The sequence below is a fragment of the Humulus lupulus genome, chromosome X (assembly GCF_963169125.1).
Source record: "Humulus lupulus chromosome X, drHumLupu1.1, whole genome shotgun sequence".
Taxonomy (NCBI): Eukaryota; Viridiplantae; Streptophyta; class Magnoliopsida; order Rosales; family Cannabaceae; genus Humulus; species Humulus lupulus.
Window position 1 is genome coordinate 30,464,240 of NC_084802.1, and position 72,089 is coordinate 30,536,328.

At 38.1% G+C, this 72,089-nt stretch overlaps 2 protein-coding genes across 2 annotated transcripts; both read left to right on the forward strand.

Annotated features, from left to right (window-relative positions):
* The first annotated feature begins 37,308 nt into the window (after nt 1–37,308).
* LOC133807260 (very-long-chain aldehyde decarbonylase CER1-like) lies at nt 37,309–44,593 on the forward strand. The gene is made up of 10 exons (XM_062245472.1): nt 37,309–37,541; nt 41,019–41,245; nt 41,355–41,587; nt 41,699–41,918; nt 42,309–42,690; nt 42,896–43,003; nt 43,158–43,358; nt 43,473–43,571; nt 43,860–44,033; nt 44,143–44,593. The coding sequence occupies exons 1-10, from the start codon at nt 37,482–37,484 to the stop codon at nt 44,323–44,325; spliced, it is 1,887 nt and encodes a 628-aa protein (XP_062101456.1). The 5' UTR covers nt 37,309–37,481; the 3' UTR covers nt 44,326–44,593.
* A 738-nt stretch (nt 44,594–45,331) lies between these two features.
* LOC133803371 (uncharacterized) lies at nt 45,332–48,001 on the forward strand. Its single transcript, XM_062241385.1, has 2 exons — nt 45,332–45,915; nt 47,378–48,001. The coding sequence occupies exons 1-2, from the start codon at nt 45,621–45,623 to the stop codon at nt 47,422–47,424; spliced, it is 342 nt and encodes a 113-aa protein (XP_062097369.1). The 5' UTR covers nt 45,332–45,620; the 3' UTR covers nt 47,425–48,001.
* Nucleotides 48,002–72,089: the final 24,088 nt, after the last annotated feature.

A 72,089-nucleotide genomic window follows, 5' to 3' on the forward strand; every position in this document is an offset into this window, starting at 1 on the left:
ATTTGCGGACCATCGCCGAGGCACCCGTAGGCTTGGGAGTTGAAGGAGGTATAACTTGTTTGCCTTTATCCCCAATAGGTTGAGGAGGTGGCATAACCTCCAGAGGTTCAGTGGTGGCATCCGTGGAGGTCGGGATGGCAGTGTTCAAAACCACGACCGAAGAGCCAGGAGCCTGGGCTTTTGGCCCGGATGAGGCAAACATCGATAGAGATGAACCCTCAACAATATTGGCCGACTTTGAGGCGACCCGTTTCTTCGAGATTACACAACCTCGTTTAGTGCCTCTGGTTCCAAAAGGTTGTCTGGGTCTGACTCCATGTCATCTGAAATGCACAAGGAAAATTAATCAGGCCAAGAAAGAAAAAAGTCATACACACTTGTATAAGTGAAAATGACTAAGTGTCAAGAACCTAACAAGAAGACTCACTAGAGCTCAAACTTGGGGACCAAGAAATTCCCATGTCTTCTGATGTGGCTATGGGAGTCCCCTCCCTAAAGGTGGGGGACATCCTCGAAAGGTCCCTATAATCATTTGTGTTGTATTGCACTACTACCCCATCCCAAACCTCATTTAGGCTATGCATGGTTTGGTACTTACCTAGCCAACTATCAAACCTACGAACCCTAAGGTCTACCCTCGACCATACAAAGAAATATTCCCTGGGGTCCTCGAAAAGGATCATTACATCAAGCTCGTGCTTAAGTAATGAAGGAGACCACATGGATGAATCAAGCGCGACTTTTCCTCCATTTTGTGCCTCATTTCCCGAGCCTAAAGGTTCGAAGGGGCGAGGTCGATGGGCCCGAGAGCTTTGACCCGCATGTTTTCCTCTCGTAGGGAGCTTGGTGGTAGGCACGGGTACGTCCTCCCATCTAGCATACTTGCTGTTGCTGGAGTCGTCAGTGGTCTCGCTTTCTTCTAGAAGGTTGCACAACCGAAGCTTGTCCTCTTGAAGAAGGTAAGAGAGGGATTGTCGACCATAGGGAAGCTTGAGGATGGTTTCCCTACATTCCCTCATGGCATCCATAGGCTGAGGAAGATGGTAGGTAGCTGTATAAAATACTTAAGTAAGTGAATAGGATTCACAAATTAAAAGGGAATTTAGCCAAAAAAAAATACAAGGAACTTACGAATTCTCTGAAAAGAGTAGAATCAAGAGGGAGGAAGACCGTCTGTCCAGAAGAATGCGGTCTTGATGTTCAGGGGGTGATTTGGAATGTCCTTGAATAGTCACTTCTCTTTTCGGTAGCTAGACAGATAGTAGAACCCATCCTCGCCATGAGCTCAAGAAGGGTTGCTTTTGAGGCAGAAGAGATACAAGATCTCGTGCGCTTTGGGCTCCTCCCACTTCATCTCCTTATATAGTGAATTTCAGCGCAGACAGAATCTTGTACGACTTCATTTGGAATCAAAATGGAGCTATGCCAGCATAGTCGAGAAAGCTCCGGAAGTAGTCCTTTAGGGGCAGCAAGGCCCCAGTTCGTAAGTTCTCATGGCTCCAGGCCATGAGCTTAACCTTTCTATCTGGGTTGTCTTCCCCAGGTGCAGAGCAGCTCCACTCGTCGAAGCTGGCAGGTTGATAGACCAACTTTCTAGAGAGCTTCAACCCATGGCAAGAGAGGAGTTCGAAAAAATTTTGGGCCGAGGTTATGGAAATTTTATAATGTTCGACCTCGAAGAAAGAACTCTCCGAGATCGGGATGGAAAAGGGGTTTAGGAGCTTTACTTGGTTGGTTAGAAGGACCCTCCATTAAGCTGATTACGAGCTCACCCGGTGAAAAGGCTATGGTAACCTTGAGTTTGCGGTCTAGTGGGATAGGCCTAATATCGAGGTCTAGGTCAGGATAAGCTGCCACTCGGAGTCTCTTCCTTTTTTTCTCTTCGACCTCGTCAATCTAACGTCTAAAGTGATCTCGTATATCTTCTTGCTCACACCGCTCTTTGTGCTCGCGGATCAATCACTGGTTTTGAGTGAAAGACGACTCAGGATTGGGAGTTGATGTTTGGTAAGGGATAGCAAACTTGGGCCCCCACCGATTCTCAGAGTACTGCGACATCTAACAAGGAAGAAAAAGGTGAGGGCCCATCATATAGAAAATAATAAGAAAGGATTAAAATTTTGATAACTTGAGTTTGCGAGCTCGAGATAACGAGATTGCCTTAATCGAGACTGAAGGCTCGAAATGGCGAGATTGATTCGAATGTTTATCCTAAACTATTGTAAAGTTCGGGCATAAAAAATGCACCCACACGAGAGTAGGATGGATACTATCAATTTAAAACAAAAGAAATTCCAGATTTCCAAGGAAAAAGTTGGCAATTACTCGAAAAGGCGATGTTTTCAAGATTTGTGCATTTAAATCCTAAACCAAATCCCTATTTCCTAAGCTACACGAAACCTATGGCAAAAAAAACCCCACTACCAGAAAAACTCCATTTTTACACATCTCTACCAAAAAAAATTCAGTCTAAATCGTGATTCTAAGCATGCCAAAACTACTCAAATAAGAAAAATTTCCTAATGCAATAAAGGAACCATAAAAATTTGGTATAACTAGAGGCATCCTCATAGAGAGAAGAAACACGTAAAAAAAGCAAAAATGTATACATAACAAAGAAAGATCTGAACAAATACACAAATTGAAGTGAGGATACAAGGAGGTCGTCGACTGAAGAAGCAGAAGCAAGGATGATCTCACATAATCGAATATGTTGGAATGGATTTGTTTTTTCGGTTTAGAGAACATGGAAGGAAAACTCTAGTTCTTTCTTTGTTTTTCTCTCTGGTTTGTGATCTCTGAAGAATCAAAGTGGGGATGTCAAAGGTCGAATGTATCTGGGCCCTTTGTCTGAATTGAAAAAGGATCTGATGGATGGGGTTTAATTTTAACATTGGCGGAAAAAAGGTCCTAGGAAAGGATGTGTGTACGAATAGAGAGTACTTGAGTACTCTTGGTGTGCAATCCCCAAGTGACGCATGTCTACACTCAAGTGTGGTAGGTGGCACGTTTTTTGAAAAATGGAGTTCAAAAGTTTCCTTCTCAGAGGATTCGAACCAACACTTTTGAGGGAGCAAAATGTTACACCCAAATTTTGAGGATGAATAAATGAGCCTCGAAATGTAGGCTAGTAAAGTGTAATCTCGAAAATAACAAGCAGTGGATGAACACTTGTACAAATTTTCATGATTCCTGACTTGTTCTTGTTGACGATCGAGCACTAGTTTAAAAGGCTCGATCTTAAGCATCAAGCTCGAAAGAATGAATCTTCTCCAAAGCACATGGATGTTATTCGAGCTTGAGTTGCAAGCTCGAAGGTATTGGTCTCTGAAGATTGAGTTCGATGAAACCACCAGCTGAGGAGGGGTTGAAGGGAATAATGAGCTCGAAGTATTGATCGACCTCGAAAGCGTGTTAACCTTGCATTCATGATCGGCAATGCGTTTTGCACGCAGCAGTTGTTAGGAGATCCCTATTGCTTAGGGATTTTTTGTTATCTGATAACTAAATCCCAATTATCATGGGATATTATGTATTTAATTACATTTATTTTAGATTAGAATAATTAGTTGTAACTTCTCTGAATCAGAGGAAGACATTCTTCCAACAAGGCCTATAAATAGCCTGGTATTTTTCATTTGTAGTCATGCACAATATTGTACTGAGAATACTCTGTGGAATTTCTCTGAGAAATCTTTGTAGGGGTATTACGAATCAATAATATTGACTTGTGGACTAGGCAGATTTTAACTGTAATGCCCCGAATTCTCTGATGTGGTTTAGTGGCGGTTTAGTAGGCCGGGAGGGCCGTAACTGTTTAATTACGCCATTAAATGAACATATGCATGTTTATGTGAATTATATTATAATATGATGTTATATGCATGCATGTGGGTCCACATTTGAAATATTATGATGTTTTGATAATTTGGCCCATTGAGGGTAAATTTGTGTATTTGGGTGCATGATGTGATTTGTGAATGAGATTAAATTATTATGGAGATATATTCGAGCTATTCGGCATGAGACGGTCCTACTTAGTGGATTAGCGGTTTTGTCATAACGGGGTCAATTATCGGGTAGTAAGAATGTTTATTTGATGATAAATTGGGAGTTAGATCATGGTGAAATTCTGGAAGTTTTGACTATAATGTCCCCGGGGGTGTTTTTGGGACCCCGAGCACTAGGTTTTATTTGAGGTTACTTAAGCATGAAGTAGCTTGTCAGATAGAACGTACGTTAGAAAACCTCTCGTTCTTCCCCGTTAGCTCATTTTCACTGTTTGAAGCGTTTTCGAAGATATCTTGAGTTCTAGGAGTCAGAATCAAGCGAGGATCGAGGCATAGCAATCCTAGGAAAGATTAGAAGCTTCTTGACCGAAGGATTTGATGAGAAACAACCCAATTGAAGGTAATCTAAGTTTAAAGTTTTGAGTTTTTAGAGTTTCTAAGCTTTGAATTGGACTTTGTGAATCGTTGAGTTTTTGGCTCGATTGAGCATTGGGTTTTGATGGTTTTGGAGCATTGAGAAGCTTGGGAACTTTGATTTGATGATTGGGGAATGTTTAGGTATGATTTTGGAGGCTTTGGGAAGTTGGAAACGTGTTTGGGAATGGCCTAGGGTTGGGGGCCGCGGCCCTGTTCTTGGAGAGCCGCGGCCCTTGATTGAAGAAGCAGGTGGGGAAGTTGTGCCTGCTGGGCGCCGCGGCCCTTGATGATGGGTTCCATGGCCCTTGTTTCAGAGGTGTCTGGGGGCCGCGACCCTTGATTCCAGGGCCGCAGCCCTTAAGCAGGTTTGAGCTCGTTTGAGTGTTTTGGCCCCGGGAACATGGTTTTAGGCCTCGGGATCACTCCTACTACTCGGATTAGTGGGGATTGATGTCTCAGCGGCTAGATCTTGGTTTGAGAACTCTTGATTATCATTTTATTGATGGTATCCTATAATGTATTATGATTAGGTAATCGCTAAAGGACTAAAAGCTAGACCGTTCTCAAGGGTCGTTCTTTTGTTCATTCTAGCTCAAATCAGAGGTAAGAAAACTGCACCCCATATGTGACATGCGTGATTATTCTTGAGGCATGTTGATTGTGTAAATGTGTACATGGATTGATTATTGAATGTTTAGCAAATCTTTCTCACTTGTGCATGGTACTGACTCATTAGTCAAATTTGGCAAAGGTGTCAGTATCAATTGTGAAGCTGTGACTCATTAGTCAGGTTCGGCAGTGGTACTGGGCACTGGTCACATAGTGCTGACTCATTAGTCAGGACAGCTTTAGCGTGTCCAACGCAAGCTAATAAAGATTAGATCTAATCGATATCTGCATTGGATGACTCAAAGAGCATTAATGCCGGACCGACCTCAAGTTCGATGAATATTATAAGCACTTCTGTGACTTACCCATCAGTCACTCATCTGTTAAGTTAGAGACTGACCTATCAGTCTCTCATCTGTTTAAGGCTAGTGGCTTACCTAGCAGCCACTTTTCTGATTAAATTAGTGACTTGCTTGTCAGTCACTCAGTATGGTTTTCTAGAACCTCAAGTGATATTCACTCATCTGTTTAAGAGCTATGAGCTCTGTATGATTATAATGATAATCATTTGATAATGTTTACATATAATGTTGTGTTTTCTTGCTGGGCTTTGGCTCATGGGTGCTATGTGGTGCAGGTAAAGGGAAAGAAAAGCTCACCCAGCCTTGAGTAGAGAGCTTAGGTGGTGATGTGTATATATGCGGCCGCTTGACCACCACGGCCAAGGAGTGCTCAGAGGAACTAGGGGGTTTACCCTATTTTTTGCCGCTTAGGTCGGCGGGTTTGTAATTTTGAAGCAGTAATGACCTTTTTGAGTTGTAAATAACTTGTAATTGTTCTTGTGGGCCCATGAACAGTTTTATGTATTAAATAAAACATATCATTTCCTTTTTATTGATTTTTCACCTTAGCCTGTTAATAACACTTAGAACACATTTTTAACCAAAGGACTCGGGTAGCGAGTCAACTTTCTGGTTCACTGTAACAGTTCTGGGGTAACCAGGGCATTACATTAACTGCTGAACCACGTAAAAATCCTACTATTCTTTTCTTATTTTCTAAATCTTTGTTTAGTGCTCTTCAGATTTAAGTTGACGAAAAACATCGTCAACACCTATGGTATGGCTTTGAGGCATCAAACAACGAAGCTAAATACGAGGCACTTTTAGCAGGACTTCGAATAGCTTCTGAGCTAAAAGAAAAACCCATTCACTGCTATAATGACTCCCAATTGGTTGTCAATCAGGTCTTAGGAGAGTACCAGGCTTGGGGGGTTAAAATGGCAGCATACTTGGAGAAGGTCAAAGCGGCATTCTGACAATTCGAATTTTATGCATTTGAGCAAGTTCCACGAGAACAAAATTCGAATGCAGATGCTCTAGCTCGACTCACCACCACCAAAGAAGTCAGCACACTCAATGTGGTACCAATCGAATTGCTACATATGCCAAGCATAGATGAGCCTGAAGAAGACACCGTCAATATGGTAGGCTCACAACCCATCTGGATGACTCCCATAATAGACTACCTCGAAACCAGGAGCCTCCCTGTAGATCAGAATGAGGCTAGAAAACTAATGTACAAGATACCAAGGTACACTATCTTGGAGGGAAGAATGTATAGAAGATGATACTCTATGCCATTATTAAGGAGTGTAACTCCACGATTTTCTTCAATCCCACGAGCTCCCCCAACCGAGTTCACCATGATGAGCTCCCCATGGCCATTTGCGATATAGGGAATCGACCTCATAGGATCACTGCCAACACAAAAAGGTGGAGTCAAATATGTCGTAGTTGTTTTTGATTACTTAAGTAAATGGACCTAGGCTGAAGCTCTAGCCACAATCACCTCGAAGAAGGTCCTAGAGTTCGTGGTAAAAAATATAATTTGCAGGTATGGGGTACAAGGGAAAATAGTGTCAGACAAGGGAACCCAATTCGATAGTGAACTGTTTATGCAGTTTTGCGAAAAGAATGGGATAATCAAGAGTTTTTCCTCAGTGGCTCATCCACAAGAAAATGGCTAGGTCGAAACAGTAAACAAGACTCTGAAGAGCTCCATTAAGAAGAAGCTCAAAGAAGCTAAAGGAAAATGGCCAGAAGAATTACCACAAGTCCTCTGGGCTTACAAAACAACAACTCGAACCTCAACTAAACATACACCCATCTCTCTGGCTTACAGTTGTGAAGCTATGTTGCCCATTGAGGTCAAAATTTTGACGATAAGATGCGAAGCATACAACCAGACCTCAAACCTGACCCAGCTCGAGGGAACCCTAGACCTAATAGAAGAAAAACGAGAAGAAGTCCAACTTAAAAATGTCGCATACCAACAAAGGGCCACAAGGTACTTCAATAAGAGGGTTCAAGACAGACACTTTGGATTGGGAGATCTAGTGCTTCGGCGTGTGTTTTTTGCCACAAGAGACCCATCTGCAGGCGTGCTCAGGCCTAATTGGGAGGTACCCTACCAAATCGAATCCATTATTCAACCTAGTGTCTATAAACTAGCGGATTAAATGGAGAATCGGTTCCACGAACTTAGAATGGTGAACATCTAGGACCTTATTACCAATAATATAGGATGATTTTTATTTTTTTATAACCAAGCATATACTTAATTATCGTTTTTCATTAGTAAAGCATTCTTCCTAATTCCAATGGTATTTTTATTGTTATATCTTTTGCGAGCTCCCAAAATTAAATAACCTAAGATTTTACAATCATAGTAGATTAAGGGGGCATAAGTGGTATACAATCATACCATAGGCTCAAAACTATAGCATCAATAAAAATAACATTATAGTGGATGGATTATTAACCAAACGTGAATAAAACAAGTTTGGAACAAACCAGCAAACACTAATTGACACAATCAAAAGTTGGAATTCTAGATAAACCAACGAAATTCATGAGTTGAGACAAGGCTGGAATTTTTGGAAAAAGTTTCAACCTCGCAACCTCGAGACCATACTTGAGGAAGAGGAAAAGTTGCTATATTTAAGCAAGAAATAACTAGACTAATGAGATTACACACCAATAAGTATTTTTAAACAAAAATACGTGGTAAAAGTAATATTCGACCTTGAGAATAACGAAGTCAAAAATGTGCAATCGAATGAACTATGTATGAATATATGGAAGTTTGAATTTAAGCACGAAAATATTTGTATAAATAAACAGATATAAGAACAAGTCCATGTATGCTCGAAATATTCTGAACCTGGAGTATGATGCATAAGGATAATGTAACGTCCCAAACTACCTAATAAGGCTTAGAGCCTTGATTATGGGGCCAGGATGGCAAATTACGGAAATTATATGCTTATGTGATATATATGTGTATCATTGCATGATCATGTGAGTTATATTATAATATGATTTGATATGCATGTTTAGGTGTATTAAATATGCATGTGGTCTCATTTCTTATCAGAAGGCCAATTTTCGTAATTTGGCCTGTTATGGGTATATTTGGCATATATGTGATAAATGTGTGAGATCACATTATTATATGGATATATTTGGGTTAATCGACACTAGGCGATCCTAGGGAGCAAGTTAGCGGGAAAGTCACAACAGGACCAATACTTGAATCGGGGGTGAGTCAAGGGGTATTTTGGGTATTTAGTACATTACCGTAATATTGGGTAATGTTGATGAATATTTGATGATATATTTGGAGTTAGTGAGATCAGGAGGGAATTTAGGAAATTTTGACTATTTTACCCTCGGGAGCATTTTTTGGACCCCAAGCCTTGGGTTTTACTTAAGGTACTTGAGTTCGAAATAACCTGACAGAGACAGAAAAGTACGTTCAAACACTTTCTCTCTCTCTCTCTCTCTCTCTCTCTCTCTCTCTCTCTCTCTCTCTCTCTCTCCCGTTCTCTGTTTTACTGCTCGTTACATTTTCGAAGGAAACTCGAGTTTTAGGGCTTGGATTCAAGCAAGGTTAGAGTCATAACGATTCTATGGAAGATTAGAAGCTTGATAGTCGAAGGATTTAGCAAGAAACGACATAATCAGAGGTACATTAAGCTTTGAATTTCCAAGTTTCTATTTTATTAAGTTATAAATTGGATTTCACAGTTCAGTGAGCTTTTGATCCATCAGAACCACGGGTTTTGTAGCCTGGGAGGTTCAAGGGATGTTGGGTGATTGAATGGTGAGTTTGGTACGGATTTGGGGTGATTTTTTAGAGGATTTTGGCCTGAGAAAACTGAGTTCATGGGGTCGCGCCGCGACCCTATTCTTGGGCGCTGCGACTCTCATGAACTCTGGCATCTGGCAGTTTCCTAAAGCTAGGTAGTGTCGCGGCCTTGGTCCTGAGTGATTTGGGGCTGAGCTCTCTAGTTGTGAAAGTCGCAACTCTTACCGTGGGGCGTTGCAACCCTAATTTGGTACGTTGCGACACATATGGCAGTTTTTGGCCTATGGAGGTTTTGAGGGCAGGCACTCAAACCTTTGGGCTTGGATCGATCCTACTACTTGGATTAGTAGAATTCGATGTCCCGGGGGCTAGGACTTGGTCCGAAAGCCTGTGTTTGCTCGTTATTGACGAGATTCTATATTTTGTTGTGACTAGGTTATCGCTAGGGGCTCGGGGTCAGTATCAAGATCGTGCTCGAGAGTCGTTCTTATTTTTTCATTACACTTGGATTAGAGGTAAGAAAACTGCACCCATTATGTGATGTACATGATTATGGCTTGGCCCAAATGTTAAATAGTCTTGATTAGGGCGTTGGCCCCTGTAAATGCGCATGATTATGATTATGCCTGTGATTATTAATGAAGCATGTTGACTGCTATGTATATGGATATTTGCTATATGATGAATGCATGTTAGCATTATATAATTGAGAAAGGCTTGACTTATGAGTCAAGGACGGCAATAGCGCTGAGTGCTGGCTGAAAAGCATTGAATTATCAGTCAAGGACGGCAATAACACTGGTCGAAAAGCATTGACTTATGACTCAAGGGCGGCAATAACGTGCTGAGCGCTGGTCGATATGGTTAGATCTAATCAAGAGCGCATTATACGCTCCCAATGGTCCTGGAAAACTAAAGCGCCAGGTTTGCTGGGCCAGCTTCAAGACTGGTTATTCAGAGGATAGGGCAATAGGCCCCGAGGTGACTTATTAGTCCCATATCCTATGGCTGGGCCCTTAATCATGTAACTTGGGCAACAGGCCCTGATATTATTCAGTTGATAATTTCATTAGGGCATCTGGTCCCATATGACATTGTAGTCATTAATATGAATGGTAAGCATGCATGAGTAGGGTTATTACTACTGGGCATGTTTATTATGATTTGGAGATGTGTTATTCACTGCTTATGAGCATGTTTAAGTTTTCTTGCTTGGCCTTGGCTCATGGGTGCTATATGGTGCAGGTAAGGGGAAAGGAAAGATGGACTAGCAATGAGTTGGAGAGCTTAGGTGGCGACGTGTACATATGCAGCCGCTTGACCACCACGACCAAGGTTTCTCAGAGGAACTAGGGTTAAACCCTATTTTTGCTTCTTAGGTCAGCTGTTTGTAGCTTTTGAGTTGTAATGACCTTTTTGGAACTGTAAAAAACTTTGTAAATGTTTATTATGGGATCCCATGTACAACTTAACGTTTTAATGAAATATCCATTCCTTTTTACCGAAATTTTTAACCCTGGACCGTTAATCACATTTAGATGCACGTTTATATGGCCTAATGACTCGTTTAGCGAGTTAAGCACTACTTAAAATACACAGTGTAACGGTCTTGGTTAACCAGGGCATTACAGATAAGACAAAATTTATATGTAGATTATATGGATAAAGATTTTGAGAAAGAGATTTAAGCATAAAAAACTACCATATAAAAAACAAGCATTCATAAAATAACTCAACCTCGAGTTATGATTGTTTTAGCCTTAAGAGGGAATCAAAAAGTCAATTACACAAACAAAATTAGGGACGCAGCCCTTAAAAAACAAATAAATCATTCTTGAGCGGCGGGAACTGACTCATCCTCTTCTCCTTTCTCCTTCTCACCACCCGCCTCCAAGGTGGTGCCCATGGTCACCTCTTCCTCAGCCAACCGAGCCTTCCACTTGGTCAGGAACTCCTCTTCCTTGTCCATTAGGAATGAGGTGTCCATCTCAGGATTAAGTGACCACATCCTATACATAGCTCAATCAGTGGCCCACTCCTTCCTTGCAATAAACTCCTTGAGCATATGTTTATTCTCGTCCTTGAAGATTTCATAGGTGGTGCCCTTATCCTCTTTAAGGCGCTCGATCTTGGCCTTGGCAGCTTAGAATTCGGCTGTCTTGGTGTCAAGCTCCACTTTCAGACGACTGGCATCAGCCTCGGAAGAAGCAAGCTTGTCTTGGGAGGTTTTGAGGGCGTCCTGAACCTTGACTTTAACCTCCCTGACCTCTTGGAGTCAACCCTAGTCTGGGTTCCCTTGGCCTCTTTTAGATTATCCTCGGCTTGGATTCGAGCTTGATGGGCAGTCGCGACCTTCGAGGAAAAGAGAGAGCACTGGCATATGAAACTGAGGAGAGCTAAAGGGAAAAACAATAACAACTAGATAATGGAGAAATAACTGTGAAAATAAAGAGCAAAGTAGTGCAGACTTGCAGAAACCCCAAGCTCCAGGGTCTGGTCAAAGAGGGCAGTCGTGTTGTCTCTCTTCAGAAACCTCCACACATTAGCGTCAATGTTGATGCATGATTGTCCCATCTAGGACATCAATTCCGAGCATAAATCAACCCCTAGGACCCCAGCCTCGTTTGCCAAAGGATACTCTGGCATGTGTGACATGGCGCAAAACTTGCAGAACAAGGTTGGAGTCGAAGCGCCCGCTGGTTTTGAGGCTGTAAGATCTATGATCATTTTGCCTTTGTCCTTAGCAGGGACTATGCTGGCTAGAGGAGGTGGAGTCTTCTTTCTCTAGGGAGAAGGTGCCTTGGTTTTTGGCTCACTTGTGGCAATCTTCGAGGTCTTAAGAGGAGGGTCTTCAGTCACCTTCGCGACTTTAGAGGGAGGTGCGCCCTTCTTCTAGGGTACGCGACCCAGCTTACTACCTCAGGCCTTGGGGGGCATCCCGAGGATGTTATCGAGGTCTGAGTCCATATCGCTTGAAAAAGAAAAAAGATTGATTATGTTTGGAACAAAGAAACTATATAAGTCCAACATTGAAAACTGTTAAGTAAAAGGAACCTAACTGGAGGACTCCTTTGAGCTCGAGCTCGGGGCTAGGAAATCCCCCTATCTTCTGAAGAGGCTAAGCGAGTCCCCTCCATAAAAGTAGGGGACATCCTCGATAGGTCCGTATAATCATTATTCCCATATTGGATTGCTGTCCTATCCCAAAATTCATTTAAACTATACATTGTTTGGTATTTCCCCAGCCAATTATTGAACCTATGAACCTTAAGATCTAACCCCGACCAGACCGTGAAATTATTCCGAGGATCTTTAAACAGGACTACAACATTGCATTCCTGTCTAAGAAGGGTAAGAGATCACTTGGATAGGTCTAGCACAACTTTACCTCCATCAGACGAGCTCATCAAGGCCTTGTCTTGTGCTTCAGTTCCCCAGCACGAAGGTTCAACGAAGCGGGGAATAGGGCCACGTGAGTGTGAGCTCATGAGCTTCATCCTAGAGGGAAGCTTCATCCTTGGTAGTGGGATGTCTTCCCACCTCGCAAATTCGCAAATCCCGACATCGTCTGTAGACTCGCCTTCGCCCAGGAGACCGCACCTTTGGAGCCTATCCTCGTGAAAGAGGTAGTTGAGGGACTGTCGGCCATACGGGAGCTTGAAAATCTCCTCCTGATGGTCTTTCATGTCCTTGGTGGGTTGCGGGCGGTGATAGTTGGCTGATCAATTTAATGGAATGAGCCTTATGAGCTCAGAGTACAATTTTTTTTTATTAGAGGAGTTCGGCAAAGTACCTAGGGATCCGTTGAAAGGAATAAAATCTGGACGAATAACGGCCATTAGTCCAGAAGAATATGGTCTTGAAGTTGGGGGGGGAGGGGGGGGGGGGGGTGGTTAGGGATGCCTTGAACAACCTTCTGTCCTTGGGGTAGCTTGAAAGATAATAAAACCCATCACGACCATGAGCTCGGGAAGGGTTACTTTTAAGGCAGAAGAGATACATGATCTCACGTGCCGAAGGTCCATACCGCTTCTTCTCGTAGTAGAGCGACCTTAGGACTCCTAGGACCCTATAGGAGTTGGACTGAAGTTGGAACGGGGCAATGTCGACGTAGTCGGTGAAGTTCCAGAAATAGTCCTTCAGAGGCAGCAATGCCTCAGCTTGCTTGTGTTCCCGACTCCAGACCGTGAGCTGGATCTTCTTGTTCTGGTTGTTTTCGCCTGGGGCAAAGCAACTCCTTTCATTGGGGTTGGCGGGTTGGCACACCAGTTTCCCAGTTAGCTTTAGTCCATGGTAAGTTAGGAGTTCTAAAAATTTTCTAGTAGATGTAACAGAGCTCTGGTAATGTTCAGCTTCGAAGAAAGAGTCCTCCGAGGCTGGGGTGGAAGGGATTTTGGGGGTTGTGTGTGTGGATTATTGATTCAATGAGTTCTCCACGAAGTTTAATGAGAGTTCACCAGAGGAAAAGGCTATTGTGACCCTACAATTAGGATCTAGTGGGATTGGTCGGATCTCGGGGTCTCGGTTCGGATACACAGCAAATCGTAGCTTCTTTCTTTTTCCCTCTTTGACCTTGTCGATCTGACATCGAAAATGGGCTCGAATATTTTCCCGTTTGAGGAGCTCCTTGTGCTCTTGGATCAGTCGCTAGTTTCGGGAAAATGGAGACTCAGCTCAAGGAGACGACGAATGATAAGGAATCGCGTGCTCGGGCCCCCACCAATTCTCTGAAGACTGCAACATCTAACAAGAAAGAAAAAGGCAAGGGCCCATTATTTAAAAAAGAGTGGGAATGATTAAGGCTTCATAACTCGAGTTTGCAAGCTCGATATAACGAGATCGCATTAAGTCGAGCTTGAAGGCTTGAAATAGCAAGATTGACTCAAATGCCAAACTCGAGCTATTAAAAGTTCGGGGAATCGAGAGTGAACCCGAGCGAGAGTAGGGAGTTTACTTTCAGTTTGGGGTATCTTGAATTTCTAGGAAGAAATGGGAAGTTACCCCAAAAGGAGATAGTATCGGGATATGTGTGTTAAAACCCTAATTCAAAACTATTTTTCTTACACTACACGAAACGTATAACCTATTACCCCATAGCCTAAAAAGGTGCCATTTTTTCCTGTTTTTATCAAATTTTTTGCCTAAACAAATCTTTGTTCACTACAAATCCATACAATTCATGAACTTCCTTTTACAAAGAAGATTTCAAGAACATAGTAAGAGTCATAAGAGATTTCTTATGCATAAAAACTAAGAAAAATAAAAAAAAATGTGATAAGTAAGGTTTAAGAACTTACACAAAGTTGAACTTGGGAATGTAGTGATCGTAGAGTGGAAGATTGGGAGCAAGGATGAGGCGGTGGAACTAGGTGAATCCCAGTTGCTTTGTTTATTTGGCTTGGAGAACATGCAAAGGGTTATGGACTCTGGTTCGAGTTTTTTTTTTCTTAAGGTTGAAAATCAAAAGTGAAGAGGAAGAAGGTGAAGAAGGGGTTTAAATAAGCAAAAAAAAAAAAAAGTGATATTCGAAGGGAAGTATGAGCCCTTGATTTGGGTTAAAACGTGATCCGGTGGACCATGTTTGATTTCAAGAATTGGCGTCAAAAAGGGATTAGGAAAGGACGTGCACAAAGAAAAGAGTACTCGAGTACTCTGAGCATGGAATCCCCTAAGGACACGTGTCCACACTTGAGTGTGGTAGGTGGACATGTTTTTCGAAAGTGAAGTTCAAAAGTTTCTTTCTCAGAGGATTCGAACCAACACTTTTGAGGGGGAAAATGTTACACCAAAATTTTGAGATTAAATAGAGAGCCTCAAAATGTAGGCTCGTAAAGAGTAAGCTCGGGATTAACCAGTGTTAGCAGTACACTTGTACAAATTGTCAAATAGTTCCAGATCTGTTATCAGCGCTCAAGCATGAGTTGCAGGCTCGAAGATACCAAAATTCTCTGAGGGATGAGTTCAATCGACTTAGTGAGTGAGGAGGAGCAACAACTGGAATGATGAGCTCAAAGTTTGGTTGGTCTCGAAAGCGCGTTAAAGCAACGTTCGAGCTCGATGACGCATTTACCACATGGAAAAGTTGTTGGGAAATCCATATTTCTTTAGGATTTTTTAAAACCGTGTGTTGAATCCCTATTTATATGGGATTATTATTCAATTAATGCATTTGATTTGTATTATTAATTCGGATATTTATTTGAATTTAAATATTTGATTGTAACTCTCTTGAATTGGGAGAAGATATTCTTACAACCAGGTCTATAAGTAGCCTAGACTTGTTTATTTGCACTCACGCACAATTTTGTAATGAGAAGAGACTCTGCCAAATTGCTTTCACTTGAAGCTTTCACACAGAGTTCATTATAACAGTAATTTGTGGACGTAGGCAGATTATAACTGCTGAATCACGTTAATTTTTTTTTTTTTTTCTATTCTTCCTATATTAATTGTTTATTGCTCCACATAATAAAATTGACGAAAAACGTCATCAACAATATGAACATACAATTGTCACGCACATGCATCGTGACAATTAAGCTACAATATTGAGTTTATAGTATTTATCTAATGTTACATATGCTTATAAATATTTTCTCAAAAAAAAAAAAACATATAAATATATAATTGTGGGTGTTATTATTGGTTCTTCGAAGGCTCACTATTAGTTACGGATATCCATAGTAATCTGTTGTGAATGAGCTTTTGAGATAAATATATATATATATATATAATAAATATATTTTATTTACTTCATTTATAATTATTATATAATTCATATTTATTTTTATTTGAAATATTAAAAGTTTCAGTCAAAGTATAAAAAAAATGGAAAAAAAGGAAACCAAACAAATTGTGATGTACCATGTTAAATTAATTTTATATTATTTTCGTTTTTATATATGTTGATTTTGTTAATATTTCTTGGATTTAGAGTATTAGTCTATCTAAATTATGGGAGAGATAAATTCAATTAAATTATTTCAGACTTTTTTTTTTTTTTTTAAAAAGAAAGAATTATCATTATCAAAGTAACTATAGTTTTTTCCTATTTTTTATTAGTTAATACTTAAACCATCTTTATCAGTTGTACAGGTGAGTATGGGCATATAATTAACTTGTGAGGATAGAGTTGGTAATTAAAAAATGGTCTCTAGTATGTGGACTATAATTATGCTATTTATATGTAGATGTTCTTTCTATGTATTAAAAAATTAAAATTTCTATTTTTTCAAGAAAATTTAGAATCTATTCTTTGTTGCAAGTATAAATAATAATATACAATCATTGACAGTAATAGTTTATAGATGACAATTTTATAGACATCAGAATATAATTTGTCTAAAAAAATTGTTATCGTGTAATTATGTTATAATGAAAATTTTAGTTAAAAATTATTTGGTATGTTAAATATATATTTTAAAATTTGTCAAAAAAATAATATATATTTTACACAATTCATTATTATATATAAAAAGAGCACCATAGTAGTGTGTAAGGTCCGAGACTATGAGAGATGCACTTAGTTCCCACACCATAGCTTGACCAACTAATTCAGACAAAACTTGGTCATTTGCAAATTCAATGGAATCATCAATCTCCACAGGAACTAGATTTAGGACCTTAGCAACTTCGGCAGGATTAAACTTATACAATTGACCTCTAACATAAACCTTATGAAACATAAATGAATTATGATCTAACAACTCATCATTCAGATTAGCATAAAATTCCTTAACTACCCGAGACACAAACCCATCAAAGCCAGACAAAGAACGTAACCATCCCCTCTCTTCTAATGTAAGCAATACCCCAAAAACATGATGTGGAGCAAAAAGAAAATTGTGTTCACTAATGAAGTGACGATGCACATAAAATTGCATATTTTTCTCATTACCATTAAATTAGAAAGTAAGAGAATGAGCCTTGAAAGAGGAGCCTGAAGAACGAATTGGGGCACCTTTGTGTTTGGTGCTTTTGGCAGACAATTCGGGAAAGGACAATGGTGTTTTGCCTTTAGGATCAGAGGCAACAGGAGTGGTTTCTGATGGGTCTTCTTCAGATTCAGTCTCTTCCTCTAAATCTTCATGAAGAGAATCTCCTTGTGGTTCTATAGGAATTGGCTCAGTTAGAGAGGGGTCGAGCTCGGGCAACGAATCTTCAGTTTTAGGTTAGACATCCTCCAAGGAGGTGCAAGGAGGAGGATTGATTTTTTCTTTCGTTTTGAATTTGGATAAGGGAGTGGAATCAGAGATGGAGCTAGTACCTTTTGCCTGAGCTACTTTGGCCTTCCTGGTCTGTTTTGTGCCAGCAACTTTGGATTTGTGCTTGCCCTTTGCCTTGGGTGTCAGTACAGTAGGGGATAATGATGACTTAGAGTCTTGAGCAGATGGATCAGTCTCGACTTTTGTGGAGACAGACTGTGTAGGGCTTGAGGTCAAGGATGGCTTCTATTTGGCAGGACCTTCGGGTGAGGTGAGTAGAATCGCCAAGGTTAGATTTTGCTGCACATTGAGGTCGAAAAAGGTCATGCCTTTACTAGCGACCCCAACCAATGGAGATCCCTCGGGGCCTAGAAGGGCAAGGACCTTCTTCCTTGTTGTGGTTTTGGGTCGACGGCCTGGATGAGCAGAGGCAGCTGGGGACGATGAAGCAGCAACATGTAGGGTCAACGATGGAACTGGAGGAGTGATTGAGGGAACCGTCTCAGGAACTGTCTCCTTCTGAGGCTTCATAGGTTTGGAGGTGGAACCACGACCTCGGGTCTTCATGGCTACTGAAAGAAAATGAAAGGAGACACACAAAGAACAAAAACCTAGAACCTTGGGCACAAGTGAGCGAGAAAAAGGAACAAGAAACACTTAAAACCAAAAAGCCAAAGGGAATCCAAATATATGGAGAATTTAGTAAACAAAAGAGACAAGTTCGAAAATGGGTAACCAAAAAATGGGTAACCAAATTTAGTGTAATAAATGCCAATATATCTCATTTTTAAAAAATATTCTCTCTCACCTCAAAATTGGAAACTTTTACAAGAATTTGAATATAATGAGATAAAACAAATAAATTGTATTTTTTTTTCAAATTTGATTTATCTTTAGTACTCGGTCAACAAGGAATTGATTTATTTTATTTTATTTCAAATAAAATTGCCAAAATTAAAAGGTTAAATTGTCGTACCATTTGTGTCCATGTAAATGCCAAGTCCTGTTCAAGAGAAACAAAATAACCATTTTCTTCAAAAATTAGAAAAATGAATTATAATGAGAATAGTTAAGTGATAACGATAACCATAATTAAATATATATATATATATACCAATCACAAAAAATAATTTAATCAATTCATTATGTGCATGAGTCTGACAACATTCTTACACAGTCTAGTCAACAAGCATTTGTGTGTGCAAGTGTAGTCAATTCAGCGTTTCTTTTTGGCCTTATAAAGCTAGGGCCATTGCCCATGTTCGACAATTGTAACCATAATGGAGGCTATAACTCTTGTTCTGATGGTAGCCCTTTACACTGGTAGAGTATCCTCCAATATAATTGCTAATTACCTGGTACCAACTTACTCAATGACGACTTTCACACATCAGTATAGGTAGCTCTTTTCCAGAATGGAGCCTGAAAAAGAAATTAAATTAAGGAATGCTCGTACTAAAACGGACATAATGATTTGATCAAATATAAATTGGAGGGTCTACAAATTTTTTCAAATAAAGTTTTTATTCCTCATTAAGTATAAGAATTATAACGTTCTTATTCCAAAAAATTGAAAAAATATGGTCAACAAATTTCTTCCAAACAGGACAAGAGATTTACACAATCACATATGCAAGGCAAGACAGTCAATTATTGGCAATTTCAAATAAAAAAAACCCCCAAGGATTTCCTGAGGGAATCAAATCTGACCGTGTCTAAAGCTTAAGTAAAAATATCCGCAATTTGTTTGTTAGTCTCAACATATTCTAAAATCAGAATTTTGTTTTCAACAAGTTCCTTAATAAAATGATGAAAAATGTCAATAGGTTTGGTGCGAGAGTGCTGAACAAGATTTTTGGAGATATTAATATCACTTCTATTATCACAAAAAATGTTTAGAGTTTTTAGATCAAACCCATAGTCAACCAACTTTTGTTTCATCCACAAAAGTTGAGTACAAAGGCTTCCATGAACTATGTACTCAACCTCAGTTGTTGACAAGGAGATGGAGTTTTGTTTTTTACTATGCGAGGAAACCAAATTGTTTCCTAAATAAAAACAACCACCACTTGTGTTCTTGCGGTCATTAGTGTTTCCTACCCAATCTGTATCACTATAGCACACAAGGTTAGAGTTTGTTTCTTTGGAGTACCAAATGCCTAATTCAAGAGTATTATTGATAGAACGAAGAATTCTTTTTACAACAGTCACATGAGACTCCATGGGGTTCCCTTGGAAGTGAGCACACACTCCAACACTATAATTGATGTCTGGACGACTAGCAGTTAAGTATAGAAGACTCCCAATCATACTCCTGTAAAGAGTTGGATCGACTTTCGTCCCATTCTCATCTTTAGATAGTTTGACAGTGGTTCCCATGGGAGTTTTAGTAGGTTTGGATGCCTTGAGCCCAAATCTCTTCACCAAATTACTGGCATACGTGCTTTGTGAAATGAAAATTCTCTCATCTAACTGCTTAGCTTGGATCCCTAAGAAAAAATTGAGCTCTCCCACCATGCTCATCTCAAACTCTTCCTGCATTTGTTTCACAAATTCCTACACTAGAGAGTCATTAGTAGAACCAAATACTATATCCTCAACATATATTTGCGCTATCATAATATCGGTATCAACATTTTTTATAAAAAGTGTCTTTTCTACTGCCCCTTTCTTGTACCCCTCTGAGACCAAAAAATGGGATAATCTTTCATACCAAGCCCGAAGGGCTTGTTTCAACCCATACAATGCTTTTTGCAGCTTAAAAACATGATTTGGAAAGTGAGGGTCATCAAACCCTCTGGATTGCTCAACATAAGTGTAACGCCCTGGTTACTCCAAGATTGTTACTGTGGACTTTAAACAGTGCTTAACTCGCTAAACGAGTCATTTGGTTATAAACGTGCATCTAGGTGACATTAATAGGTCTGGGTGAAAATCTCGATCAAAAGGAATGGATATATTTTATTTAAAACATTAAACTGTGCATGGGCTCATAAAAGTGTTTACAAAGTTATTTACAATCCAAAATGGTCATTACATTATAAAAATTACAACCCATCGACCTAAGCGAAAAAAATAGGGTTAACCCTTAGTTCCTCTAACAAACACCTTGGTTGTGGTGGTCAAGCGGCTGCATATGTACACATCGCCACCTGCTCTCCACTTAAGGCTGGGTGAGCTTTTCTTTCTCTTTACCTGCACCACATAGCACCCGTGAGCCAAGCCTCAACAAGAAAACTTATTACTGCATGTATGTAATATCAATAAATGATTCTGGTAATCATTCTAGGGCTTGCAGCCTTAATCAGATAGGTGACTAATGAGTCACACTCTGGATAGATGACTAATTAGTCTATCTCTGTATAGATGACCGATAATTCTATCTTTGGGGTCCCGCATCCTTCTAGCCATGTGACGTTTCAGTCACTTGAGCTTTTAGCCCTGGCTCTAAGTAACTAGCCTTTAGACTAGGCAAGCGATTTTATTTTTCATAGAACTTGGGTTCGGTCAAGCATTTCATGCTCATATTGATTAGATCTAATCATTTCTACCTGTGTTAAACACATTAATGTCCTTCTTGACTCTTAAGCCAATACCATACGACTAGTGCTCATATCATCGCTGAACTTGACTGATAAGTCACACCTTCACGATCAATACTAAATACCATTGTCGTTTTCTGACTAATAAGTCAGTGCCATACACAGATTAGCAAAGCTACTATGCATTTACTATGCAATCAATGTCCATATATAGGGCACTCAACATGCTTCATCAATAACCATGCATGTCACATACTGGATGCATCTTTCTTACCTCTGGTTCGAGCGTGAAATAATAAAAGAACGACCATTGAGAATGATCGTTCCTTAAGCCCCTTAGTGGTCACCTAATCATAACCAAATATAAAATCTCATCAATAAAATAAATAATAAAAGATTCCCGGACCAAGACCTAGCCTCCGATACGTGGAATCCAACTAAACCGGGTAGTAGGAACGATCCCGAGGCCTTAGGTTTGAGTTCCCGTGATCAAAACAAACTTTTCGCCTAACCTGCCCTTAAGCACCGCGGTCCCACACCTCTGAGTCACGGCCTGCCTCCAAACAGAGGCGCCAGGTACAATTTTCTTGCACCTCACGCCGCAGCCCGCCTCCCAGGCGCCGTGGCCCCAATGCCCATCAACCTCTCCTCTCTTCTGCACTAAGCTTGGGCCGCGGTGCCCAAGAACAGGGCTGCGGTCCCACCTAGAACTCAACCAAAAACCTTCATTTTCCCCCTTTTAAATCATTCCAAAAACCTATCCAAACATATCCAAATCACAAAATCAAAGTTCCCAAACATTCCAATGATCCAAAACCATCAAAACCCGAGGCTCAAACAACTCAAAAACTCATCAACACATAGAATCCAATTCAAAACTTAGAAACTCAAAAACTCATCAACACATAAAATCCAATTCAAAGCTTAGAAACTCAAAAACTCAAAACTTGGATTACCTCTGATTGAGTCGTTTCTCGCTAAATCCTCCAGTTAATAAGCTTCTAATCTTTCCTAGAATCGCTATAACTCAATCCTCACTTGAATTCGAGTCCTAAAACACAAGTTTCCTTCGAAAATGCGACGAACAGCAAAATGGAATAACAAGAGAAAGAGAAAAAGTGTTTGAACGTATTTTCCTTCTGACAGGTTACTTTAAGCTTAAGTAACCTCAAGTAAATCCTAATGCTCGGGGTCCCAAAAACACCCTCAAGGGTAAACTAGTAAAAATTCCCAAAATTTCCTCCTGATCTCACTAACTCCCAATATATCATCAAATAATCGTTCTCATTACCCAATATCTCGATAATTTACCTCATTATGATAAAACCGCTAACTTGCATTCTAGGATCGTCTCATGCCGAATAACTCAAACATATATCCACATAATAATGTGATCTCACCCATATATCACATACATGGACATAAATATACAATTATGCTCTCAATGGCCAAAATTACGAAAATGCCCTTCTAACAAGATGTGGGCCCACATGCATGCAATTACCATCATATAATAATATAACTCACATAATCATGCATATAATAACATAATTGCATATTAAATCAATTATGGCCCTCCTGGCCCCCTAATCCAGGCATAAGCCACATTAGGAAATTTGGGTCGTTACAATAAGCCTCTTCGTTCAAGAGTCCATTTAAACAGTATCGAACTTCAGTTGTGTACCCATTGCCCTCTGTAAACTTTCCCAAAACTTGGAAGTGAAAGTGGGGTCCCGATCTGACACAATCGACCTTGGTGCCCCATGAAGGCGCACAATCTCTCTCACATAGAGATCTGCGTACTGGTCAACTGTATAAGTAGTTCTCACTGGTAAGAAGTGAGCTGACTTGGTGTATCGATCCACAATAACCCATACTGAATCATGTTGACCCACAGTCCTGGGTAACCCCACCACGAAATCCATCGTGATGTCCTCCCATTTCCACTCTTGGATGTCCAGAGGCTGTAATAACCCTGTTGGCCTCTAATGCTCAACTTTGACCTGTTGACATGTCAAGCACTTAGCCACATATTCTGCCACTTCCCTCTTCATCCCAGGCCACCAATATAGTGATCTCACATCCTGATACATCTTCGTGGTGCTTGGATGTAAAGAGTAAGGAGTAATATGACATTCATCTAGAATCTCCTACCTCATAGCAGTGTCCATCGGAACACATATCCGACTTTTGTATCTCAACAAGCCTATCTCTGACACTGTATAATCCATGGATACTCTAGATAGAACATCCTCTCTGATCTTGGTCAACAATGGATCACCCAAATGACCTTCCTTTATCCTCTCCAACAGCGTAGACTGTAGCATAATATTGGCCAACTGGCTTACCGGCAATTCTATGCTAGCTTTGGTCATATCCTCTGCTATCTCTCTGGATATCAGTCTTGCACTAAAAATCTATCCTGGACCCTTCCAGCTACCACATTTGCCTTTCCTGGGTGTTACAGAATTTCACAATCATAATCGTTTACTAACTCTAGCCAACGCCTTTGCCTAATGTTCAAGTCTTTCTGTGTGAAGAAGTATTTCGGGCTCTTGTGGTCAGTATAAATCTCACACTTCTCCCCATAAAGGTAATGCCTCCATACCTTTAATGCAAAAACCACTGCTGTCAACTCTAAATCATGAGTGAGATATCTCTGTTCATACTCTTTCAGCTGACGTGAGACATAAGCAATCACCTTCCCTGACTGCATTAGAACACAACCCAAACCTTGATGTGATGCATCACAGTATATCACAAAGATCTCCTGATCTATTAGTAGAATCAGAACTGGAGCTGTAATCAACCTCTGCTTCAATTCCTAGAAGTTGTTCTCACACTTGTCTGACAACACGAAGTTCTAATTCTTGCGCGTCAGTTCAGTTAATGAAGTGGCAATCTTTGAGAATCCTTCCACGAAACGTCTGTAATAACCTGCCAATTCAAGGAAACTTCTAACCTCTGAAGCATTCGTTGGCCTTGGCCAATCCCTAACTGCCTCAATCTTGACTGGGTCCACCTTAATCCCCTCCTTACTGACAATGTGCCCAAGGAAAGTTACCTAAGATAACCAGAATTCACACTTCTTGAATTTCGCAAATAATTTGTGTTCCCTCAGTCTTTGTAGAACCAACCTCAGATGTTGCTCATGTTCTAACTCTGACTGAGAATAAACCACAATATCATCGATGAAAACGATCACAAACTGGTCCAAATAATCCTTGAACACTGTATTCATCAAATCCATAAAAGCAGCTAGGTCATTAATCAATCCAAATGACATAACTAAGAACTCATAATGCCCATATCTAGTGCGAAAAGCAATCTTCGGTATATCCCCCTCCTTGACCCTTAGCTGATGATAACCAGATCGAATGTCTGTCTTAGAGAATACCCATTTACCTTGCAATTGATCAAACAGATCGTCTATCCTTGGCAGAGGATACTTGTTCTTGATTGTTAACTTATTCAGTTCTTTGTAATCAATACACATCCTCAGAGAACCATCCTTCTTCTTCACAAACAGAACTGGTGCACCCCACGGTGAGAAACTAGGTCTGATAAAACCTAAGTCTAACAGCTCCTGCAGATGTACCTTCAATTCTTTTAATTCTGCGCGGGCCATTCTGTAAGGTGCTCTGGACACTGGCTCCATCCCTGGTGCCAGATCAATCACAAATTCAATCTTTCTATGTGGTGGCAACTGTAATGCACTGCTAATTAGGGTCCGTTACCAAGTGTGTTTAAAACCAGTGCTGGACCTGCTAAACAAGTCATTTGGACTAAATATGTGATTATGCTACAAAAGGTTTAGGTATTTAAAATTTTGGTCAAGTCATAACCATTTCATTAAACCCCAAAACATATTATTTACATGGGATCCCAAAAACATTAGTTTAAAAGCTGGTTACAATATCCATGTTACATAGTAAGCCGACCTAGGCGGTAAAAGTTGGGTTTGACCCTAGTTTCCATGAGTATCTTAGTCGTGGTGGTCAAGCGGACTGCATATGTACATGTCACTGCTAACGCCCTTTGACTCATGGCTGGTTGAGCTTCTCTTTACCTTTACCTGCACCACAAAGCACCCGTGAGCCAAAAGACTCAGCAAGAAAACATATTAAACAATTCACAGAGTAATATATATGCCAAACAGTAATAACTGAATTTGGTGTACTTGTTATACAAATTGGCAACCATAGAGTTGCATAAGTGCGTGTCGCACTATCTTTCCATTAGTTTGGCATCCGAGCCAGTCAAGTACGTGTTGCACTCCCAAGGTGGCCAAGCCATGGTGGCCTGCACTCCAAGTCCTACTAATCCTCGACTTATAAGTCAAGCCTCACAAGCCTTCGACTTATAAGTCCCAACTTTAGGACCCTCAACTTATAAGACGAGTCTTTCAATATCCAACGTACGCTCGACTAATAAGTCTATCTCCAACTAACATCCTAATAATCTCCTGGTTTATAAACTGAGCTCTCTAGTCATAAAAAACAATCACCTATATCATTTATCATACATAGATACAAATACAATGTATTATAATACACTCAAACAACATACATAGGCATAATCATAATCATGCGCGTTTCAGTGTGCTTAACCAGACACTCACACTCACAAACACAATTATAATCATGCTCATTAATAGGGCCAAAGCCTTAATCATGTCTGTATTTAACCATCAAGTTAAGCCCTAATCACAAAATCACATACTGGGTGCAGTTTTCTTACCTTCGGTCCAAATGCAAGTTACTAGCGACACCCCTTGAGTATGATCCTTGATTCGAGCCCTTAGCATTGACCTAGTCACAACCATAATAAGGAATTCCATCAATAATGAGAGAATAAAAGCTTCCAGACCAAGTCCTAGCCTCCGGGACGTTGAATTCCACCCAACACGGAAGTAGAATCGATCTCGAGCCCAAAAGGTTAAGTTCCTGAACTAAAAACCTTCTCAGGGCCAAAAATTCTCTTAAGGGTCACGACCCCATGCTCCCATGCCACGACCCGCCCCTTATCAGAGGTTCAGCCTCCCCAGCCATCCGACACGTGCTGTGGCCCAGCCTCTGTGGCGCAGTGGCCCGCCCTTGCCACTGAGCCAACCTGGCTCCCATTTTTCCCTAGAGGGCCGCGTCACACCAAGAACAGAGCCGCGGCACAGCCCTTCGAACCCAGAATTTATGGGTTTTATCCTTAGTTGAACTCAAACATAATCACCCCAAATAAAGCTTAACCCTCAATTCAACTTCCCTAATCAATATAACTTCCTTCCAACAACAAAACTTAACTAATACTTAACCAAGAACTCACCATAAATCCCAAACATCTCTTTCTCCCATCTCACATACATGCAAACACCAAAGCTCTCAACAAAGCAACAAAACTATCATGAAGAATTCAAATTAAAACCCTTACCTCAACTGTATGACTCAAGTTTTAATCTGCTCCCAACAAATCCTTAGCTTCAAGCCTCACTTCCAAGCCAACTTCCTTTCAATTTGACTCAACCCATCAAAGCTCCAAGAGATAGAGAATAAAATGTGAGAGAGAATGAGTGAGCTGCTGAGAATTTTCTTTTCCTTTAGTTTCCTAAACCATTTGAGAAGTTCCCAGCCCACCAAGTCCTATACTTGGGCAGAAATGACCAAATTGTCACTTTGCCCTTAGCCTATTCATCACATGCTCCCAAGTTGTCCTTTGTCTCATACCCCACTACTCACAATTTACGCCCTATAATTCCCGTTACTTCCAATATTCTCACATGATTACCACATAATTTCCCATTACCCACTAAATCCCGGTAATGTACTAAATTACTAAAGTACTGCCAAGCTCACCCCGAGCCGGGTATTAAACCTCATTGTGACTTTTCTTCTAACTTGCTCATTAGGATCGCATCACGTCGAGTAACCCAAATATATCCACATAATAATGTGGTCTCAATCATACAAACACATATTTTCATTTATACCCTGAACGAGTCAAATTACTAAAATGCCCCTCTTATAAGAAGCAGCCCCACGTACACATTTATTATTTCTAAACAGGCAAGCATAATCATAGTATAATATAATTCACATAATAACATGCTCATACTATACTAACACATAATTAACACAATTATTGCCTCCCGACCCTCTAATCTAGGCACTAAACCATATTAGGGAATTTGGGATGTAACAGCAACCCTGGTAAATCTTCTGGAAACAAGTCCCGAAACTCACAGACTAGTCTGGTCTCCTCTGGTCCCACTGGCATGACCTAAGTGGTATCAACCACACTGGCTAAGAATCCTATGCAACCTCCTTGCAATAGATCTATAGCCCTCATAACAGATATCGTAGGTATACAGGGTCCATGCACAGTGTCAACAAACACAAAATGATCCTCACCTTCAGGCTCAAAGGTTACCATCTTCCTTCTGCAATCTATGGTTGCCCCATACTTCACTAACCAATCCATACCCAGAATCATGTCAAAGTCGGTCATAACCAAATCTATCAAATAAACTGACAATTCTCTGCCCTCTACTGTCACTGACAGTGATCTGACCCATCTTTTGGATACTACTAACTCCCTAGTGGGTGATAAGGTCCCGAACCGCACAGAATAATAATCACATGGTCTACACAGTCTATCAATAATTCTACTAGCAACAAAAGAATGTGTAGCACCAGAATCAATCAAAACAATATAAGGGGTTCCAACACTAAAAAGCTGACTTGTAACTACTGAGGGACAAGCCTCAGCTTCTGCCTGAGTCAATGCGAGCACTAGAGCTGGGGCCGAGTTGTCCGCTTTTCTAGGCTCTTCCTTTCTTGCTTTTGGGCAATCTTTCTTGAAATATCCAACTACTCCACATAAGAAGCAAGCTTTTTCCCTACATTCCCCTATATGGTGCCTCTTGCACCTAGGGCATTCAGGATAAACCCTCCAGGCCTCACTGCCGCCCTGGCAGTCCATTGTAATACCACGTGGTCGCCTGTCAAAGCCTGGAGCTGGGAAGGCATCAGGAGCCTTCCTCTTCTGATCACTGGGGCCTCCTCCCCTACATGAACTTATAAATGGACGTCCCACCCTCCTAAAGTCTCTTCTGGATGCATTATCAACCACGTGTGCGTAAGTAGTAACTGTTGTAAATGTGCCCTGAAAGCATATGTAGTTGACATTGTTTTTATGATATAAATAAATGAATTGAATTTGTTATGCATATATTTTATGGACTGTATTATTCTATGATAATATTATGTAAATATCAGGAAAATTCCTAAGTTCATATATGTAATCTCAAACACGTATTGGTACGGGAGGATTGTGTTTGAGATAAATGAACTTGAATAGTTCGCAGTAAAATAAAATTATGGAATCTTTAGATTAATTACTGCAAGTACGATCCACAAGTATTATGAATACATGTGATCTAGATCCGGATCACTAGTGTGGTAGGACACTTTAGTGGAGGTGCTTTATATATTAGAGAATATATAGAACTGGACCAGATATGTTTGTTAATACTTAGTTAAATACCGTTTCGAAGTATTAATTAAATATATCAACTGATGATCATATACAAATAGATCGTAATCCTGAAGTTACTATGAACTCCTGTTTATATTATATGAGTTCTTTAATTCACTTGTTAGGATCTGTCAGAATGATCAGGCTAGAAACTTTTGTTTTGGGAACTCATTAATATAGATGGCTGGGGACATAGTATACAGATATGGAATCTATACCTTCTCGCAAGAGATTGAATGATGGTTCTCTTAAGGGTTGACTTTTGGGACTGAAAGGTTATTGAGCTCAAATTCATAATTTATTATGAATTAACCTTCACTAGTAGAGTCAATGGTACTTGAGGAAACAAGAGATAATTAAAAGGGTAAAACGGTAATTTTATTCCCGATTAATTATGAACCATTATTAGAGGGTCAAGTTGTATGCAATGATTATATCAATGGATGCTTTATGATTATAAAGTACTCAGTAAATGAAATGTCTATAATTACAAGAGTGCAGTCTCATATTTATAGTGGAATAATCATGAGATTAATAAATTAAGATTATTTAATTAAAGAGTTTAATTAATAATCTCAAATTTATTGGAGCTTGGAATTATAGGTCCATAGGTCCCCATAGCGGCTCTATCAACATTGTTCAAGGTAAGAGTTGATATGAAGGGAAAATAGTTTAAAGACATATTTAAGAAGAAACTTATTCTTCAGGCCAAATATGCAAATATGCAATTATATGATAATAGTGATTAATTAATTAATTACAAATTAGTTGTAGTTAACAAAATTAATTAATATTTAATTATTGTATAATTTTAGAAATTATATTAAATAATTAAATTAATTTTCAAAATTTAATTAAATAATTAATTAACTATAATTTTCGAAATTATAATAAATTAAATATTTACTTTCGAAAATTTTGGATTTAATTAATTGGTAGAATTAATTAAATATCTTTATTTGAGTGGGAGATAATGATCTGATAAGTTCAAATTGGATTTGAATTTAAAAGATTAATATTTATTCAAATAATTAATTATATTTGATAATTAATTAAAAAGATAATTAATTTTAATTCAAATTTGAATTAGTTATCAGGTTGTTAGATCTTATCTGACAAAGTAATTTGAATAAATAATTAAATAAAATTTGAAAAACCAATATCCCTAGAAATTAGGAAGCTACACGTTCACACACAGTCCAGGACTGTGTGTGGCGTGTAGGGCTAGCATTTTCAGGGATGGGATTTTCAATTTTATTTATTTAATTAATTAATTAATGGATAATTCAAAAAATTGGTTTTTGGATTTTTTCATTAATAGAATAATTAATTAATTAAAAAGTAAATTGTAAAATGGTTACAGATTTATTTTTTAAATTTTGAATATTTTCTGTTAAGTATGACTGATCAGAAAATTATTCAGATAAGAGAAGTGAAGAGAGTGAGACTACTCTGAACATTCGCTCTGTGAAAAATAGAACAATGGTTTTCTCTCCCTAAAAATAAAGAACCAATTCTTAGGCCTATTCTCTTGATCTCATGAGTTGAGAACATCAAGTAGAATCACAAATAAACTATCCTTCATTCTCTAAGTGCCCACACATTTCTTGAGGTGTAGAGAACGTTTTGGAAGATCTTGGTGTGAGTACGTAGGAGCGGCTTGGATAGGAAGATCGTTCTAAATACGAAAAGATAGCAAGGACACTTGATAGGCTTCAAGAGATATGAATTCTATCCTTACCTTGTTTATGATTAATGTATGTATATTAATGGATCCGCATATTTAAAAGTAGTTTAAATATGTTACAAAAAATTTTGTTGTACACTGGGCCAACCACACCACCATTCCACTGCGTATTAGGAAACTAGTTCCTAACAGTAACCACCTATGCATAAGTAGTAACTCCAAACACATTGGTATTACGAACATCACGGGCTATCCTAGGTTGTAGCCCCTAGAGAAACCTCTCCCCTCTGGTCCCATCAGTGGGCTCCAATTCCACTGCAAACTTTACCAATCTGTCAAACTTTAAGGCATACTCAGTCACTGACAGACTTCCTTGAAACAGCTTGCTGAATTCTTCAGCTTTTGCCGCCCTGATGGCATCATTATAGTACTTTTCATTAAACAGAGTCTGAAACTCTTCCCAACTCAGGGCATTTATATTTTTGGTCTGGGATATCACTTCCCACCAAATTCGGGCATCCTCCCAAAACATGTATGTGGCACAAGCCACCCTCTCATTACTAGGCACCCTCATAAAGTCAAGGATGGTGGTAACCATGCTCATCCATTGCTTAACTTTAGCTGGATATGCACTAGCCTAAAAAACTGGAGGGTGTTGTTTCCTGAATCTTTCATAAAGAGGTTCCCATTTACTTTCATCCTTTGGCAACTGCCCAACTGTTGGCACCGTTACAGGTGGTGCCTCTAGTAGAATGTTCCCTACAGGAACCTGTTGTTGTCTCAGGAGGCGGATTTCTTCTTCCTGCCTCATTACTTTGGCTTGTAATTCAGCAAACAACTGCTACCAGCTATCAGGAGTTGGCTGAGGGATCTAATTCTGGTCATTTTCCTGACCCTGTCTGTCATTCTGGCCCTGATCTTCCTAGCCAGGTGATGATTCTATTTTCCTTGGAATCATACTTTCAACCTATACCTTGTTGCAATAATCAATACGGCCAATTAGGTAGTGATAAATAAATCTCTTGCCGCCTCACGGTCCAAGATCATGCAGATACTCATCCATGTTCCACAATCATGCTAACAAACATATTAATTCATGATCATAGCAATTAACATTTAGCAATCAGTAATTAATAATTAACAATGCTAATAAGCATGTTCTACTAATATCAGTGCTAATAAGCACGTTCTTGCTCATCATGCAGTAGTCAAAGGCTAGCCCTATTAGTGTATCTCATGCATGCAGGTAAAACACTTACATTCTATTTAAGTAGTTAAACACATAACCACATACATAGTTACCAAACCATGAGTCGAGCTTGTCTTTAGTAGCGAGTGTACATGCCCAGCCAGTTTATAGGAACCCTAAACCTTGGCATGCTCTGATACCAAGTTGTAATGCCCTTGTTATCCCAAGACCGTCACACTGTGTACTTTAAATAGTGCTTAACTCACTAAACAAGTCATTAGGTTGTAAATATTCATCTAGGTGTTATTAAAAAGCCAGGGTGAAAATCTCGGTCAAAAGGAATGGATATATTTGATTTAAAACGTTAAATTGTACATGGGATCCCATAAAAGTATTTACAAAGTTATGTACAATCCAAAATGGTCATTACAGTTTAAAAGTTACAACCCAACGACCTAAGCGGCAAAAAAAAAGGGTTAATCCTTAGTTCCCCTAAGAAACACCTTAGCCGTGGTGGTTAAGCGACCGCATATGTACACATCGCCACCTGAGCTCTCTACTCAAGGTTGGATGATCTTTTGTTTCCCTTTACCTGCACCACATAGCACCCATGAGCCAAGGCTCAGCAAGAAGAATTATTACTGCATGTATACAAATAATATTAAATGATTCTGGGGCTTACAACCCTAATCAAATGGTGGCTAATAAGTCTTTCTGGGGTAGATGTCTAATAAGTCACTTTGGGGCCTTGCGCCCTAAGCCATGTGACGTTTCAGTCACCTAAGCCTTTTTGGCCCTGGCTCTGAGTAACTAATCTTAGACTAGCCAAGCACTTTAGTTTTCTTCGACCAATAGGTCGGTCAAGCATTTAATGCTCATGTTGATTAGATCTAATCATTTCGGGATGCGTTAAACACGTTAATGCCGCTCTTGACTCATAAGCCAATACCCTACAACCAGCACTTAGTACTATCGCCGATCATGACTGATAAGTCAGAGCTTCGCGACCAGAACTAAACACCATTGTCGTTTCTAACTAATAAGTTAGTGCCATTCACAAGTAAGCAAAGCTGTCAGGAATTTACAATGCAGTCAATGTCCATGTATAGAGCACTCAACAGGGGATGCTCTAGGATGCATTCAAGTTGCGACTTGCATGAACTCGATCGCGACTTGACCTCACGAACCCAGCTCCCTTGCATTTTTCTCAATTCAAACTCAACCAAATCTTCATCAAACCAATCCCAATACCACAATTAAACATCACCACAACATTATCACCACTTTAACAGCAAAACCCAAGCTTGGAAACACCTAAAACACCAACAAATATCCACTTCTAAGATCAAAATCTCAAGCTTTCAAATAACCTCAAAACAGAGTAAAAACTCAGAAATTAAAGCTTAGAATTCTTACCCCAGTTATGGATTAAACTCCTTTCAGCTGTTAAACGCAATTCATAAATCTTAAGCCTCCAAAACCTCAAGTTTGAATTTCACTCCACAATCTTCTAAACTTTAAACATATCTAATGTTCAAAATGACCAAATTGCCCCTAGGGCCTTCTAAAGCCTTCATAGCCACCAAAGGCAAAACAGTCATTTCCCACCAATCCTGTTAATCATAATTAACGTCATCCAATTCTCATTACTCCCAATATTCTCAAATAATTATTAAATCATATCCCATTACCCGTGTATTCCCGGTAATGTATTAAGCATCAAATTATCCCCAAGCTCACCCCGAGCCCGGTAATTAACCCCGTTATGACCAAACTGCTAACTTGCATCCTAGGATCGTCTCATGCCGAATAGCTCAACAATATCCATATAATAATTTGGTCTCACCCATATATCACACACATTCACATAAATATACAACTATGCCCTTAACGACCAGAATTATGAAAATGTCCTTCTAATAAGAAGTGGGCCCACATGCATGTAATTATCATCATATAATAATATAATTCACATAATCATGCATATAATCACATAATTACATATTAAATCAATTATGACCCTCCTGACCCCCTAATCCAGACATTAAGCAACATTAGGGAATTCGGGACGTTACAAATGTCGTTTCTATGTATTAAAATACATCAGGGATCTTGTAAGGGCAGCAAATATGGTGGGAGTCCTAAAAAATAAAGTAGGTTTGTTTATATTTTTATAATTTATTTTGGCTTATGATAAACTATAAAAATAATTAGTATGCTCATTAATTTTTATTTTTCAATTTTACACTTTGAATTTATTATTAGGTGAGTTTAGTTTTATAGCTACTTATAATTATATCAATTGGTATGAATACTATGTCTTTTGTTTTAGACACAGAATGAATGTTTAGTATATGAATGTTTTTATAAGATTACAAACTTGTTGAATTTTATTTATGCAAATGATAAATTAAATCATAATAATGTTAGTAAAGGAAATAAAATATTATTTATATTAAACTAAATTAGATTTCTAAATATTAAATCTAAAATAAATATTTGGTTATATAATATGAAACAAATATATATTTCGGTTATTACAAAACAAAAATATATATACAATTCGATTATTACAAAACAAAATATATTTTTTTTAAATAACCCTTTAACTTCGGTTATTACATAAAAACTTAAGTCTATTTATACTTTTAACTTCGATTTTTATGTAATAACCGAAGTTAAAAGGTTTAAATAATCACGTTGGAACCCTTTAACTTCGGTTATTACATAAAAACCAAAGTTAAAGGTAAGAATATACTTGGGTTTTATGTAGTAACCGAGGTCTATTCTTAATTTTTAATTTCGGTTATTGTAAGGTTTTAACTTCGCATGGATAGACTTCGGTTTTTATTTCAGCGAGAACCGAAGATTATTAGCAAAAAACTGAAGTTAAAGGCTATTATTGTAGTAGCGGTACCACTTTTGAGCCCAACCGACTAGTGGTGTGCTTGGAATTTTATTTTTAGGTTTTGAAGAAGATAGAGAAAAGAGAAATGTAGAGATTTGAAAAAAGAGAAAAAAATAATAAAAAAAAAAGTTGTTTTAAGGAATAGATTACGGTATATGTGTAAATAATTATTTATATGTAATTTTTGTAAATAAAATTCAAATCATGTTGAATAATGTAATTAACTCTAATAATTATATTAATATAAATTCAAATTAAAATGTTATAAAATATCATTATTATAATAATATATAGTACATGATCTTAATTTTTATTAAAAAAAATTATTATTTATGTTTAAAATAGTTATTATATTATATATATATATTTTTTAAAAATCATAGACAATGTTTTAGTTTAAAATGCGTAATAAAACAAAATGAATTAATGCACAAGGTTAATATGTTTTGAAAATTATATGACAAAGATATAAATTTAATAAAATTAATTAATATAATCTATAAATAAAACTAAACAAACGTGCAATTTGCGTGTTGTTTGTATTCAGTATAACAATAATATGTGACCGAAATTGATTTTAAATCACAATATTTTGTTAATTTCTATTTTTAAAATTGATATGTAGTTGTATATATTTTTGAAATGTGACTAAATTGTTGATGGTTTTTTTTTCTTCTAAATAATCGATGGTTTGTTTTAGTATATATACTAGGGGTGAGCACGGTGTGGTTTGGGCGGTTTGAACACTTTTTAATACACCACGCCACAAGTGCGGTTTAGTAACTAGAACACACCATGCGGTGTGATTTGGTTGCACCAAACCGACCAAACCAAATCATTTTTTGCGGTGTGGTTTGGGCGGTTTTCCACGGTTTGTGTAAAAAAATATGTCATAACAAAATTTAAATTTTTTAAAAAATACTAAATCCTTAGTTCATAATAAATCCTTAATAAGTTCTAAACAACATCACAAGTTATCAATTAAGTTCAGTGAAACACAAAAAAAATATACAAGTCTCTCATATTGGGTAACTATAAAAAATGGTATATATGTAAAGTTTATTTTTTTTTAATATATTTGTAAGTATGCGGTGTGGTGCGGTGCAAACCAAAATTTCACACCGCCAAACCGCGCACCGCACCGCACCGCGCGATTTAGCTAAAATACAAACCATACCGAACCATTACACTTTTGACACCGCGGTTTGCGGTGTAGTATGGTGCGGTGCGGTCGGTCACCGCGGTTTGTCGGTTTAGATGCTCACCCCTAATATATACATATAATATATATGGATCTTTACGTATATACCCATAATTAAAAATCTTTATAAGGATTATTTTTTCAAATTTATGACATCAACTAATTTTTTATTTCAATTTTATGATTTACTCTTCGAAAAAAGTTAATGTTTTAATTTTCCAAGAAAAATAATATTCTCCCAGGAACAAATGAGGTTTCAGATTCCTTGGATAATAGTTGATGTTTTACTAAAAAAAACTAAAAAGAAAAAAATTGATGTTGTATTTTTTGAAGGGAATTGACTTATTTGGTACTCTATGTTTTTGTAAAGTATCATTTTGGTACCCTCTGTTTTCAATAATGCTCATATGGTACCCTGTATTTTAAAATTATACATATTTGATACCTTAGACTCAGATTTGATAGATAAAATTTTGTCAATATGATCAAACTTTCATCAGTTATATGTAATTAAGTAATTAAATTTAAATTTGGAATTTACATAATTGACAACAGTTTAATTAAATTGGTAAAATTTTATTAATTAAATTTGAGTTTAGAGTACCAAATATGTACGATTTTAAAATACAGGGTACCATATGAGCATTATTGAAAACAGAGGGTACCAAAATAATACTTTGCAAAAACACAGGATACCAAATGGTTACCTACCCTTTTTTTAACATAATTTTTCCACATCGTGATTATATATATTTATATGGGAAAATTTGAGTTTATATGCTTAATGAGGTATCAAATTGTAAAAATAATCTCTTATTTTAGCGTCATTATAAAATGATGTTCTTATTTTCTTGTTTTCCAAAATTACTCCTGGCATAATTTCTCCCCTTTCTTTCTCCCCCAACCGATTCCATTCCACCCACCTCTCTATCTTATTTTCTAGATTTCTCTACTCAGAAGCACCCCCACTTTTGAAGGACCCAAAACCCTAAAGCACCTACACTGACCCCCAAAGGACCCTTCCTCCAGCCTAACTGTGTCGCCACCCATGCTATGCTACCCACCCACACACTTTCAAAAAAATCCATGAGTAAAGTAAAGTATAAAACAACTCAATGTAATGACAAGTAACTCAATATAATGCATTTGCCATTACATTGGGTTTACTTGTACTTACTTAGTTACCCAAGAACTTTTTCTTTGAGAGAAAGAGAGAGAAAATAGAGAGAGAGGTAGGAGAAGAAAGAATTTGAAGAGACAGCTAAAAAATATACTAGGGGCATTTCGTGAAAACAATGAAAGATTGCCATCATTTTTTGATGTCAATAATGAGTGGTATATTGTTTTTAATTATGAGTCCTCACTAAGCATAAGCGTACAAACTCAAATTGCCCTTCATATACTTCAACCCAACAACAATTTCTATAAAAGGATATGTGTGGTACCAGTTTAGGCAGCTATGCCTAATCCTAAGAGGAAGAATAATGGGGGAAGGTGGAGGCAATAATTTGATGAGAGAAATTCAATTAAAAAAAAGACCTAAAATAAATAGAGAAAATATAAATAAATAAATGTAGAAGATGAAGAAAATAAATGTGGTCCAGCAGAAGCAGTTGAGAAGAATAAATTACAAATGGCAGATGTTTTTCAGGTCCTAATTGATGAATCAGTAGGCTGCCACGTTAGGGTTGGCATTGGTTGGGAATCATAATTGTTACATCTTTTAATTATATTTATTGTTACTTTAAATATAAATTTATTTACTTATTTATTTAATTTTTGGTCCCTTTCTCTTACATGCTTGCTGGATACAAATATAGGCTTAGTTAACTACTTTCTCTATATATAGAGTATTATTTCACATAAAATATCTACAACGTTTGGATTTAAGACATTTATAATCAATTGCACCATATATATTTATATTTATATAAGAGGCATACCTCTCCAACAAATTGGATCACACATTACACAAAATTAATTTAGAGGAAAGAGCAGAGAAAGAAAGAAGTAGAAATTAGCAGCTTCTCCATTTATGGCTTCTACGCCTGGAATCCTCACTGAGTGGCCATGGAAGCCCCTTGGAAGCTTTAAGGTATTTATCTTTTTCTTCAACCTTAATTAATTAAGTATAGTAATCCATCCCATTTTGGTGCATTTCGATCTATATAACATTATATTATTTCTACAAAAAAAAATTATTTTCCTTAAATCTCTTTTATACAGATCAAATCAAATATGAAAAAACTATATATATTTTTTCAAGTTGTTATGTTTCGTTTGTTCTTCTTCTTCTTGGTATATATCATCCATTAAGAAAATAAAATAAAATAGAAGAAGACATTTTTAAGTAATGAGAAAGCAGAAAAATATGTATTTATAGCTTTGTTCCTATATATATATATACATGCCATGATCGATCTATAATTAGAGGTGGATTTTTTTTTGGGACTAATAAGTAGGTAACTAATACTTTGCACTGTGTTTGTCTTATCTAATATACGTATAGTATTCTTTTATAAGTTTTTAATAACATATAAAGTACTATATTGCATGATTATATATTATATCTCTCTCCTTTTAGTAATTGTTTTTTAATTAATATGCTCTGTGTGTACATATATTTATAATAAGATCGACATATCACTTATTAACAATCATATCTATATAGTACTCTTCTATCTTTTTTTTTTTTTTAAGGTTTTCTATTACTGTTACACATTAATGATAATTATACTTAAATATATATTATAGATTTACGTCTCTAACTTTATAATAATGATTAATAACATGATATTATAATTCTAATCATGAAATCAAAAACACATTTTTAGGAAACATTTACTAATTTCATAATTATTATTATTAGAGGATACAGGGCTTCAAAAAGAGCTTCATTGGTAGAGCTCTTTTGTGTTCTCAACTCGTGAATAATTTTCGGCGTGATTTAGCTTTTTAATGATCGTGTATATTGTAGTTATTTAGAGATTCCTGCAAATTTTCAGAAAATTTCGAATAATTTATAGTGCCGAAAACTAGGTTCAAGCATGTTGTTTTTTACGCGCATAAAAAAATTAGTCACAAGTGTAACAACCAGTTTTTAAACTAATTTTCGGCATTTTACATTATTCGGAATTTTGTAAAAATTTACAGGATGCTTTAAATAAATACAATATACACTGTTATAAAAAAAATTACATCGAAAACTGTTAATGGGTTGAGAACACAAACCCCTACTATAGAAATTTCTATTATTATTATTATAATAAGGGAAAATGAAAGAAAAAATGGGATTGAGTTGAGTTAGGGAGAAGAGGACAATGACAGAGCTAAAAGATGCCGATTTTTTAAGACCCACTTCCTTAATGCACAGTCATCAATGTTACCTTTTTCTTTTATTTATTTAAAATGTATATAACTATGTATCTGTTAAATACAAAAAAAAAAAAAAAAAGGAGGATATATAAATATAAAGTTAAGTATTTTTCGATCACCTTTGTTTCAGTATAGTAAAATAAATTGAATTTTTTAGTAGATTACAATCTAATGTGCTAAAATTTATTATAATTTTAAAAGTTTGCTTAGTATCTATTATGTGGATAGATTAAAAAAAAAGTTGTAAATTCCATTTTTATTTATTTATGTCTCATTTTGATCAAGATTTCGCCCATGCTTTTTTTTTTTGGAGAGGAAGATTTTGCCCATGCTTTTTTTTTTGTTTTGTTTTTTTTTTTTTTTTTTTTGAGAGGAAGATTTTCCTCAGGCTTGTGATTAAATAACAATATTTTTTCTTTAAACGTATATTTAGTTATAAAAAATTCTTATTTTTTTTCATCACTATAAAACTTTTCAATTTATATAAATTACAATTAAATTTTTTTAATCATAAATTTTATGCTGAGACTAAAAAATATAATTTTATATATGTCATGAATTATTATGTTTATTTTCTTTTATAAATATGTTAACAATAAATGAAGAGATTCGTAAAAAAACAAAAACTAAAATTGAAGAATTGTAATGAGAGAAGCCCCATATTAATGTTTGATAGATATGTGGGGTATCACACGTGACCACATCAAAGAATGGTCCCACAACAACTTCACAAATGTCTCTCGCCGCTTCTCTGCCATTTCTCATTGCGACACTAATTATTTTATCTCATTTTATTTGTAGAAAATATAATTAATTAAAAAAAGAGCATGCACTGCACGTGCTTAAGAATTTATTATAGCTTTTTTTTTTTTGGGAAGAATTTATTATAGCTTTGAGATTGTACCATGTCATTTCATACCATTAAGTTAATTCAATTTTGTTCTGTTATTGCTACCTCGCCTACCCAATTAATTGTACTTAACATTGAAGATTTTTTTTCTAAGGAGAGATTTCTTTTTTTCTTCAAAACCAATTAATGTCAATTAAGTGTGATAATTATATAAGTAGATTTATTATGGTTGTATTCGCTAAAATTTTTGTTTTTGATATTTTTAAACAAAAAATAGAAATATTATTTTTATTTTTATTTCTTTATTTAAAAAAAATAAAAATATGTTTGGTAACTATTTTTGTTTTTTTTTAAAACAAAGAATAATAAATGTGTTGGATAACTTTTATTTTTATTTTTTGTTTGATAATATAAAATGAGATGTTGATTTGAAGAAGAGTAGGAAAAAAAAGGAAACAAAAAGTCGAAAATGGTTAAAAAAAAATTTTAAAGTGAAAAAATTCTATTTTCAAAATTTAATAAATTTTAATTAAATTTTTTTAAAATAATAAATAAAAATAGAGTTATCAAATAACACTATTTTCTTTAAGTGTTACCAAACAACACCTATATTAATGTAGTGTAGGTACGTGCATAGGGGACCACTTTAACTTCTACTTGGTGCCCATAAGTGATGGGCACAAGGAAGTAATATACTGTTATTAGTGCAATCTAATATCGAGTCTCACACATTTTAATTTAATAAGTATTATATAATATCACTAACTAATTATAGAATGTCACCTCATATGTTGTTGGACACCTTAAGGTGTCAAATAACAACATTCTTTCTAATAGAGTGATAATTTGGACACTCAATAACACACTATGATGCATATATAATTTTAGTTATAGATTATCTACTTAAAAATAAATATGGTTGAAATTAAAATACAGATCATAGTGTGTAAATTGAGAGTGCGTTCCAATTACTCGTGTTGTTATATGACATATCTTCATATCCAACATCACATGATACGTCGTATGATGATTGATGCAATACAACACATTTAAATTTAAAATAAAACATGTAAGATCCAATATTAAATTACACAAATTTTCATCATATGGTGGATTGTTTACAACATATGGTAATACATATCATGCAGAGAGTCATGGTTAATGTAGTAGAGTTGGTGATCTATATTATTGTTATGAGACCAAGCAGAACATGTACTTTCAGTGAGACAACATAATATCATGCAAGGGACTATGATATATATAATTAATAGATTTTTTATGAAATGTTGTAGTATATACTATGCATGGTTTATTTATTTATTTGGTTAATTTAATGTAATATGGCAGCATGTGCTATTGCTTCCATGGACAATTAAGAGCACATACAACTTTGTGACAAAAGATACTCCAGAAGAAAGAGATTTGTCCACATTTCTGGTTTTCCCATACATACTTTTTAGAATGCTTCACAACCAGATTTGGATCTCTTTGTCTCGCTACATCAATGCCAAAGGCAACAATCGAATCCTCGATAGAGGTCTTGAGTTTGATCAAGTCGACAGGGAAAAAAATTGGTAATAATTATTAATTTAGTTGTTACATACACATAAAAAAGATTATATATATATATCACATCATCATGATCTAATTATTATTATTATTATTATTATTATTATTATTCAGGGATGACCAGATATTGTTTAATGGGATCTTATTTTTCGTGGGAATTCACACAATCAATGGAGCAAAAAACCTACCCTATTGGAGAACCGATGGAGTAGTGATATCAATTCTTCTTCATGTTACTTTAGTGGAGTTCTTATACTATTGGCTTCATAGAGCTCTTCACCACTATTACTTATACAATCGTTATCACTCTCATCACCACTCTTCCATTGTCACTGAGCCCATTACTTGTAAGTAATAAAGTCAAATTTATATAAATATGTATATATACATACCATTGTATTTATTAATCATTATATATATATATATTTAATGGGCTATATATGTATATGTGTATGCAGCTGTGATACATCCATTTGCAGAGCACATAGCGTATTTTTCGCTGTTTGCAATTCCCATGTTGACAACACTGCTATCAGGAACATCATCCATAGCATCCTTTGCTGGTTATCTCTTTTACATTGATTTCATGAACAATTTGGGTCACTGCAATTTTGAGATCATTCCAAAAAAACTCTTCTCTATATTTCCTCCTCTTAAGTACCTCATGTATACCCCCTCGTAAGTCTCTCCTTTCTTTTTATATTGATCTTCTGGGTTAAAACTAATTATTAAATTTTGTTTCTTTATTATAAGAAAGGGTTACATATCATTCATTTTTAATTTTATTTTAAAACGAAAATAAAAGGCTAGGGTTGAGAACAAAAGAAAAATAAGTCGACAGATTTGATAATTTACATACTACTTACTTTATATTATTATTGATGTAATTTAACATTAGGTAGTATATATTCTATTGTGAATTAAAATATTTGAGGCCGAATATTAATTTGTACCACCAAGCAAATATACTCGTTATATAAACTCGATCAAGAGAGCAAAATATGTAGGTAGTATAATTATTGTTGATGATTATAATAATATATGTGTATATTTACTTAATTATCACAGGTTCCACTCTTTGCACCACACTCAATTTAGAACCAACTATTCGTTGTTTATGCCATTTTACGACTATGTATATGGAACGATGGACGAAAGTACTGATAGTCTGTACGAGAGATCGTTGAAAAGAGGGGAAGACACAGCCCAAGTGGTGTACTTAACTCATCTTACAACGCCGGAGTCCATTTTCCACTTACAAGTAGGATTTGCCCATGTCTCATCAAGGCCCTACGTCTCACCCAAATGGTACCTCATGTGGTTCATGTGGCCCCTCACTCTCTGCTCCATCATGATAACTTGGATTTATGGCCGTACATTTGTTGTGGAGAGGCATCGTTTTCATCCACTCAACTTACAAACTTGGGCTATACCAAAATACAAGCTCCAAGTACGTAACTAATAACCATCATTATTAACATTATTAATTTTAAAATATAGCACTTTTCACAAATATATATATATACTCAATTGAACGTACATTTATTTTGAGTTTTGTTCGAAACATAGATTATTATTTTATTATAAGAAATGTAGTAACTTATAATATATATATATATATATATTGTTTTTTTTTTTTGTTTTTCTTTTGCTAGTACTCGTTGCAATGGCAAAATGCATCCATCAACAGCTTGGTTGAGGAAGCCATACTTGAAGCTGAGCACAAGGGAGTTAAAGTGCTGAGCCTAGGTCTTTTGAATCAGGCAAGTTATATTTTGAATGTAGTTTCACTTTGGACTATTAAATTCCTCATGTTGCATACTATAATTAAGTAATTTAATACATTAATATAAACATGATATAGTAGTAGTTTTGTGACAAATTATAAAATTAAATTAGAAAATGTTATTATTGCAGAGTGAAGAGCTGAATGCATACGGTGCTCTTTATGTGAAAAGGCATCCTGAGTTGAAGACCAGAGTGGTGGATGGCAGTAGCCTCGCAGTGGCTGTTATCCTCAACAGCATACCTAAGGGCACAACCCAACTACTTCTTAGAGGCAAAGTTACCAAGGTTGCTACTTCTATTGCCTTGGCTTTGTGCCAGAAGGGTATTCAGGTAATTTCATTAACATAATTATTATACATATACATATATATGTATGTATTCTTTTGTAGTGTTAATTACCAACTACCAAGGTTGATTTAATAACAATGACATTATCTTTTTCAGGTGGCTACATTGCGAGATGATGAGTGTGCCAAACTCAACAACTCATTAGATGTTAATTCAAAGAGTAATTTGGTTCTCACCAAAAGTACTTCTTACCAGGTAATAATAATAATAAAGAGTAGTTTTATTACCAATAATAGGTTAAATTAAGTAAGATTATTTTTCTATGATCAAATCAAGTGCACTAACTTAAAATCAGGCAATTTAAAGAAATAGTGAAAGTTGTACTGACTTGCTAATTTAAGAGATAGTATTTATTGATTTTATTATACAATATATAGAGGAAAAAAAATTAACTTATATTGACTTAATAAATCCAAAAGATTCTGACAATTGATATAGTCATAACTAATGGTATATATAATTGATATGTTTATATATATACAGGTTTGGTTAGTGGGAGATGGATTAAGTGAAGAAGAACAATTAAAAGCATCAAAAGGAACCATATTCGTTCCCTTCTCTCAATTCCAACCAAAGAAATTGCGTAAAGACTGCTTCTACCACTACACTCCTGCAATGCTAACTCCTAAATCTCTCGAGAATGTACACTCTTGTGAGGTATACATAACTTTTATTTATTTATTTTTTTTTTACATCAATTTCGTTGATATTTATACATATAACAATATTAATTAATAATTACATTAATTAATTAATTCATGAACAGAATTGGTTACCAAGAAGGGTGATGAGTGCATGGCGTATAGCTGGGATAGTACATGGGTTAGAAGGTTGGAATGAGCATGAGTGTGGCATTCCTACCACTGCCGATTTGCCTCGCTTTGACAAAGTTTGGGACGCAGCCCTTAGACATGGCTTTCAGCCTCTCACCAGCATTTCATCTGCCTAAGCTATAATAATATTAATAATATATACATGTATGTTGGCTTTCATATTATTATTATAAGTATAATCTAGCTATAGTGGTTTGTTTTTAGTTTTCAATTCATAAGAGTAAGGAATAATTTATGTTTAGACATCAAGAATTTTCCAGAAATTATTATTTTTGTTTTGGTACTGAATTGCTAGAAGAATCCTATTTCTTGTAATGGTGTGGTGTGTATTGTATGACTATTTTATTGCAATGAATATAAATGTAAACATTTTAAATTATGCTAGCAAGGTACGTGCCATACTCCTCCGTGTGTTTTATTATTATTTTAAAAAAATATATTGTGAACAAATACAATGAAATGTCAATAAATAAAAAACAAATACATATATAATTCTAGCATAATATTAAGTTATAAACATATAATTGGAACACATAATAATTATTAATCTACAACATATATAAGAAAGTGAATATGTTAGTGGCAGTCTACTGGCGTTCACTGGATTTATTAGTTGGCCGAGTTAATTCTGGTGAATATCCTTTGATACTAAAATGTATCTGCATGCATGTATACGCACTACAACTGGTATTCCTCTACATTATTTGCTACTAGTGGTACATCCATGTTCATATTATACATATTTATTTGATTGATGTGATTGATTCATATTTCTAACTTACACTACTACAAAAACAACCAAACAGCCTTTTAGGACACTTGTGTAGGGCACTCACCTAGATGTGAGCCTTAAAACTAACTCTTGGACTTTTTATAACATTTATTGAGAGTCCTTAAAGAATTTATTTTAGGATACGCGGTGCAAGTCCTAAAAACTCATTTGTGTCCTAAAAGTTTAAATTTTTTTAACAAAAATTCTTAGACATTTTAGGACACTCATTGAGAGTCTTTAGAAACATATTTTAGGACTCGCAATGAGTGTCTTTAAATAATAATAATAAATATATTCCTAAGAAAATTATTAATTAATTAAATAAGAAAATTTAAATTAAAAAGAAAAACAAGAACCCTGAAACCTATCTTTCTCTCGGATTCCCTCTCAGCCCTCTCTCTCTCTCTTCCCGAAGCTCTCTCTCGTGCCTCACCTCTGCCAGGCCCGACGGTCGTCATACCGTTCTCCGACGACGACACGCGCCGCACAGGCGGCTTCACAGGCATCCGAAACCCCCAACCCCGCGAGTTCTCCTCCACACTCGTCGCCATCCACCGCAACCAGTCAGACGAAGCTCTCTCTCTCTCTCTCGTGCCTCACCTTTTCCAGGCTTGACGGTCGCCGTACCGGTCTCCGACGATGACACGCACCGCACAGGCGACTTCACAGGCATTTGAAACCCCGGCGAGCTCTCCTCCACACTCGCCGTCCTCCGCCGCAACTAGCCAGACAAAGCTCGGCTGTCTCCATGGGTTCCAAGGAGTTCCCCAGCGTCTGGTGACCTCCAACCGTGGATCTAGCTACACGATTGGACTCAGCACACCATGGGGAACAAAACCCACATGGAGATCAGACCCAAAAGCCGCCGATGGTACTCACCGGTGTCATGAAATTTTGTGGCTTCTTGGCCACATTCCGACCGCCACAGTGAACGGTGACTTCACTGCCACTTTTTTTTTCTTTTGTTTAAATGATACCCTTAAATCTATATTACACATAATAATTTGATCATTATTTGGACAGCCTGAGATTGTTTATGTGTTGTGTTTGCATGTTTTTAAACTTTGGGGATGTCCGATTTGCAGTTGTTATGCTGCCTGTTTTTCTAAGAAAATTTACAAACTTGTGTAGATTTAATTATATAAAATTGTTGTTTATCTTTAGAATTATTAGAATAGTTGTTTATTGTTGTGTTTCATTAAAGATCAATTAGAATTTTGGGGAATATTCATATGAAAAGATTGATTATTTATATTTGTTCCAAAATTTATTTTTTTAGATTTTATCTTATTTAATATACAAGTTTTGTTATTTTAATCTATAATTTTTTTAGATTTGTATATAAATGTTTCATTTAAATCGTAATTTTTAATTTAAAATAAATATAAATTATTTTTAAAAAATTAAAATATAACTCGAGCCCTAAAAAAGATTCTTTTAGGACTCACAATGCGAGTCCAAAGAACATTCTTTTAAGGCTCGCAATGTGAGCCCTAAAAACCTCATTTTTAAGGCTCTCAAATAGAGGACTCGCGCTTTGCGAGTCCTAAAAACTTGTGAGCCCTAAAAATCCTTCTTTGTAGTAGTGTCATTAACTTAGTTAAATATATAGGAGAATTTTTTTAGTGGGGACGACATTTTTGTCCTTACTAGTAGGGTTTCGTCACATAGAGAAATTATAATCTAAATTTTTTATATTACGATGTACATTGTAGTTATAACAAGTATTCCACTAGTTTTCGAGAAATTTTGAATAATTTACGATGGCGAAAATAATGTTTAAACAGTAGTTGCACTCGTGCCTATTCTTTTAATATGTGTGTGCAACTGAATGTTTTAAATCTTATTTTTTGCATCATAAATAATTTAAAATTTCCTGAAAAACTGGTGGGATGCCTACTATAACTACAATTGTATATCATTATATACAAAAATTTGAATTATAATTTATCCATCTTTTTATGGAGTATTATATATAATATGTGTATATATAATTTAGTAATTAAAATTTTATGTTTTAATATATGATTGATTATCACATATAAAGTCTATGTGTTGAAGTTGGGCACAAAATTAATTATTAAAATATTAGTTAATTACTATATTATTAAAATAATTATTTAATTAAATATACTAGAATTAAAAAAACTAATATTTTTATACTATGTTTTTGTTTTAATTTGTGTTTTTTAATTAGTGATAATTTATTCTTTATACTGTGCATTATGTAATTTTGTAGTTTAAATTATTTTTTATTATACAGTTGATTTTAGTTTATTGTAATTGTTAATATAATAATAATGATAATAATTGATTAAATAAAAAAAACAAGAAAAAGTAAGGAGCTTAGTATAGAATTATATATTTATGTTAATGTTGTCTGTGTTTTCTCCAAGTGACACGTGGCAGTCACGAAGGAGTAATTGATCTTCGCAGAAGGTAATGAAGCCCTCTTAGTTTGCCTAGAGCTCCTCGGAAGGAAGGTCTTACCCATGTTACTCGTGCATCGAATCCAGAGAAGTATGTTCTTGAGGAGGACTATGTCCCGAGGACTATGATTACAATGTCCTCTAGGTCCTTTCCATTAAAGTCATCTGGGTCTGCGAAGACCATCCTTGGAGCCTAGAATGTAGTGTCAGGTGTCAACCACAGTGACCCTAGACCACGAGCAGCTATCTGACATGTTACTGTTACCCAACTCACGGTGTCGAGTTCGTACAAGCGACAAGAAGGATGTCTCGTGACGCCGCTTGACATGTTAAAATATGTAGCTTACCTCCTGACACTGTCAAGAACGTGTTACCCCAAAAAGTCGTCGGCTGTAACTTCGTAAATGGGCCTCGTGCAATAAGCCTGGGCCCACCAGTTCCTTAACTATAGGAATGTGTATTTATCAGTTGTTAAGACTCCATTAAGGGAGAATGTTTGTATTAAATTCCCATTAAGGGAATTAATTGTCCTCAGCCATCTATAAATAGGGGTAGGACACACTTTGTAAATTATCACTAATTCATTTTCTATACTATTATATCCAGTGCATTGCTAAAACGCTGCATGATTTCCATAGAAGCTAGAGACCCCCAAGCTTTCCAAATCCTAATACAAGCAACTCATAGACTAGGGTTAATTAATAACCTAAACCACGTAAAATCTATGTGTTCTTCTTGCAATTTCTTTAAGATTTTATTTAATTAGTTGATAGCGAAAAAGAGTCAACATTTTAGTGATTTCATTGAGAGCTTGAAGAAATTTTTTAAGATTCAGCTATGGTGACTACCGGACGGAATGTCACTAACGAAATCCCTCCTCCCACCATCACTAAAGGAGGAGAGCCCAGCCAACCACCTCCATTGTAACGTCATGGATAACCAAGACTGTTACACTGTGTGTTTAAAATAGTGCTTAACCTGCTAAGCAAGTCGTTTGAACTTAAATGTGTAATAAAAAACTAAGTGAAGGTCAAGTAATGAAAGTTTTGGTGAACAAAAGGATTATTTTTCATTAAAATATTAAGTTTGTACATGGGATCCCAAAAATCAATTTACATACTTCTAAAAGATAAACAGATACAATTTAGCCGTCCTAAGCAGCAAAAATAGGGTTTAACCCTAGTTCCTCCCAAGCAATTCCGACTGTGGCGATCGAGCAGGTTGCATATGTACACACCGCCCTTGAAGCTCTCCAACTCATGGTTGGTCCAGCTATCAACTCCCTTCCCTGCACCACGTAGCACCTGTTAGCGAAAGCTCAACAAGAAAACTTAAAACAACATGCACAACTAGGCAACAATATAAAAGCAGTAATTATAATTCAACCGACAATAGAATATATGCAACAATCTCAATAAAAGTACTCAACTTAATCAAACATATAAATCAACCTCATAAACCAATACAAATAGTCAAGCGTGAACCACGCTTCTGTTTATTGTATAATGTCCAGGCCTGACGCACTTAGGCCGAGTCCACTGGCTTTATGGCCGACCCCGGCACCCTTAGGCCAGGCTATGTTCTGCACGCTTTCTATCGGCCCCTGACACCCTTAGGCTGACCTGTAAACATAATCACAGATGCACACTGCATAACAAGTAATCAATGGCAGCGCATACAAGCATGCCCAATAAGATATTCTCAACTACAGATATGTTCATGTTCATAATATATTCATGTAAAGGGTTTAAGCCCTAACCATCACTCGGGTGCAATTTTCTTACCTCAGGTCCTAAGCAGCCAACATACAACAATCCCGAGCACGATCCCTAGACCTTAGCCCTTGCGGCATAACCTAGTCACAATGCAATAATGGATAACCATAAGATCCTAAGCCATTTAAAAACTTTGGATTCAAATACTAGCCTCCGAGACCTCAATTTCTACTAAACTGAGTAGTAGAAATCGTCTCGAGCGCTTAAATTTTAATCCCCGAGCCTCCCCAAGCCTTAAGACAAACCTAGGCCAAAACTATCTAGGCGGGTTGCGACCTAGTCCTGAATGTCGCGACACGCCTTAAGTCAGAGGCGCAACCTCTTCATCTGGGGGGAGGCAGGCCGCGACTTGCTCCCTAGGGTCGCGGCACGTCTTCATGTCAATAGCCTTCCCAGGGCCTTTTGGGGCATGCGGGCTGTGGCGCCCATGAACTGGGTCGCGGCGCGCTCCCGTGAACCCAGAAACCCCTGGGTTTCTTCAACATTTTTCCCAACCAAACTCAGCTAAAATCATCCCAAATGTGTGCCAAAGCTAGAATCAAGCCTAAAACTCTCAACCCCACATCATAAACAACACAAACATCCTAGAATCTATAATAAAATCCGCAATCAAACTCAAAACCAAAGCTAGAGCTAAACTCAACATAAGCATTATCCAAACCCAGAAATTCACAAAGAAATTCAAATTGTACAGCTTACCTCAACAGAGATTCGACCTCTAAGTTGAACCCCAGTAATCCTAGCCTCCACCCTCTTCAATTCCTAAGCTATATCTTCAGACTTTTCCCAATTGAAGCCCAGGCTTTCCTCAAGTTTTCCCTTCAGCCTCAAAGCATTCCAAAGGGAGATGTGCAAACCGACTAACGAGAGAGAAAGAGAAAGACTCTGCCTTTTCCTTATGTCCATAGACTTCTAATGAGCCTATCCACTTACCAAAAGACCATATTGCCCCCCTAAGTATACCCTTAATCTTAAATGGCCCCAAGGGCAAAATCGTCATTTTCCACATTTCCCGCTAATTCCTCGAGTAGTCATATAAATTCTCAATTAATCCCGACATGCCCATTTAATCACCAAATACTTACTCATTACTCAATAAACCCCAAAACATATTCTAAGTTCCCAAAATACCCCTAAGCTCACCCCGAGCCAGGTATTATTCCCCGCTGTGACTATTCTGCCAATCTGCTCACTAGGATCGCCTCGAGCTGTATACTGCAAATATACCCACATAATAATGTGGTCTCAATCTTTGACTCACATATAATCACATTTATGCCCGCAACGACCAATATTACAAATATGCCCCAACTATCAAGAATGGACCCACATGCATATTTAATACTCATAAACATGCATATAATCATACTCACATTATCATATATATCATTCATGCCACATAGTCATACATTTAATCAATTAATCATACACATATCCAATTATGCCCTCCCAGCACGCTAATTAAGGCGTTAAACCCTATTAGCATTTTTGGGACGTTACATCCACCAGCAAACCCGGAGGTGTCCCACGAAGATGGCTACAGTGAAGATGATGAATATGATAGCGAGGACGGAGGCGACTACTATGAGAGCGAGTACTCTCAAAAGAGAAAGAGGACTCGTTGGGCTTCTGAGCCCATTCATGTCTCGAGGATGGAAAACGAACCTCAAGGTCATGGTGCCCAAGGGCATCGCCAGGCTGTTAGCGTCTGTGGAGCACAAGGCCTTCCACCCAGGCGCATCGCGACAAATCGCGCTAGTCCTGGAAGTGGTGTCCCTCCGATGCCACCCCAACCTCAAAGGAACCCAAAAAATGGGCTAATAGGAGGAACATCTCCACTAACCGAGGACAAGGAATTAACATCTCGGTTAATAATAAATACGTTGATTCCAAGGGGGAAACAAAAGTAGATACCTCGAGAATGGTGCACAACTCGACCTATGAGATTATTTGAACCCTCGTTGGAACAGAGCAGCTCTCGAGGACCTCCCCAAGAGACAACCACAACCAGGCCTCCAATAAAATCTTAAGGCTCGGAGGAGAGAAGCCATTCCCGACCAGAGTGCCAACAAAGATTACAACCCTCTCTGTGCAGAGTTAGATAGTTTGTAGAGAATAATGCTGAAGATGGCCCAGAGACAAGGCTACGACTCTAACTCAGAGGATGAAGATGGGGACCCTTGTGCTCCACACATTGTTGAAGCCTCTTTGCCTCGAGGCTTCAAGATGCCAAACATCACTCCCAACAGTGGAGGGATAGACCCTTCCGACCATCTGTCTAAGTTTAACAGATTGATGTTGGTCCATCGCGTCTTCAAGGTGCTAAGTGCGACATCTTCCCATTGACCTTGACGGGGCCTGCAGATGAGTGGTTCAATAAGCATCCGCTAGGATCCATAAATTCATGGCCTCAACTCTCCAGTGACTTCCGAAGACAATTCATAGCTGCTTGGAAGGTACACTTCAAGGTCAATGTTTTGGCCAATATTAAGAAAAGACATTTTGAGACCCTTAAAGTGTACATCAAGCGCTTTTAGGAGGAAACAACCAGGTCCAAGAAGGTCGATGATGGTGTTGTGAAAATTGTATACGCAAGTGCACGCAATCGTCAAACAAGTAATAAAGTGATAAGTAAGATCGTCTCCACAAGGATTGCAAGTCAAATTTAATGTAAAACCACTTATTTAATAATTTGGAATTTTAAGAAAATAAATAGATTGGATGTTGTGAACTAAAATAAAATGATTAAACTGGAATCAAGATTAAAATATTGCTACAAACGCTGGAAAATTAACTGCCAGAAAAAGTATCTACGGAATGACAGACTTGAATAGCTAAATCCCCCCCATGTTTTATCTGCCCAATTGTTACAGCATTACTTCAGCAAAACGCACAGAGTTAACTAGAATTCCTTACAAGCCCATGAGATTTTTCCAAAACTCATGAAATAAGTTCTATCATCTAACCCAATATATTCCTATATTAAATCAGATTCAAGAACATAATTTAATCATCAATTCTCAAAGTTATGCAAGGTAGTAAAATATTCCTATTCTACTTACTAAGAACAACCTAGAAAATGGGTGTTCTCTTGCATCATTCAAGTACCAACTACTAGATTTAACCTTTCCAGTATTAAATCCAGCTTAATAACCTGCCATTAATTTCCAAACAACAACAGTAAATAAACATGAAGCTCACTTGAATGAACAATGGCAATTTAGCTTAAGTAATGCATTCAAACTTGAAATACATGAAAAAGGGGGTCTTTAATCATTCAAGTCTCAAAAGTTTAGCTCATCATAAATTGTGCAAAAATTACAAAATTGAAAAAGAGAGAAAGATAGAAATAAAAACCCAATTTAGAGTTGTCACAAGACTCTAAGTTTTTCTTCCAAATTCCTCTTCTTCTTCCTTTGAAAATTTTCCAATCTCAAAATTAAAATGCAAAACTAAAACCCTAAATAACACTCAAATAAACTTTCTCTTTTTTTCTTTTTCTTCTTCTTTTTCTTCATTGTTCTCTTTTTGTCGGCCTCCCCTTTGTAGCAGCCACCCCTTCTTTTCCTTTGATGATATATATATCATATGCATATGATACCCTTTGTTGTAATGTCCAAGGCTAATCACGTGGCCCATTTGCTTTCCTTCATCACATATATACACATATATGATGTAAGGTCTCATTTTGTCACTTCCCTTTTCCAAAGCCCAATACGTGATGGCCCATCTTTTATCTCTTTTTTTTTTCTTCTTTCTTTTGATTTAAAGATATCTCAAATAAAGTCCACATGAGCCCAATCCAATTGGAAATGTGTCCAATTAAAATAACCACTAATCAATTTGGGCTTTTGGTGAGTACATAGACTTTGAATGAGGCATCAATTGTTCTTTAATCTCCTTTAATTTCAATATTTCCATTTAAGCTCCTAAAAATACACAAAATTTAGATTAATAATTATAGATAGGAAACTAAATAATGTCAAAATTAATATTTATTAAAAACTAAATAAAACTAATTAAAAGTCACTAAATTTAACTAAAAATACTTGAGAACAAAACTATTTTAATGCACAAAAAGAGTTAAATAACTCTATTTTTATAGAGTTATCAGATGGCCAACAGTTGATGGCCTTACAAGCTGGTATCCGACCAGGTTCTCTACTATGGGACGACACGACCTTCAACAGAGAGGGTACCAAAGACTCGAAGAGTATATTCACTGGGAAGATGCCCAGGTTGGAGCATTTAGAGGATCGATTTCCTTCCCGACTCCAACAGTCCCAACTGCCACAGCTCCGAGACCACAGTCCTCACCATACACTCCCGTACAAATGAGTGTTATGAGTGCCCCACAGTAAAGTCCAACTATTCCCCAAGCTGGTTTTAGTGTTGCTCCTTCCCGCTATAGAGCAGCTCCCACTGGATACAGGGATTTTCAGCATGTGTTCAGTGCTGAAACAATGGCTCTGGCCCAGCTAGCAGCACCCAGCGAGACCCCCAGTGGGAGCATACCTGGGGTAAAAAGGCAAGGGCAAAAAGCCCAAGAGAACTGGTGCTCCCAAGGAGAATTATACTCCTCAGTATTATGAGTACACAAATTTGGTGGATATTCGGGAAAACATTTTCCTTGCTACATAACAGCAAGTCCACTATCGGAAACCTCAGTCCATCCAGAGTGACCGGGAGAGAAAGGACTCGACAAAGTTCTGTAGATTCCACAATGACGTTGGGCACCACACCAACGAGTGCAGAAAACTTCACGATGACATTGAGAATCTCATTAAGTTGGGACACCTTCACAGTATGCCAAGGCTGGAGCACGCCCTACCTAGGATCTAGGCATGGCCATGCCTCATCCATAATAGGCGGCACCTCCTCAAAGCCCAGGCCATGTAACTGTTGCGCCGCAGTAGGCAGCCCATGGACCTCTTTCAGTGAACAGAAGAGTAGGGACTATCTTTAGAGGACCCCAGATGGGGGCTCGTCAAGGGGCTCGCAGAATCGGTATACGCGAGCCATGAATCATGACAAAGAAGTATTGGCGCTAGCCCTGGTCCCATTACAAATGCCTCGAATGACGGATCAGGTCATCACCTTCTCTGAGGATGATGCTCGGAGAGTACACTTTCCCTACCATGATCCTTTGGTGATCGAACCCCAGATTTTCAACAAGATGGTTGCTTGGATCCTGGTGGACAATGGGAGTTCTGTGAACATCCTGTTCAAGTCAGCCTTCGAGAAGATTGGGCTGATGACAAGCAACCTTTCCCCGTGCACCTCCACGATTTATAGGTTCTTGGGTGAAGGTCTAAATCCAATGGGGCAGATCAAGTTGCCAGTGACACTTGGAGAAGTGCCTCGTGAGGCCTTCAAGTACTGCACTTTTGTGGTGGTGGATTGCTCCTCCGCTTACAACGCCATCCTAGGACATCTAACCCTGGTGGAGTTTGGGGCAGTCATTTCTATTCTTCATTTATGCATGAAGTTTCCCACAGAGGCGGGAATAGGCACTATCCACGAGACCAAAAAGAGGTTCGCTAGTGCTACAACGTGTCACTGAAGCATCTAGTGGTGATTGTTGAAGCAGTAGCCTTTGAGCAGCCTCCTCCAGAGGAGATGGAGGTATAGGTTATTCAGCAAGAAAGGGAGTCCAACAAGTTGGACCCCAGGGTTAGAGATGAGAGAGTTATTGAGCCTATGGAGGAAGTTGAAACAGTCATCCTTGACGACTTCAACCTCGAAAGAAAAACAAAGGTCGAGAAGAACCTCAAGGCAGATGTCCGAGAAGCTCTGATGAGCTTTCTCAGGGAGAACCAAGATGTCTTTGCCTGGTCCCACGTATACATGATGGGCATTGACCCTAATATCATTTTCCACACCTTGAATGTGGATCCAAATGTTGCCCCGGGGCAACAGAAGAGGAAGACGGTAGACCCGACCAGGGGAGAGGCCTTGAAGGCAGATGTCGACAAGCTTCCCGCAAATGGCTTCATCCGAGAAGCGCAATATCCTAAGCGGTTGTCAAATCCAGTGATGGTGCCAAAGTCTCACGACACCTGGAGAACGTGTATCGAATTCTCCGACCTCAACAAGGCCTGCCCAAAGGATTGCTTTCCTTTGCCAAAGATTGATCAGATGGTTGACGCTACCTCTGGGTATGAGCTCCTATCATTTATGGACGCATTCTCGGGGTACAACCAGATATCCATGCATGTCGCAGATCAGGAATACACCGGCTTCCGAACAGACAAAGGCGTCTATTGTTACAAGGTGATGCCTTTCGGTCAAGAACGCTGGTGCCACATTCCAAAGGTTGGTGAACAAGATGTTCAAAAACTAGCTGGGCCGAAACATGGATGTATACGTGGACGACATGCTAGTGAAGTCCAGAATAGCCTCCGACCATGTGAAAGATTTGGCAGACGCATTCTCAGTCCTCTGCAAGTTTGGGATGAAGTTGAATCCCTAGAAATGCACTTTTAAGGTAGCCTCCGAGAAGCTCCTGGGATTTATTATCAGCGCTCAATGTAATGCCCTACTAATCTAGGACAGTTAAACTCTGTGTTTAAAATGGGGCTTTGTAATGCCCTGGATAACCAAGATCGTTACACTATGTGTTTAAGATAGTGCAACACTTGCTAATCAAGTCGTTTGAACATAAATGTGTTTCTAAAGTCAACTCAAAGGTTAAGGTTAAAAGGTTTTGAATTAAAATGATTGACTTTCATTAAAATAAGATTTTTGATACACAGGATCCCAAAAATAATGTTTACATGGCGGTTATAACCCTCAAAATAAATATAACAGTAGCCAACCTATATAAAAAAAATGCAATTTTTGGCTCTAGTCCATGTAAATCCCTCGGTCGTGACGGTCGAGCAACTGCCAATGTACACACCGCCCCCAAAGCTCTCCAACTCATGGCTTGTCCAACTTTCCTTTGCCTTTACCTGCACCACGTAGCATCCGTGAGCCAAGGCTCAGCAAGAAAACTAAATTCAACAAGCATAGATAACAACAGAATGTTCATAGTGAACTTTAGATCAACTAGTTCAACCAACAATAGAGTACGAGCAATAAATTAGGCAACAGTAAACATATAATTCAATCTCAATACAAATATTTAGGTGTCGGTGCCCTTAGACCGAGCCTTCTGGTTATTTAGTTGATCCCGGCTCGCTTAGGCTGAGTTGCATTCAGTACGCTCAACATCAGCCCTGACTCCCTTAGGCAGTACTTTCACATCACACATAAAAAATATACAAGTTGCATAACACATATGTTCATTTACAGGGGATCTCAGTCCCATTCACAACTCGGGTGCAGTTTTCTTACCTCGAGTTCTGAGCGGAGGATGTGGAGCGGTTCCAAGCATAATCCTCAATCCCAAGCCTTAACGGTAACCCTAGTTACAAGTGACAATGGATAACTATTAAAATATAATCCAATTAAATACTTTGGAATCAAATACTTGCCTTTGGAACCTCGAATTCTACTAAACTGGGTAGTAGAATTCGTCCCGAGCGCTTAGGTTTAAGTCCCCGAGCCTCCCCGAACCCAAAACCCAATTTTGGTTATGGCTGCCTAAGCGGGCCGCGACTTGGCCCTAAGGGTCACGGCGCGCCCCAAGTTAGAGGCGCCAGCCTCTTGTCCCAGGGAGAGAGGGGTCGTGAGTTGCCCGTAGGGCCGCGACATGCCCATAAGTCAGCAAGCCCCCTAGGGCCTTTTGGATCACGCGAGCCACGATGCTCATGAACTGGGTCGCAACGCGCCCCCTTGAACCCAGAAATCCCTGGGTTTCTCTGCATTTTCTCCCAACTCAACTCAACAAAAATCCCTTGAACCCTACAACCAAACCCAAAATTGAGTTTAGGACTTTTAACCACACAGCCTAGGCATAAAAATCACCAAAAATCCTACTTCAATTACCATCCAAAATCAGCAATCAATCAACATTCAAAAACCCAGTCAAAACTCATCCTAACAATCTGAATTTCCAGAAGAATCAAGACAGAATTCTTACCTCTGTTAATAGCCTCAATCCTCTACAATTCCTTGATTGATCCTAGCTTAATTTCCCAGACTTCCCTGCTAAATCCCCATGCTTTTCCTTCAAAATTCCTTCAGCTTCAAAGCACAAGAGAGGGAGGGAGAGAGAGAGAACGTGCAAGAGAGAGAGTGTGTGTTTGAGAAGTATTTGTTAAGTTCTTATCACTCCCTAAGTTTTTTCAAGCTTATCCCCCTACAAAAGACCAAAATACCCCTAGTATTAACTCAGCCCCTAATTGCAATAAAGGGTAAAACTATCATTTACCCTATTTCCTACTAATTCCTTGAGTCATCCTACAAATTCCCAATCAATCCCGACATACCCAACTAATCGCCAAATAATTTCCGCTACTCGATAAATCCCAAAATATCCCTAGGCTCACCCCGAGCCGGGTATTAAACCCCGTTGTTACTGTTTTGCTAATCTGCTCACTAGGATCGCCTCGAGCCGAATACTGCAAATATATCCACATATTAATGTGGTCCCAACCATTTAATGCATATAATCACATTTATGCCCTTAACGGGCCAAAATTACAAATATGCCCTTATAACCAAGAACGGGCCCACATGCATATTTAATACTAAAAAAATGCATATAAATATATTCATATTATCATATAAATCATGCATGCCACATAGTCACGCATTTAACCAATTAATCACACATGTATCCAATTATGCCATCCCAGCACGCTAATCAAGGCACTAAACCCTATTTAGCATTTTTGGGACGTTACAACTATCCCCTCCTACTGAAAATTTCTTCCTCAAAATTTTCCCGAATAACTCGGGATATTGATCCTGCATAGCTGACTCAAGCTCCCATTTCACTTCCTTGACCTTGCTATTCCTCTATAATACTTTGATTAAAGGAATCGTTTTGTTCCTCAGAACCTTGTCCTTTTCTGTCTAGGATCTGAATTGGTCGCTCTTCATACGAGACATCGATCTGTAGTTCCAGATTCTCATATCCCAATACATGGGTTGTATCTAAGACGTACTTCCGAAGCATTGAGATGTTGAATATGTCATGAACCCCTGATAATGATGGTGGCAGAGCCAATCTGTAGGCTACCTGGCCGATTCTCTCCAAGATCTCGAAAGGTCCTATGAATCTAGGGCTCAGCCTTCCCTTTTTCCCAAATCTTCTCACCCCTTGCAATGGCGAAACTCAGAGAAATATGTGGTCCCCTACCTGGAACTCCACGTCTCTATGCTTAGGATCAGCGTAGCTTTTTGTCTACTCTACGAAGCGAGCATTCGAGCTCGGATCTTCTCAATAGCTTCATTAGTCTTCTGAACCATCTCCGATCCCAAATACTTCCTCTCTCCCATCCCATCCCAATGAATGGGTGATCTACACTTCCTTCCATACAACATCTCGTATAGAGCTACTCCAATCGTTGATTGATAACTGTTGTTGTACGAGAACTCAATCAACGGAAGGTACTTACTCCAAGACCCCTCGAACTCTAGCACACATACTCTAAGCATGTCCTCCAATATTTGAATTGTCCTCTCGGACTGCCCATTCTTCTGAGGATGAAAGGTTGTAGTGAATTGCAGCTGAGTTCCCATAGCTTTCTGCAAACCACCCCAAAACTTAGAGGTGAATATGGGACTCGGTACGATACTATGGACTTAGGAACCCCATGCAGTCGTACAATCTCCCTCACATACAGCTCTACATACTGATCCACAGTATAGGTCTTTCTCACTGGCAAAAAGTGAGCTGACTTTGTGTACCTGTCTACTATCACCCACACTGAGTCATGTTGCCCACCGTCCTAGGTAAACCTCCCACAAAATCCATGGTAATATCTTCCCGCTCCCACTTGGGAATACCCAAAGGCAGTAAGAACCCCACTGGTCGCTATTGTTCAACCTTTATATACTGATAGTTTAAGCACTTGGCTATGTACTCAACCATGTCCTTCTTCATCCCAGGCCACCAATATAAAGTCCGTAGATTCTGGTACATCTTCGTGGTGCCTGGATGGAGTGAGTATGGTGTAGTATAGGATTCATCAATAATCTCTCGTCTAATACCCATATCCATCGAAACACAGATCTGATCCTTATACCTCAGCAAACCTGCCTCTGAGATGGAATAATCCCTAGCCACTCCAGCTAGGACATTCCCTCTAACCTCCTGCAACTACGCATCATCCATCAGACCCTCTCTTATCCTGTCCAAAAGGGATGGTAAAGTAATATTGGCCAACTGGTCCACAACCAACTCTATCCTCCCTCTAGTCATCTCCACGGCTAATTCCTTCGATATCCGCTTCGAGCTAAACAACTGTCCTGGGCCCCTCCGGCTCAAAGCATCTGCCACTACATTGGCTTTTATAGGGTGGTAAAGGATGTCACAGTCATAGTCCTTCACCAATTCTAACCAACGTCTCTGTCTCATATTTATGTCCTTCTGGGTGAGGAAATACAAACTCTTATGATCGGTGTATATCTCGCACTTCTCTCCATACAAATAATGTCGCCATACTTTCAGTGCGAACACCACTGCTACTAATTCCAAATCATGGGTAGGGTACCGCTGATCATATTCCTTTAGTTGTTGCGACGCATAGGCAATAACCTTCTCATTCTGCATCAACACACATCCTAATCCCAGTCTCGATGTGTTGCAGTACACTACAAACTTGTCCCCATCGGAAGGAGGACTCAACACCGAAGCAGTAATCAATCGTTGCTTCAACTCCTGGAAACTACCCTCACATTTGTCTGACCATGTGAACTTCAGATTCTTCCATGTCAACTCAGTCAATGGTGTGGCAATTTTTGAAAACCCTTCCACGAACCGCCTGTAATATTCTGCTAATCCAAGGAAACTTCTATCCTCCGAGGCGTTCCTTGGCCTCGGCCAATCCCTAACTGCCTCTACCTTGGCCGGATCCACCTTAATCCCATCTCCACTAACAATGTGTCCAAGGAATGTCACTTTCGGCAGCCATAACTCACACTTCTTTAATTTAGCATATAACTGATGCTCCCTCAACCTCTGTAATACCAGTCGGAGATGTTTCTCATGCTCTACCTCTGAACAAGAGTAAACCAGGAAATCATCGATGAAAACAATCACAAACTGATCCAAGAAGTCATTGAACACCCTGTTCATCAGATCCATAAACACTGCTGGGGCATTGGTCAAACCAAATGACATGACCAAGAAATCATAATGCCCATACCTCGTACGGAAGGCCTTCTTCAAAATATCCTCGTCCTTGATCCTCAACTAGTGATAACCAGATCAAAGATAAATCTTTGAGAATATCGTCTTACCCTACAGCTAGTCGAACAGGTCATCTATCCTCGGTAGGGGTACTTGTTCTTGATAGCCAATTTGTTCAACTCCCTGTAGTCTATACACATTCTCAGCATTCCATCCTTCTTCTTCACAAATAAAATCGGAGCACCCCATGGAAAGAAGCTAGGTCTAATAAATCCCAAATCTAGTAGCTCCTACAACTGTATCTTTAACTCCTTTAGCTCTGCCGGAGCCATCCTGTATGGTGCCCTCGATACTAGCTCTATACCCGGCGCTAACTCAATAACGATCTAAATTTCCCTATACGGCGGCAATCTCGGTAAATCCTCAAGAAACACATCCAAGAACTCGTATACCAGTCTAGTCTCTCGCGACCCCTTTGGCATAACTCTAGTGGTATCCATCACACTAACTAGAAAAACTATACAACCTCCTTGTAATAGGTCCCTAGCCCTCAACGCTGATATCATAGGAACGCGAGGTTTATGCATATTACCCACAAAAACAAAGGGGTCTTCACCCTCAGGCTCAAAAGTTACCATCTTCTTCCTGCAATCTATAGTGGCCCCGTATATGACTAGCCAATCCATACCCAAAATAATATCAAAATCATCCACACCCAACTCAATCAAATCTACTGATAGTTCCCTACTATCCACCATCACTGGCAGTGCTCTAATCCATCTCCTAGAAAATACCAGCTCCCCCGTAGGCGGTATAGTTCCAAATCTCGTAGTATAATACTCATTAGGTCTACACAATAAATCAATCACTTTACTAGAAATAAATGAATGTGTAGCACCAGAGTCAATCAATATAGTATATGAAGAGGCAGCGCTAGAAAGTTGACCTGTCACTACCGAGGGGCTAGCCTCAGCCACTGCCTGTGTCAAGGTGAACACTCGAGCTGGAGTCAAGCTACCCACCTTCCCTAGTTCCTCTTTTTTCAATGTCGGGCAATTTTCTTGAGGTGTCCAACCACCTCGCACAAGTAACAGGCCTTTTCCCGACATTCACCCAGATGGCGCTTCCTGCATCTAGCACACTCCAGGTAGCTCCTCTATGTCCCACCGCTTCCCTGGCGGCCACCCTGGGCAACCCGACCCCTCCTATCAGGACCAGTAGTGGTCGAGGTGTCTGGGGTCTTTCTCTTCTGATCACTGGGGCCTCCGCCCCTACCAGACCCTGTAAATGGAGGCACTGCCCTGCGAACATCCCGTCTCGCAGGGTTCTCCCTCCTCAGTAGTGAGGGCCTTCTCAACAGCCTGAGAATAAGTTATCTCCCCAGGTACTGATGTGATCCTCATATCAAAGGCTATCATATCATTAAGCTCTCAAACGAACCTGTCCTGCCTAGCTGCATCTATAGGCACTAGATCAGGTGCAAATTTTGCTAGCCTGTCGAACTTTAGGGCATACACAGTAACGGTCATGCTGTCCTGTACTAACCCAATGAACTTAGTCACCTTTGCTGCCTTGACGACAACGTTGTGATATTTCTGGTTCAACAAATCTCTGAACTCATTCTAACTTAGGGTAAAAATGTCTCGAGTCTGGGATGCCACCTCCCACCAAATGCGGGCATCAACACAAAGCATATAGGTGGCATAGGCCACCCTGTCATTACCTTCCACCCTCATAAAATCCAGGATGGAGGTGAACATACACATCCACTATTCAACCTTAAGTGGATCTGGTCCTCCCTCAAAGATTGGAGGATGTTGCTTCCTAAATCTTTCATAAAGCGGCTCCCACCTATTCCCAATCTCAGGTGGTCGTACAACTGGTGCCACAACAGGTGGCAAGTTAGGTGCAGCACTCCCTGGCGAAGCCTGATGCCTCAGAAGGAAAATCTCTTCTTCCTGAGTCTAAAGTCTAGCTTGCATATCGCAAGCTACTACTGCCAGTTCTCAGGGACTGGCGGAGGGTTCTGGCCCTACTCATCATCTCTAGTCTAGACCCCGATGCCAGCTAGTCGAATTGATCGCTTGGATGCATAACTATCCAAGTTTATTTGCAATCAACGACTCGACTAGTCAGGCAATGATAACAGGTTTATATTCATTCCATAGTCTAACGTCGAAACTCAACCCACAAAACACAATCATAATGCAAGCAGACATTTAAACAGTTATCCACATATAGTAGCAATGCTAATAAGCACGCCTTATCATATTCACATAGCAGTCAAGGGCCAGACCCTATTAGTATGTCTCATGCTTCCATATAATCATGCAGATAAAGCATTTATATTCCATTTAAACATTCAAACATATAATTACATATATGGTTACCCCGAGTCGAGCTTGTCTTTAACAGCGAGTGTACATGCCCAGCCAGTCTTCAGGAACCCTTAAGACCGTTACACAGTGTGTTAAAGATAGTGCAAACTTGCTAGTCAAGTCGTATGAACATAAATGTGTTTCTAAAGTCAACTGACATGTTAGAGTTAAAAGATTTTGATCGTAAAATGGTTGACTTTCATTAAAATAAGAGTTTGATACATGGGATCCCAAAAATAATGTTTACCTGGCGGTTACAACCCTTAAAATAAATATAACAGTAGGCAGCCTAGATGGAAAAATACAATTTTTGGCTCTAGTCCCTGTAAATCCCTCGGCCGTGGCGGTCGAGCAGCTACCAATGTACACACCGCCCCCAAAGCTCTCCAACTCATGGCTGGTCCAGCTTTCCTTTGCCTTTATCTGCACCATGTAGCACCTGTGAACCAAGGCTCAGCAAGAAAACCAAACTCAACAAGCATAGATAACAACAGAATGTGCATAGTGAACTTTAGATCAACTAGTTCAACCAAAAACAGAGTACGAGCAATAAATTAGGCGACAATAAACATATAGTTCCAAATATATAATTCAATCTTAATACAAATATTTAGGTGTCGACGCCCTTAGACTGAGCCCTCTGGGTATTTAGTTGATCCCAGATCACTTAGGCCGAGCTACGTTTAGTACGTTCAACATTAGCCCCAGCTCACTTAGGGTGTACTTTCATATCACACATAATAGATATACAAGTTGCAGAACACATATGTTCATTTACAGGGGATCTCAGTCCCATTCACAACTAGAATGCAGTTTTCTTATCTTGAGTCCTTAGCGGAGGATGTAGAGCGGTCCCCAGCACGATCCTCAATCCATAGCCTTAACGGTAACCCTAGTCACAAGAGACAATTGATAACTATCAAAATCTAATCCAATTAAATACTAGTCATTGGGACCTCGAATTCTACTAAACCGGGTAGTAGAATTCATCCTAAGCGCTTAGGTTTTAGTCCCTGAGCCTCCCCGAACCCAAAAACCAATCTTGGCTATGACTGCATAATCGGGTCGTGACCTAGCCCTAAGGTTTGTGGCACGCCCTAAGTCAGAGGCGCCAGCCTCTTATCCTAGGGAGAGGTGGGCCGTGACTTGCCCCCTAGGGCCACGGCGCCCCCACAAGTCAGCAAGCCCCACAAGGCCTTTTGGGTCACGCGAGCCACGTTGCTTATGAACTGGGTCGCGATTCACCCCCTTGAACTCAGAAATCCTTGGGTTTCTCTGCATTTTCTCCCAACTCAACTCAACAAAAACCCCTTGAACCCTAGAACCAAACCCAGAATTGAGTTTTGGACTCTTAACCACATAGCCTAGGCATAAAAATCTCCAAAAATCCTCAATAATCAATCAACATTCAAAAACCTAGTCGAAACTCATCCTAACAATCTGAATTTCCAAAAGAATCAATACATAATTCTTACCTCTGTTAATAGCCTCAATCCTCAACAATTCCTTGATTGATCCTAGCTTAATTTCCCAGACTTCCTTGCTAAATCCCCAGACTTTTCCTTCAAAATTCCTTCAGCTTCAAAGCACAAGAGATGGAGAGAGAGAGAACGTGCAAGAGAGAGAGAGAGAGTTTGAGAAGTTTGTGTTAAGTTATGATCACTCGCTAAGGTTTTTCAAGCTTATCCCCTACAAAAGACCAAAATACCCCTGGTATTAACTCAGCCCCCTAATTGCCATTAAAGGTAAAACGGTCATTTGCCTGTTTCCCGCTAATCCCTTGAGTCATCCTACAAATTCCCAATCAATCGTGACATACACAACTAATCACCAAATACTTACCCGTTACTCGATAAATCCCCAAATATTCACTAAATTCCAAAAATACCCCTAGGCTCACCCCAAGCTGGGTATTAAACCCTGTTGTGACTATTCCGCTCACTAGGATTGCCTCGAGCTGAATACTGCAAATATATCCACATAATAATGTGGTCCCAACCATTTAACGCATATAATCACATTTATGTCTTTAATGGGCCAAAATTACAAATATGCCCTTATAACCAAGAACGAGCCCACATGCATATAAATATATTCTTATTAACATATAAATCATTTAACCAATTAATCACACATATATCCAATTATGCCCTCCCGTCACGCTAATCAAGACACTAAACCCTATTAGCATTTTTTGGGACGTTACAACTATCCCCTCCTACTGAAAATCTCGTCATTGAAATTTACTTGAATAACTCAGGATACTGATCCCGCATAGTCGAATCTAGCTCCCAGGTCACTACCTCGACCTTGCCATTCCTCCATAATACTTTGACTAAAGGAATCATTTTTTTCCTCAAAACCTTAACCTTTCTGTCTAGGATCTGAACTGGTCGCTCTTCATACGACGAATCGGTCTGTAGTTCCAGATCCTCATATCCCAATACATGGGTCGTATCTGAGACGTACTTCTGAAGCATTGAGATGTGGAATACGTCTTGAACCCCTGATAATGATGGTGGCAGAGCCAATCTGTAGGCTACCTGCTCGATCCTTTCTAGGATCTCGAAAGGTCCTACGAATCTAAGGCTTAGCTTGCCCTTTTTCCCAAATATTCTTACCCCTCACAATGCTGAAACTCGAAGAAATATGTGGTCCCCTACCTGGAACTCCACGTCCCTCCAACTCATGGCTAGTCCAATTTTCCATTGCTCTTACCTGCACCACAAACACCTGTGAGTCAAGGCCCAGCAAGAAAACTTAACTAGGCAAAACAAGTATTCAATTAAGCATCAACATCAAATATATGCTTCCCAGATTATAAATAAACTCATATTAACTTTCAAACAAGTTATACGGCCTATGCTGAACAAGTGCATACTACACCTACATAGTGGCCCTGCCATAACGACCTACATTCGACATGATTATCGCCGATTACGGCCCTCTTGCCGATCACACACAAACAAATATATGACAACAGATACCACAGATGCAATCATGATAATAAGAATATATAATTCTAATCAGAATGAACACATGGTTAGAACTCCGTTCAACATTCGGGGCCATGGCCTTATTCACGGTTCATGTGCCAATTTTTATACCTCGAGTCCTGTGTAGAAAACAGAACGATCCTGAGTGCGATCCTTTTTTTGAGCCTTGCGGAAACCCTAGTCACAACATAAATGATACACTCATTAGGAACTATATATGATAACGGGCTCCGAGACTATGTCCTAGCTCTCGGATTCCATCCAACCGGGTAATGAAATCGTCCCCTGAGCCCTCCAAGGTTAATTCCCAATACCCAGAAAAATTGCACCCTGAAAAAGCAATAGCATTGCAGCGCCCTCCAAAAGGGTCAGAGTGCCATAGAAGTCAGAGAGCAAACCCTGCTCTCGAAGAAATGCATATGCGCCGCGGCCACAACGATAAACCCAAAAATATGCGTTTCCTTTGCGATTTCTCAGCTCCAAACTCAATCCAAAACAGAATTTCCAACTAGTTTTATACAAAATCAAACCTCTATATAGTTAAAACAACTTATATACGACATTAATACATCATCAAAACACCAAATACACACCAAAATCCCAACTTACCATCTTAGTAATTGTGACAGTCAGTATCCCGTGATCCATAGGGGGAAAGACGGGGTAAAGCTGTGGAATCCCACATCGCCTGGGGAAGGTTAAGTGTGATGATTCTAAGACTATGTAGGTATGGGACTACACAGTTGAAGAAGGCTTAAATGGATTGATGGGTACTACCTATGCCAATAAGATGCATCTTCTTTTCGATGGCCCATCACTTGAGAACTCCAAAGTTAAGCATGATTAACCTGGAGTAGTCTCAAGATGGGTGACCTCCTGGGAAGTTTTCCCAAGAAGTGTGTGAGTGAGGACAAAGCATGCTGGAAAGACTCGTATTGGTTTGCAGGGTCAGTCGTCATTCCAGGAAGTAGCCAATGTGACGTGGGGCGTTACAATTGGTATCAGAGCCTTGACCCAGCTGGAAGTGTGGCCGACGGGGACGTCGGACCTCTAAGGGTGGGTGATTGTGATAGTTAGTATCCCGTGATCCATAGGGAGAAATACCGGGTAAAGATGTGCAATCCCACACCGCCTGGAAAATGTTAAGTGTGATGATTCTAAGACTATGTAGGTATGGGACTACACAGTTGAAGAAGGCTTAAATGGATTGATGGGTACTACCTATGCCAATAAGATGCATCTTCTTTTCGGTAACCTATCACTTGAGAACTCCAAAGTTAACCATGCTTGACCTGAAGTAGTCTCAAGATTGGTGACCTCCTAGGAAGTTTTCCCAGGAAGCGTGCGAGTGAGGACAAAGCATGCTGGAAAGACTCGTGTTGGTTTGCAGGGTCAGTCATCATTCCAGGAAGCAGCCAATGTGACGTGGGGCATTACAGTGATGATGAAGAAGAATAGGTGAATGGCTGATACACTTATTGGATTTACTCTAAAAATTGGTCAAATGACCAATTTACCCTTTGCCTCTTCCTTACTTCTAAACTAACCTCAAGGGCATTTTGGTCTTTTACCTATAATTCCTACGAGGCCTCAAATTACACCTCTAATCTCCAAATTAAATTCACTAATCTTCCAAACACAAACATTTCCCCCAATTTACTTTATTTACCAAATTCCCAAAATATACAAAGTTCCCAAAATACCCCTGGGCTCGACTAGAGCCTGGCATTTATTCTCGTTGTGACTTTTTCTCTAAATTTTCTTGAAAGGATCCACTAAAACTGAATATCGTAAATATATCCACATAATAATGTGGTCTGAAGCACATAGCACATAAAATTACAAATATACCATCAACGAGCTAAAATTACAAAATTGCCCTTTTTTTAACAAAAGCGAGTCTTTAAACACATTTAATACACATAATTATGCACACTTAACCATATAATCATATAATAATATAAATCACATAATTACCCCATGTGTGCTCTCGACACACTAATCAAAGCACTTCATTCTATTAGAAGTTTCAGGACGCTACACCCAAGGAATAGAGGCAAATCCTGAGAAGATCAGAGCCTTCATCGAGATGTCATCCCCCAGAAAGCACAAGGATGTGCAAAGCTTAACTGGTCGAATAGAAGCTCTCAGCCTCTTTGTCTCTAAGGCCACTGATAAGTGCACTCCATTCTTGAAGACCTTCTAAGGAGGCCAAAGGTTTGAATGGATGGAGGAGTGCGAAAATGAATTCCAGCTGTTGAAGGCCGACCTGACGAATCTTCCAATATTGTCAAAGCCCGTAGACGGAGAATCCCTCCTCCTCTACATGGCTATCTCTGAGAACGCCATCAATGTTGCCTTAGTTCGCGAGGAAGGCCACGTACAACACCCCGTCTATTATGTATGTTAGAGATTCCTCGAGGTGAAGTCTAGATATCTGCTTATGAAGAATCTAACTTTTTGCCTGATGATGGCTTCTTGGAAGCTCAGGCCCTACTTCCAGGAACATCCTATCAAGGTCCTCACCAACCAGCCTTTAAGGCAAGTCCTTTAGAAGTCGTAGTCCTCCAAGATACTCCTTAAGCGGGCGGTCAAACTGAGTTATTTTGAACCTACTGGACACACTGACTCAGATTTTCAATCTGACAAAGATAGTAGAAAGTCTACTTCTGGGTCAATATTCACTCTTGGTGGTGGAGCAGTTGTCTAGAGAAGCATTAAGCAATCTAGTATAGCTGACACTACTACAAAATACCCTTTACGAGACACTTTTTTAGGACACGCACCTAAATGCAAGTCCTTAAAAATATTTATAGAATTTTTAGGACACTCATTGAGAGTCTTGAAAAAACACAATTTAGGACTCGCAATGAGTGTCCTAAAAGAATATGCGAGTCCTAAAAAAATCTGGGCTATAAAAATAAGTGTTTTACTTAATAATTTTAAGGACTTGCTTTGGGAGTCATTAATACTCTTTTAGGACTCGCAATGAGTGTCCTAAAAGAATATGCGAGTCCTAAAAAAATCTGGGCTAAAAAATAAGTGTTTTACTTAATAATTTTAAGGACTTGCTTTGGGAGTCCTTAATACTCTTTTAGGACTCGCAATGAGTGTCCTAAAAGAATATGCGAGTCCTAAAAAAATCTGAGCTAAAAAATAAGTGTTTTACTTAATAATTTTAAGGACTCACTTTGGGAGTCCTTAATACTAAAAAAAAAAACAGCCCATTTACCATTATTATTATTATTATTATTATTATTATTATTATTAAAACCCCATCATCTTCCCTCTTTCCACGTGATATCTCTCTCTCCCTCCTTATCTTTTTCTTTCTAAATAATGAAGCCCTAGCCGCCAGCCTCACCATCTCATCCTCTTCCTCCTCCCATCTTCTTTCTTCCTCATTCTCTCTCACTAGCTTCCCATCCTTCATTACTCACGCCGATGGCAACGGTGGTGGCGGATGAAGGCTTGCGGTGGTGGACGAAGGCTCACAGTGGTGGCGGACGAAGGCTCACGGTTGGTGGGGGCTTGCTGCAACTGTGGCTCACGAGGGGTTAAGGGCTCGCTGCAACGGTGGCTAGCACGGAGGTGGCTCGCGGAGGTGGCTGGCAGCGACTGTAGCTCGCGGCAGTGGTGGCTAACAAGGGCAATCTTGGGTCTTCATTTAAAAAAATATATACAATCTCTCATTTTGTTGTTGTTGATTTATTTCTGTTTTGTGTTGTGTTTGTATTCGATTGAATCTTCATTACTTGTGTATTTTTGGTTTTGTATTTATGATTTGATTTTGTATTAGATTGTATCTTTTTGATTTTGTTTATATGTACTGTATTTATTCATTTAATCATAGTAATGTTTTTAAAATTTTCTATAATATATTTTAAATATATACTTATATATTTATTAGTCATTAGACAATAGTGAGATTTAAAAAAAAATTGTGCATTTTACCTAAATATTGATTTATAAAATAAAATTATAATTAATTAAAAGGTACTCAACTAAATTTTTTAGAACACACATTGTGAGTCCTAAAAAGTCTTTTTTTTTGTAGTAGTGAAAACTTTTTAGGACTCGCAATGCGAGTCCTAAAAACCTCAGTTTTTAAGGCTCTCAAATAGAGAACCCGCGCACCGCGAGTCCTAAAAACTTTTTTAGGACACGCAATGCTAGTCCTAAAAAGTATTTTTTGTAGTAGTGTGATTCAACCATGGAAGTTGAATACATAGCAGCTTGTGAAGCAGCTAAAGAAGAAGTTTGGCTGAAAAAATCTGGAAGTGGTTCTAGAAGTGGAGAAACCACTTGTTCTTTACTGTGACAACAGTGGAGCAGTGTCCAATTCTAAAGAACCAAGAAGCCACAAGAGGGGAAAGCATATAGAGCGCAAATACCACTTGGTCAGAGAAATTGTACATAGAGGAGATGTGTCCATTCTGAAAATCGCATCAGAACACAACCTAGTAGACCCGTTCACGAAGACGCTTCCTCCAAAGTAATTCGAGGGTCATGTACGTAATATGGGATTGAGAGAAATGCCTCACTTGCTTTAAGTACTAGTGGGAGATTGTTAGGAGTATGTCATAAAAGCATGTAAAAGACATTTGTTATTTCTATGAATAAATAAATACAATGGTTTATTATTATTATATTTGGATTATTAAATTATTGTTTGAATAATTTTGTAAATATTAGAAAAATTCCATATTCATTATTGAGGATGTGATCTTGTATTAGTACGAGAGAATTAAGATCACATGAATGAATAAAAATAGTCAACAACAACAAATTAAAGTTATGGAATTCTTTAATTGAGGTTGTAAGTACGGTTTGCTGAGTATCATGATGATACAAATAATCTAGATTCAGATTATTGATATGGTAAGACATCTCGGTAAAGGTGCTTTATATAATATGATTATATATGACATGGACCGATATGAATAAAAGTCTTTATCCAAAACCATTTAATAATAAAGACTTGTAATTCATATCATAACTGATGATCATTTATAGATCAACCTAAATCCTGAGTGTTCATGAACTCCTGTTCATGTTTGTTAAATCTTTTGATTTATTCATTAAGGTCTCTTCATAGAATGAGGCTAATGACTTTTGTTTTGGAGATTTAATATCATGGATGGCTGGGAACATGTATCAACAATGCGTAATCTAATATTTCCTAACGGATCGTATATTAGTTCCCTTAAGGGTTAATTCTGGCACTGAATGATTTTGAGCTTAAATCTATAATTAGATTATAGATTAATTATTCACTAGTGAATTAATAGTACTTAAGGAATAAGAAGCAAATTAGAAAGGTAAAATGGTAATTGTTCCATTCTAATTTATGAACTAATTAATTAGAGGGTTGAACTATTGTAAGATGGTTATATCAATGGACATCTTAGAATAAGATTTCTGTAAAAGTATATCTATAACATAAAGAGTGCAATTATGAATTTATAGTGGAGAAATATCAGAATTAATAAATTAACTATTATAATTAAAGAATTTAATTATTTAGTTACAATTTATTGGAGCTTAATGTTATAGGTCCATGGTCCCCGAAATGGCTCAAACAAACACTAACAAAGGTAAATACAAAAATGGGCAAGAGGACTTATTTGATAAGTAAAATATTTTTCTATGCACTAAAAATAATTATTGTATAATTATGTGTAATTAATTAATTAATTAATTGAGAATTAATTAATTATTTGATTTAACAAAAATATAATTAATTTTGAATTAATTTATTTTTGCAAATTTTGGTATTTAAATAATAATAAAAAATTGGGAAAAATCACATGCCTTCCTTGGCATATGGTACATGTGTAGCACAATGGTCAATCGCTGTGCTACACACATAAGAAGCTCTTGGTAGTTTCTTGGTTCCACAATTTTAGTTATTTAAATATTAAATAAATAATGAGATATTGTAATATGGTTAAAATATTATTATTTAATCAAAATTTGATAACTAATTAGTTATTTTCAAATTGTTTAAAATAACTAATATTTTATTTTTAATATATTGGATATATTAAATATAGGATATCAGTTTTTCAGAACGATACTTTTTCAGGGATAGAAAATATATCGTGAAATCTCTCTAAGAGAAAGAGAACAGTGATACAAGCATAGGTCACTGTTCTTCAAAATCTTAAGTCCAAACTTTATCAGATCTCATGTGTTGAGAACATCTGATAAATAGATTTTGCCTATTATTTTGTATAGCGAGCCCACACTCGTTCTTTGTGTGCTGAGAACATTTTGAAAGAT

Bases quoted from the DNA above. Each gene is read 5' to 3' on its own strand.
- LOC133807260 (XM_062245472.1), top strand. From the start codon at position 37,482: ATGGCTTCTACGCCTGGAATCCTCACTGAGTGGCCATGGAAGCCCCTT. The intron at 41,246-41,354 runs GTAATAATTATT...ATTATTATTCAG, and splicing joins GTCGACAGGGAAAAAAATTG to GGATGACCAGATATTGTTTA. The intron at 41,588-41,698 runs GTAAGTAATAAA...ATGTGTATGCAG, and splicing joins TGTCACTGAGCCCATTACTT to CTGTGATACATCCATTTGCA.
- LOC133803371 (XM_062241385.1), top strand. From the start codon at position 45,621: ATGACACGCACCGCACAGGCGACTTCACAGGCATTTGAAACCCCGGCG. The intron at 45,916-47,377 runs GTGACTTCACTG...GTTTTCTCCAAG, and splicing joins TCCGACCGCCACAGTGAACG to TGACACGTGGCAGTCACGAA.